This window comes from Apus apus, chromosome 3, assembly GCF_020740795.1.
Source record: "Apus apus isolate bApuApu2 chromosome 3, bApuApu2.pri.cur, whole genome shotgun sequence".
NCBI classification, from domain to species: Eukaryota; Metazoa; Chordata; class Aves; order Apodiformes; family Apodidae; genus Apus; species Apus apus.
In genome coordinates, this window is record NC_067284.1 from 15,268,547 (window position 1) to 15,340,635 (window position 72,089).

The 72,089-nt window shown below is 42.7% G+C and overlaps 1 protein-coding gene across 1 annotated transcript; it reads right to left on the reverse strand.

The window, feature by feature from the left end:
• Nucleotides 1–7,050: 7,050 nt before the first annotated feature.
• On the reverse strand, nt 7,051–51,954 carry SH3BGRL2 (SH3 domain binding glutamate rich protein like 2). The gene is made up of 4 exons (XM_051616002.1): nt 51,844–51,954; nt 29,256–29,441; nt 13,256–13,336; nt 7,051–12,126 (listed from the first exon to the last, which is right to left on the reverse strand). The coding sequence occupies exons 1-4, from the start codon at nt 51,886–51,888 to the stop codon at nt 12,112–12,114; spliced, it is 327 nt and encodes a 108-aa protein (XP_051471962.1). The 5' UTR covers nt 51,889–51,954; the 3' UTR covers nt 7,051–12,111.
• Between the last annotated feature and the right edge of the window lie 20,135 nt (nt 51,955–72,089).

A 72,089-nucleotide genomic window follows, 5' to 3' on the forward strand; every position in this document is an offset into this window, starting at 1 on the left:
TCTCCTTCTATCCACTACAAAATCTCCCTTAGTATAACAATAGTGGCCACAGTCTCATTTATATAGTGTAACAATAAAGATTTGGGCATTTTGTCCCAGGGCACAGCTGGAAGAACTTTGCCACCTTAAAGCTTTGTGTAGAAGTCAATCCCTGTGTCAACTGGCTCTACTGAAAAACCATGAGGTGTCAGTTTATTTTCCACTTATGCTTTCGTTGCAGATGAACAGACTTTCCCCCTTTTTTCTAGTTGTGTTTGTCTACTGTTGCTGGCACAGTGTGCAGGGACAACAGAAGGGCTGTCTCTAACACCACAGGCAGGAGGGCCATGCTCACTGATGACCACACTCTACTGGAGATCCTTCATCAATCCAATAAAATGAAATAGGCCCCTGGGGGAGCACTGGGGTCCACTGCTTGCACAAGCAAACCAGCAGGATCCTTCCAGCTGCAAAGTAGGCAGCACTGGGGGTGGCTGATGGGAGCACTGCTCAGTGGACGTGCAGAGCTGCTGGGAAGCAGTGGCAGGGGTTACACCTACTGTGTTACCTGCCCTGGCTGACCTTAGCTCTGTAAATCCAGAGGGAAAAGCTGAAAGCATGGGAAAAGCTAATTAAAAGCAGAGCTCAATTAAAAGCCATCTAAAATTTTATATTAGCTTTGTGCAAAACAGTTTACTCATCCTTTTGCTATTCTGCTCACAGTCTCTGTATGAGGACACCCTGCTCAGGAGTGCTGGAAAACTAAGGTGTGGGGTAATCCTCTGATGCTGGGGTACTGCCCCTTTAAGTGCCATTTTGGCATGGTCTGAGCAAGGGGATGAGCTGCTGCATGCATCCTCAGCCACCCTACAAAGAAGCAGTAGCTCCTTGGCTTGAAGTGATTACTGATCATCTCCTGGGGCAAAAGAAACCAGCCCAGCCCAAAGAGATGCAAAGAGTGACAATCCCACTAAAGCTTTGTGGGCATGGTATGAATTGCTGTTTCAGCTTCCTCAGTTGTTTTCTACGTCAATAGAAAAGAAAGGCATGGAGAAGGTGGCCTCTCTATGGTAACTTTTGTCTTCACCCGCTTTAGCTGTGTTAGGAAGACAAGCCTACTGTGATAATACATATCTAAAATTAAATCTAATTACCCAGGAGCCTCCCTACTTTAATTTGAAAAGCTGGCTCACCTTGCATCAACAGGGGCTTGAACAACATGTTCTTTATAGGCAGGTGTAAAACACTCATCATACAACTGGATGATGCTGGGATCTCATAACGCTCATAACGCTCTCATAATCCCCCCCTTCCAGCCAGAGGGACCCCCTCCAGCCCCCAGCCCCAGCACAGCAGCGCAGCAGACACACCTTGCAGCAGGGCTTGTACCATGCAGTGCCTGGCAGCCCCTACAGCCTCCCACTGCACGGCAGACCCCAGCATGGGAGCCTCAGGGGCGCTGATGGCACCTGCCCTCCTTACCCTTGTCAGGTAGAGCCTGTGGGCTTCACAGTCACGGTGGGTGACAGTGGTGGAACAGTGTGTTCCTCATTAGGAGACATCCCTCCGTGCTGACTGGTTTGGTTGGTCTCTATTTTTGTGTGTTAGCTGGGGAGAGGAAGATGAGAAGATCCCCAGAGAAGACAGCAGTGGTGGTGTCTCACCAACAACAAACGCAATGCCAGTGTCTGGACTGGGTAGAATGCTCACAGACAGCCCCAGCACCAGTCTGGGAAGCCAGAGAGTTTCAGCTGTCAGCACTGCTGTGCCCATGAGCAGTGCCAGGGTGAAGGAAGACTCACCGTGCCCCAGGTTTGGTTACTGTATAAAGCTTCACAATATACATATTGTCTGTACTGCCCTGCAGATGTCAGTGACAGCCAGCACATCCCACCCTGTCATGGCTGGGCTGGGCTCCTTTCTCCTTCCCCTTCCACGGCTTCATTGTCTGTGGGATATGGACCTGACCCTTTGTGGCAGCACCAAAGGAGATGGTCCTCCAAACCAAGTTGGGACACAAACCTGAGACCGAATTTTTTGAAAGGGCCAGTCCCTAATACTCCTGTGGGTTACTAATCATTGCTAATACAGTTTTTTGCTACTCATTGGTAGAACCAGGCCATCCACATCACCAGGCTAACATGGACGTGCTTTCCCAAAGGTGGTACACTCTCCTCAGAGGTGAGCAGAGGAGGATTGCTGCAGTCCCCTGATCACAATGAGGAACACCATGCTCAGAGTGTGCTGATGGTGTCACAGGAGGATCTTCAACAATGGATAGATAAGGAGGGACTGGAAAAACAAAAGGCTGTTCAACAACTTGCTATGCAAATTTATATGGGGATAAACTTATTAATGAAACTTCTGGTAAAAGAATTTTTCATCAAAGCCTTTCTTAGTGAAAAATGAGATGGGTGAAAGTGCACCAAAAAATGGTCAACGTATCTACCCTCTTTGGGGCTTCTGTCTTTTAAGGAGGATGTGAAAACCAGTTCATTTATTTACTGCACAAGCTTATTTTCCATCATTTTTTTCAACAAAGGAAGTGGACAACATATTCCTAAACATCTCTAATGTGAAGATTTTCAGTCAGCACAATGTGAAGACCATATTCACTAGAGGCATCATTCTCTAACTTCACCCTCTTTTCATTCCCTCTCTTGTTATTCTCTCAGGACATCAAAAAGGTCTTCAAGAAGGAGCAATCATAATTTTGTCTGCCTTTATTGATCACCTACATTGTTAAGTGTTTATTAAAAAGTCTTTAAGATTGTTGTTTCTGATGGGCTGTAAACATCACAAAGAAAGAGACACCGTGATGCACAGATAGGTGGGATACAGGAAGCTAAGAAAACCTAGAATATATTTTTAGTTTCAACCATCACCATCCCTGAAGAGAGATTAATTTAAACTTTAGGTCATATGTAACCCTGAGAGGATGTCAAGTGGTTCTTAATGGCAAAGAAGATCCTATAAAGTTACCAAAATTCTCACCAGTCTTTAGCTGAGAAAAACTGCTGAGGGCATCACAATTTTGTGTCTTATTCTCAGCAGTTTTAGGACAGCACTGATATTATTATTATTATTATTATTATTATTATTATTATTATTATTATTATTATTATTATTATTATTATTATTATTATTATTATTATTAACCATAACAGCATCTGCCCCATTGGGGTTTGGAGAGCATAAGCTCCCCTTGGGGCAGTGATGTATCTGCTTTGTGGGGTAATGGCTAACATAGCGAGAGGCTTTTTTTGATGGGTGGTACTTTGCAATTGTTCTGGCTTGAGGTACTGACAACTGATCACTCTGGGAAGAAGATAATCAAGATGTTTTTCACATTTTTCTTTATCACATATCCCTAAATATCTCATATATTCACAACCTCTGAGCTATTGATGCAAGACAGGGAGACTTGATGTGAAGCTGGGGAAGGAAACAAAGGAGAAAGACCACCAGCAAGAAGGTTGTGTTTGAAGCTAAGTAAGGTGTAAAGTGAGGAGACTGGAAAATACACTGATAAATGTGCTGGGAGTCCAGCTAGGAGGGCTGGATGGGGGCAGATTCAGTTTTGGGAGCCTGCTGAGGGATGTCTGCAGGGAGCAGGGTGGAGCAAACGCTGTGAGCACAATTTTGGGGCAAACAGAGCAATTTTGGCTTGACATGCAGGAGAGTCAGGCAGCAGGACTGCGCCGGGAGGTGAAGGAGAGGCAGGAGCGAAAAGCCGGCAGAGGAGCCCGCAGGGGGGGAGCCTGAGTCCCGTGCAGCCACAGCAGGCAGCGTTCGGCTGCTGAAAAGCAGGGGCAGGTTTTGTAGGTGCTCCGGGAAAAGTGACTGCTGCCCTTAGCCCACCCACCACAGCACACGCAGATACAGGGCTCAGGTCCTCAGGCACAGGTTTTCATGTCTGCCACAGAGAGTCACTTTCCTTGTTTGAATTAGTGGGGAATTGGGATATTACTTTTTCCAGTTTTTTTACTATATATTTCTAGATATTAAACTGAAAACAATTTTTAAAAGATGTCTGGCTACTCACAGTCTTTCCAAGATCTGTATTTCAGTCCTTACAGCTGGTGTCAGTTCAAGGAGCACATCCCTGGCTATCGATTTTACTGACACCTTTGAATTAATCAAAGGTTAAAGTCTGTCAAGAGAATGTTTAATTCATGTATTTAGCAAGCACAGTTCTTTCATCTGCCCACACAATATGCCTAGGAAATATGCTAAACTGTAGCAATAACTCAGGGCAAAAATGAGAAACTGTTAAATGGCAACACTTCTGCCAAGATGCTAAAAGTATCAGGATCATCTCTGTCTTCACTGCACCTCTAAATTATTAATTATTCTAGGTGAAGTAATTAAAGAGTTGTTTCTGGACTTGCTTGATGGAGATACTCTATGATATTGCATAGGGGAGATCTCCCTATACCAGGCATCTCAGTTACACCTGAACATCAGCAGAACCAGACTCTCCACCAGCTCAGCCACTTCTGCCTGACAAAAGCATAGCTAAGGCAGCAGAGGAAACCACGGTGCAAAGACACACGACAGGTGGTTCCTCTGAGGGAGACTTATTTTCACATGACAGGACTATGAGTGCAATGGAGATGAGCCGGCCATGAATACATTTCAGCTGTAATTTGGAAGGTTTATTTTTTGGTGCAAGAGAAGAAAGATTTTGAGACAACCTTCCAACTAGCAAAACCAAACCAAACCAAACCAAACAAAAACACACACCAAAAAAAAAAACACCAAAGGGAAAAAAATATCAACTCAGACCCAGCTTTTAGCTGGAGTTGGGCAGTTTTATGGAAAAGACTCTGTGAGGACAGAAACAGCAGAGAATTTGGCTCTGTGACCCAAGAGACCTCCTCAAATAGTTAAAGCAGACCGTGAAATTTTGTTACACTGAAATGCTGTCACCTCTGCATGTGTCAGTAGGTGTGAGTGGGCTTGATGGACAGCCACACTTTGCTCAGTGCAAGAATGCTCCAAAGGACATGAAACAACTACTTAGGACTTAAGTATTTTAGCCAGGCTGAAGCAGTACTGATGCTACATCAACTTAGCTTAATGACTGAAGAACATACCTCACAACAACGCTGTAGAGCTGTCCTGACCTCTCATGGCTTAAACTGAAATTTATGCCACTCATGGAAGACATCTGAAAAAAAAAGAATATCCAACAAAACCAGAAAAAAAAACAAACTGGAAGAATTTAAGACTATGAAAACCTAGATAAGAAAATACATTACAGGAAAATTATACCAGTGGTGCCAACGATTATAAAAGTCTCATAGTAGGAAGACCACCAGCTCAGGGGTCAGTGGTGAAAGCCATTATCAGCCAGGGAGAGATGCCTGAACTCTCTGGGTGACAGCACCAGCTCAGCAAGCAGCTTTCCTGTCTTTTGGAGATGACACATGGCCAGGACACAGCTGCAGACATGTGACATCACCAAAGGACTCTGCAAAAGACATTCACAGCAGAGACAGTCATAAGGCAACAGCTAGAAGAGGACAATCTGGGTACGTTGGCAAAGGAAGCTGAGGAAGAAAGAACCAGATTGCTCTCCAGTTATGGCTTTAATGAGGAAATTTATAATTAAATTATAAAAATGATGTATTCTATCATGTTAGTATGCTGCTCATATCATGCTTAAGAGTGACTCAGCTTTTTCAGTTCTCACATCTGAAAGGCTGATCAGTACACCATCCATCCCTGCCTCTTCACACCTACATTCTTCTCTAACTGCCTCCTTGAAGCACATAGAAATGATACATCACATTAAGAGAAGCTAAAGAAGTAAGTGAGGAGCTGCTAACTGTGCTGCACCCCTGGATACAGGCTCTACGGGATGGATTTCCCAAAGGGAAGGAGGGCAGGCTGGTGTTTATGTGCTGCAAGACCAGGAGCCCTGCGGCAGCTGTGCCCATGTTGCCTCCAGTGCCATGTGTGCTGTCCTGCAGCTTTGCCCTGTGAAAGAGAAGCTGGCACATGAATTGGCAGGGAAGAAAGAAAGTTGGCTGAAGTTATCCTGGAAATGTGTGCAAATGCCATCAAAACTGGTAATTAACCTTTTCCTACTGGGAACATGTGAGCTGGAAGTATTTAATGAAGCAGAGGGATGGACTAGCAGTGGCTGGAGAAGCAGGCTGGGACAGACATGAACTGTTACCTTCAGCAAACCTCACCCCCTACAGCCCCGTGTTCTTCACCTAAGCTTGCCCATGAGGCACCCGATCACCCTTTGTGGGTCTCTCTCCCTGCCAGTGGCTTGCTCCTTCAGATTTCAGGAAATTCAGGCTTGCCTACCCCATCTGTATCTCCTTGATTTGTCATGTCTTAGAGCAGGTGGCACAGAGTCTTGCTCAGGGTGCAGAAGAAATCACAAATGGGTAGTTTTCAGCGTTCACACTGGACTTAATGGAAAAGCTTCAGACAGGAATGTTTATTACATTAATAATTACAAACTAGACTGAGAATCAAGGGAAGACGGCAATGATACAAAACTGTACCTTTGGTCACTTAACTGTGTGAAACATATTTAAATATGGATTGGCAAAGTGGAGAGGCAAAGCAGGAACTCGTGTTCCTTTCAGACAACAAAAAGCAGCACTGCTTAATAATTCAATCCTAGGAGCAAAAATTCAGCATATGGAAACTTCCTGGCCCCACTGCCCAAGCCACTCCGGAGGATCTGTCCCTTATTTCCATGGTATTTCCATGGTATCAACTAACTCAAGCACAAAAACAGAAGACAAGATTTCATCCCTTTTTTTTTTTTTTTTTAACATCCTAGCTGTTTCCCCGAGGAGGACTGAGGCCCTAACCCAGCAGGTATTCTGCACATTGCAATTCCCACTGGGTCAACAGGGATCTAAGCCACTTAGCATCTTGCAGAACAGTCTCCCCCGTCCCAGGCGAAGAGCTCCGCAGGGCTCTTCCATCTGCGGGGCTGCCCGAGCCAAAGCACAGGCTGTCACCAGAGGGAGCTGCAGCAGGGATAACGGCTGGCATTTTTTCATTGTTTTCTTCGGCACATACGACACAATTCAAACGTATTTTTTAATTGTATTTTTTATTAGATGAACACGATTTTAACATATAATTTAAAATTCCACGTGTACACAGCCTAGGATGCGAAGTGCTCCCTATCCCACTGAGTTAGGAAACACTGATGCCATGAAGGTGAACACCAACTCTGCACTTGCAACCTCACAGGGATGTTACAAATGGTTGGGAGTGGAAGCTTTGCACACAGGTAAGTCTACACGGGACAGGAGAAAGCACACGAGGAAGAGGCGAAGAATAGGAAGAAGAGGGTAAGCCATTTCTGCCCTGGCTGAAAGAATGCTCTCAAGCAGCTGTTCTCTGTTTCCCCCACCAAATTCCTTGGGGAGCAAGAGGGTGAAGAGTAGGCCATGATGCAGCTGGAGTCCCGTGGAGAGCAGCGCTGTGTGGGTTCACACACGGCACGGCCAGCCAAGGACCTCCGTGAGGACCACCCTTCAGGGTGCCATCAACAAGCCATGGGCCCTTCTGCACCACGTCTTCCACTCCTGCTCCCCACAGGGCAAACACGTGGGGCTCCCTCCTCCTCCCCCTGCTCGCCCCAAGATCTACTGAAATCTGTGGGCAAGTCACTGGAGACTAATGGGATTTGGCACTTTCCTGGTGATGACCCCACTCTCGCACTCCTGTGAAGTGCCACAAGGCACTGCCTAAAATCTCAGGGTACTACTTCTGAATCATGATATTCCCAGAATTGGACTCCTTAAATAAATGGCCTGATGGGGGAGCAGGGCAGGAGAACCAAGAAATCCCCCAAGAGCTTGGTAGCTCCTCTTCACTTCAGTGATAGCACTTGGGCCACTCACCACTCAAATCAGTTAAAGTGTAAACATGGGTTTAGGGGCTTTACTCCAGGTCCAGTTCCCTTGGAAGGTTTGAATACAGACAGTCAACAAAAAGGAAAAGAAAAACAAAAGAGAAAGGTACACGAAATAAAACCCAACAGTTCAGAAGACTCATCAAAACCTGTTTCAACCTTACAAAGCGTGTGACTTTTGACTCAAGCCTCAAAATCAATTTACTGCATTATTAAAAAAATAGCAATATAGAAACTACCCCTTTCTCAGTTCAAAATTGAAGCACATCTAAGAAGACCCTACAGTAACAGTCCTCTTTCTGGCAAGGCACTATCCAGTAGTGTGTGGCACAAACAAAACCACCTCTATCAAAGCCACTGATACAGTGAATGTGTGTGTGCACATCAGCCCACACAGCAACTTGAGCTAGGTACAAAGACTCACAGTTTAATTCACACTATTCTCCCTTTTAAAAAGTGGGGTGGTTACAAGTATTAGCCAAAAAAAGTGGGATCATTCAGTTCTCAAGCATACCTTTCTATCCAACTATTTTAAACAAAATTAAGTTTTTGCTATTTCTTTCAATAAAAGGCTCTAGTTTCCACAGGCCTTTTCAGTTACCTAATAGTTACATTTCATCATTACAAAGCTGGTTTAAAAAATTCCACATCATTCTATGTAACAAACTAGAACTCTATCTGCTTTAATTACAAAAATAAGGCTGTCACACAACAGACCAAATTCATATTCAAACAATGTTTATACTTCCTTGTTTCAAACTAGCCACTTAGAATTCAAAAGCACATACTCTTAAGGGACTCACACTGCCAATCCATGCAGGCCAGCAGTGTCTCTTTGGAGCTAGTGTTGTCCTCCATACAACTGATTATGCCCACATGGATGCTCTGAAATAAGCTAGGTTTACCTAACAGCTCTAACAGGACTATGTCTCCAGTGAACAGGAGGCTTCTATTCTACAATTAATCAAAATTCAGGAGGAATTTTGTGAAACTAATCTCATCCCTGGAGAAATCATTGTGGTTTTGCCTTTCATATCAGTAAGCCTGGGATTTTGTCCAGGATTACTTATGTGGATATACTCACACACTTAAGTCAGCTTTTAGAAACTGGGACTTCAGGCAGTTCTCAAAGTTTACAACATATCAAGTACACAATAAATCCAGGATGGCTTCTCTGTAATCAGCTGTGTTATTATGTAAATTATGCAAAGTTAAATATTTTTATTTACCTTTTTTTAGGAACAGTTACATTGAATTTGGTGAAGTTAGCAATGTACAGCTCCACCACATAACACATTCCTTTCCTATAGCGATGTTCAAGTCTCTTGAAAATTCGGGATTGATGACAACAATGTCACAATAACTTAACACAGACAACATCATTCTTAAAAATGCACATACATATCTATGTATATACATATATGTATATGCATGTTACCAACTCCTGTTCAGGATTCCTCTAGAGAAGGTGCTGTAGCTTAGGTTTTGACCAGAAAATACAAGTATAGACATTAAATCTTTGTGTACTTTTCCTTCATCTCCCCCTTTAACTGAGCTGAGGAGGCACCAGAGGATCTGAACAGAAACTGATTTATGGATGGACTCATTCAATGTCTCCTTTTTTAAAGCTTTCCTGTCTCTGTATTAGAAGGGAAAGCCACAGAGCTGTGTGCAGTTTGCAGCTAAGACATGAACAGGCAGGTAACCTGTTCTTTACTCCCTCAACTGGTAGTCATGAACATTATTCATGTCCTACCTCTGTAGTCATGAGTAAGCCATTGTCCACAACCTGAGGGTTACAGTTCTCCTCTTGTTCAGCATCATCATCAGGGACTTGAATGATGACCTAGCATGCACCCTCAGCAAATCTGTGAATGACACATGAACCTGGTTCAGTGGTTGGTAACACCTGGCAGAGCTTCAGTCCAGTGGCATCTCAGTAACTTTGAGGTGTCTGTGACAACAGAAACCTCATTAAGTTTTGATAAGGAAGAGTAGAAAGTTTTGCCCTTGAGGGTGGTGAGGCATCAGTACGGGTTGGGAAGTGACTGACAGACCAACACCCTGCTGAAGGGACCTGGAGATTTTAAGTGAATGCCAGGTTGATAAGCCACCAATGTACTCACTGCAAACAGGGGAAAGCACACAGTGCACTCACTACCTTAGAAGCACAGCCTGCAGGCTGAGGGAAGTCATTATCCCACTCTACTCAGCACCAGTGAGGCCACATCTGAAAGATTGTTTTGGGACCTTCTCCCAGTTCAAGAGAGATGTGAACAAACTGGAAAAAGTAGCCCTCCACCAAAGCAAAGCATCTAGGGTCCTAAAGCACACAGCCTGTGAAGAACACTGAGGAAGCCACATTTGTTTAGTCTGGTAAGAAGGCAGCTAAGAGGTGACCTAATGGTAGCCTACAACTTTCTCAAGAGCAGTTACAAACAAGATGTTGCCAATCTCTTCCTGTGAGTGCCAGAAAATAAGCAAAGTGACAAATTCCAGCCTGGGAGTTGAGGCTGGACATTAAAAAGGAAGTTTTCACTAGGAGTACTGCAGTGCTGGCAGAGGTTACCTAGAGGGTTATGAGATCTTCGTCCTTGGATATTTTTTACACTCTGCTAGACAAACCTGTATCTGATCTGAGCTAGTGTTGGTGCTAACTTTGATTTTGACAGTGCGAGACCAGATGACCTCCAGGTGTCCCTTGATTTTAACAGAACATGTGATTTGTTGCACAGACAGGGTTGCTTACTTACACTTTTTACAAGTTTGGCTTCCTTCAAGCCACACAGTCTGAGTGATGCTGTGATTGCAAAGAAGCTTTCCCACATAATGGCTGTCTTTAATTTACCCAAAGACGTAAGGACATTTATTGGAATGACACTACTCTGTCATTATGAAATCCCTTGAGTAAAAGCTACATTACAGCATAGATATTATTTCCATAGCCAGACTTGATTCAAAACGCATAATGCAACTTGACTTCTGTCTAGAATGCATTTTGTCACAGTTATTGGCAAGTCATGGGTCTAAGTTCTGCTGTGTGCATCAATGCAGTCCTTCTGGAACAATCTCCACTTCCTTTACTTGGCTCCTGTTACTCAGCTTTGCTGACCATCATGGTCTCATGCAGCTGAGCACACACTCAGCTTTCTCACTGTCTTTGAGGCACCTCCACATTTCCACACCTGGGATTACAACCAGGACAACAGCTGGGCAAGTTAGCTCTTGGACAAGCTAGCTCTTGGGCCTTGGTAGAATGTAGAATGTTCAACCATCTAAGGGACTGAGACTGGGCTCTCTAAGCACCCCCCTGGCTCTCATGTGGCTATGGTAGAGCTCTGTGTTATTGAAGGTAAACTCAAGGCTTTGGCAAAATCTCATTTCAAAACAGCCCAACTACAGAGCTCCAACTTTGGGTGTGAAACCCTTCTTAAGATTAAGAAATCTTAAGATTTAAGAGATAACTTAATATTGTCATTAGCTATCAGACCTCTTCTTCCAAACTACCTAGTATTTTCCATCAGGTGTTTTCCTGCACATTTCACCTGCATTTGGAACAGGAACTATATAAAAATATTTCACTTTGGCACCACCTTCACGTTTTTCAACAGCCAGTTGCAATGTGCATCATTAGACAAATCAAGTTTTCATGAACCAGGTTAGCAGACCATGTCTCTTCCAATAAACATGATCTAGCATAAGCATCACAGTAAATAAATGCAGAGCAAAAATATGGCAGTTATTGTCTTAGACCAAGATCTTAAGATTGATTATTTTTACCTTCTGGATCATAGCCAGCACAAACATTCTAATAATTATCAGCACTTTGACTATCATGATGGGATAATTTCAACTACAGTATTTGGAAGAATTAAAAAGGTAAGGACTCTGTCTACATAAGTATATCCATGAACAAGAGAAGCCCTACACTTCCATTCCTTATTCTCAAACATGTCTGTTAGAATATCAGTGCCAGTTGCAGAAGCAATCCAAAGACAAAAGTGAAACATGAACAAGTATTTTTAAAAAGGAAGATGAGTAGCCTGGCCTTAATTCTGCTTCATATATGTGTTATTAACTTCATGTTATTGGAAAGCACCATATCATGGCAAGCAGACTACTACTAATGGTGCTTGTTTGCTCTATCACAGTGATCCATTAGGGAAGCTGTTGTGTGCTGAAGAACAGGGTCATTCATCCAGATGTGCTTATTGATACTTCAGATAGGCTTTCTAGGGTTCTGACTCCTATTTAAAAGAAAAGAGAAAAAAATACCATTAATGCTATGAATACATTCTCATCTCCTGTGTCTGTGACCTTCACGTGCAAAGTGTCCTAACCCAGGTCCCCACAGCAGCTGAGCATGCATCTCTCTGAAGTACTGCCAGACTGAAACAGCAATCTGGCCAACTTTATAAAGACACTCCTTCAGGCCTACAAGAGGTTATTTCCCAGGAACAGAGCTGCATGGAAGCTGCTATTTCTGATTGCAGTAGGACATAATATTTTCCCTAGAACTAGTTTTCCAAGCTAAGAAGCAAGGCAGGCTGCCAAAACAACCTGCTTTTGTCATTCCCTGCTGAGGTTCCCTCCTACTTCTCCCGCTCATGGGGTTCATAAATAAATGAATCTGGGGCAGAAGAGGAACTCTAAAGAACTACCATGCAAGCCTGAAACAGTACTATTACCAAACACAGCTGTATCTACAGTGGCCAAGAGAAGAAAAATCCTCCTCCATGTGTCTGATCTACTGCCCAAAGGTGCACCATACAGTCTCTTTGAGCAAGTTTCCAGCCTTCCATATGGCAATCTCCTCTATTATACCATCCTCAACAAAAAGATGTTAACTGGCTTTGTCTTCTGACCGGTATATATTTATTTGTTAAAACTAAAGTCTTATCCAAAGAGTTGCTATAACTCCTGACTACTCCAGCATTTCAACATTAAAAAAAAAAAAAAAAAAGCCTAATCAATAAATGCTGTCTTGGTTGAGCCTTTATGCCAGGCTGGCCCAGTAAAATGAAGTTCTGGTGATATACGCTGCAGATACTCCAGTGACTAAGATCCTAGTCCCATCTCCTGTTACAAGTAAGTCAGTTGTTTTCAATTTACATTGATAATGTGAAGGAGAATGTACTCTTTAAACTCCATTTATCTGTGGTCTCAAATTAACTCTCATGTATAAGCTTGGTTTCATTTTAAATGCTTTGCTTCTCCTGGCAACAGCTTCAATTACCTCATTAGCATGAAGCTGATATGGACCAAGTATGGATCAAGGCAGTTGTACGTCCAAAAACACAGAGTTCTTTAGGTTCAAAGAAAATCCAATCTCACTATTTCAAGAACTCCATGAAAAGTCTGAGATACTACACTGACCTTTGATGCCAAAGTAGGTTTCAGTCCAAGAAATGAGAAGACAGTGTTGCTCTCCTTTGATTCAAAGAAGCCATCGTAATCCTAGAGAGAGGGGGGAAAAAAAAGACTTAACATTTGCATTCCTGTTTTCCTGGTTGATCTTAAGACACCATGTATTAGACTAAAGGGTGATATGTAATAATGCTCAGGAAAATACTGATCCTTAACCATATTCTCCTATGAAAACCTAAAAGCCATTCTAAACTGTAATGAAAACACCAACTACAATGGCAAAAAAAAGCACATAAATTCTTTAACTACAACTTTCACTACTTTATTTGACAGAAAAATATAAACATGGAGTTGCATTAAAAGGTAATCTATTGTGGGTCTATTTTAAAGATATTTAAGTGCCTAACAATGCAAGTAAGTTTATGAACAGATTTCCAGTTTGCATTTTAGCAAACAAAATACTTTCTATCATGGAAATTTAAGAAGTCCTGAGGCAGCTGAACTCCTTATTTCTTCTGTAGTAGAACAGAGACTTCATCATCATTGTATCCTTTGAAAACAGTGATCACATCTCAGCCTTGGATGACCGCATAGTTAAATATGTTACCATAAAAATACTTGCTGTATAGAAACATATAAACAAGCTTCATTATCACTATTAAGTTCCTATTAGGTTTCAGCTCCTTAAGATCAGGTTCTGACCTCAAAGCGTTACCACTACTTTTACTGTTTTGTTGGTTGCACTGGACAATCTTCTATCATTAGAGGAGCTGTTAATACTCAGTTTTCAAGGAAAAAAAAAACAACAAAGAACCAACAGAGCACAGTTTAGTGAATGCATTTGGCACACTGCAAGAAGCCAGGACGTTTCAGATTCTCTAAGTGATTTGGCAAAGATTTCCCTTCATGACAACTAGCCAACCAGAAAGCACCCAGTTCAGACTCTTTTCATCCTCCACGTTACTGCAAAATAGAAATATTAATCCCTACTTAACCACTTCTGATATGTAAAGCATTCTGTAAGAGTCAGGCAATTTCAGGTATGTGCTCATCACTACACAGCAATTACCTCTAAATATTGGAGATTAGTAGTTACGATTAATTTGAAAGCATTCAACTAGAGAAATCCTTTAAAAATTGACTGTACACACATAGGGTTTCAATACAGAATAGTAGCAGGCAGTCTCTTTGCCTCCACATACTTCACCTCTGTGGAATAGTCATTCCCAACACACCTGGCCCTGAAAGTCAGCACGTCTTTGACTCCTCACCTCTGAGCTCATTACTTTTTGAGAGCTCATCTCTCATTGTTAGAGTTTCAGATGCTTTTTCTGAAATTTGGACTTCAATTTTTCTCCAGTAGCAGCTGCTTTGCCCACTTGTCTCCTTCCACTCCTGCCTTTTGTTCGAACCTGTAACCTCGCAAACTCCCCCACAATTACAAGGTAAACAGAAGTTTAAATTGAAAAGCAGAAATATTTCTCTGACCTGGCTATTCTTGGAAGGCTGTTATAGGATATTCAGAGATTAGGAACCTTCTTTTATCTCCCAGCCAGAGTTTACTCACCCCTAGCCAATATCCACTTGTGTTTACATTTTGGCTTCTCAGATCCTAAGCATGAAGCAAAATCGGTCTGGGTAAGCACTCTGCTTCCCAGGGTTTCTTTGGGTCTTCACAATGCAGTGTGAATCCCTGAACAGCCCTTCATCCCACCTGCCAGACCCAATTACTATCAAATTATAGCATTGCAGAAGGATGGTTGGTATTTTGGGAAATAACTTTGAAAGGAAAGTGCGTACTTGTACATGAAGACATTACTTCTCTTCATTCTCTTTTTTTCTATCTGCCAGCCTAAAATAAAAGAGTGTTTGGACAGAAAATACACCATTGCTGTTGCAGGGGCAATATGCCTCCCAGGAGATTCACAATCATCCTGCAGATGTGCAGAATTTCTCTTAAAATCTTTAACGTGCACTAAACAAAGATGCTTCACCAACATTTCTGTAATGATATGTTGTTAACCCAACATGAACACAACTGTTCTAGCAAAGTGATACTTTGCAGTTGCATGAGCATTTAAATATCCTTAACCTAGAAAAAAAAAAAACAGCTGCACAGAGGCAATTTCCCAGCCAAATGTTCTATAGTAAAAGCACCTGCCCTGAAAGAAGAACAGAGGCCATCAGGAGTGTATGATGGTCATCAGGCCTCAGACATACCAGCTGACATAATTAGGAGTAAACCTCTTCTTAAGATGGCTTTTTGTCATTGTCATCTAAAAAGAGGGCATATTGCTGTGCTATAGACTTAGGTAAGAAGCCAGGATTCCAGGACTGAGCTTTATGTCTGCTGATCCTTTCAGCTTTCTATATACATATATATAGAATCATGGAATCATTTGGGTTGGAAAAGACCCTTAAGATCTTCAAGTCCAACCATTAACCTGGCTTTCGCGGGGCTGTTTCCCACACCCTGTAATACAAGTGTGATAACAGATACTCCAAAAACATCCTGCACTTCACCTTACCTTTATAAGGAAAGTCTGTACAGATCTGGGCCACATGTAAAGACACTTAATCCGTGGGTGAGGACATGAAAACTCTTGTACCACATGAAAAGCATCCCACTGCTACCAGCAGTAGAGTAGATGCAGAGGCTGAAGAAGGAAAATGGTGCCAAGCTCAGTGGAAGCTGAGAGCTTCATATACAAGGAGGAGCCCCAAACTCATTTGTGAGTCAATGGGTTCCACTTGGAAAAACTCTGTGGAACACTCTGCCTCCCAAAGAAGACGGACAGTACCACCCACTGGTTTTGGCAAAGCAGTGATTCCCTGTTTCTGCACCAGGCTTCACTGACAGTAACAATTTACTACAATCCCCTTGCCACTGTGCCAAGCAGCTTTACTAAGCCAGTGAACACAGTGGCTTTGCTGGCATCAGTTGAGCAGTGTTGTCTGGGCTCTGTGCAAGGAAGTGGCTCCCACTGGTGCCCTGGAGGCATTCAGAAAGCAGCTGTTAACCTAAAAAAACTGAGCCATTGACCACAACTCTCTGGGTGTGGCCATCCAGACAATTTCTTATCCACCGAGTGGTCCATCTGTCAAATCCATGCCTTGTCAGTTTGGAGACCAGGATGCCATGTGGGACAGTGTCAAACACCTTGCACAAATCCAGGTAGATGACATCAGTTGCTCTGCCAATACCCATTATCTCTGTAGCCTTGTTGTAGAAGGCCACCAGATTGGTCAGCCATGACTTGCCCTTAGTGAAGCCATGTTGGCTGTCACCAATCACCTCTTTATTTTCCATGTGCCTTAGCACAGGAGGATTTCCAGGAGGATCTGCTCCATGACCTTGCCAGGCACAGAGGTGAGACTGACCGGGCTGTAGTTCCCTGGGTCTTCCTTTTTCCCCTTTTTAAAAACAGGGGCTATGTTCCCTTTTTTCCAATCAGCAGGAACCTCACCAGACTGCCATGACCTCTCAAATATGATGGACAGAGGCTTAAGAATTTCATCCGCCAGCTCCCTCAGGACCTGTGGGTGAATCCCATCAGGTCCCATCAATTTCTTGACCTTCAGATTCTTTATATGGTCACGAACCTGCTCTACACCTACAATGGGAGGTAACTCATTCTCCCAGTCCCTGCTTTCACCTTCTGTGGCCTTTGTGCTGAGGCTGGAGCACTTGCCAGAAGACTGAAGCAAAGAAGTCATTGAAGACCTCAGTCTTCTCAATATCCTGTGTTGCTACCTCGCCTGTCCCCTTCAATGGACCCATGGTGCACAAAAAGATGCTAAATGTTTACGTGACTTCATCAGAAGGCTGAAGTTCATGAAAGAGAAATGTAGTAAGAATTACTAAATACATTAAAGTTATACTTGTTTCAGAAGAATAGCTACACAGAAAGAATACTCAACATACATTTTTTATACATTTGGCTCCCATGTGGTCTTTCCTAGGCAGAAGTTTATGGCCACTGTTGGGACAAAACTGGGCTAGATGGACCTTCAGTGTCATATAATTAAGGACACTTGTATTATCTTAAGTTGTGTCTTACCCAAAGTTTTAAATTAATCAGCAAAGTCAACTGATGTTTTCCACTTAGTATGCTGGTTAGAAAAAAAAAAAAAAAAAAGACCCATAACAAAAACCAAACCAAACCAAGTCTCACACTTAGACAGCTTTGTTTTAAAAATCTGAGTCTTTGCAGTTTATCCTGAAGCCAAAACGTAAACGTGATGTGGCTGCTTTGCACCTCTTTAACACCAGATTTATCAAAGGCAGGAAAACTCTCTAATGTCTAGATTATGCAGAAATACCAACATCCACTGTCATGACTGGGTGGGGCAACACAGCGAGACTCAGATTGGACACACTTGCTTTCTAAACTCCTTTTCAGAGAGAAGGTGCAGCTGGATCCAACCTTTGTCTCAGACCTGGCCCTTCCAGGGAGAGTGATTAAAATGTTACACTTCAAGGAAATGCTCGACTGTCTGATACCCCTTCATCAGATTAAGGTGAAATGACTTTCAAGGTCTGTATTTGAATATTAGGTTTAGAAGGAACATTGATACTTCAATTATTATCTCAGGCTGCAGGATTGTAAAGGCTGAGTGTTTTGATAGTCAGAGAAATCACAGAATGCCAGGTTGGAAAGGACCTCAAGGATCATCTGGTCCAACCATTCTAGGTACTACTATACTTTATATGAGATGGCTCAGCACCCTGTCAAGCTGAGGCTTAGAACTGTCCAAAGTGGGGGAATCTACCACTTGCCTTGGGAGACTATTCCAGTGTTTGACTGTCCTCATGGTGAAATATTACCTCTTGTGTCCAATCAGAGCAACCTGTGTTCATTACCCCTTGTCTTTTCCATGTGACTCTGTAAATAGGGAGTCTCCATCTTCTTGGAAGCCACCCTTTAAGTATTGGAACATGGTAATAAGGTCTGCCCTAAGCCTTCTCTTCTCAAGGCTGAACAAACCCAGTTCTCTCAGACTCTCCTTATATGGCAGGTCCTCCAGTCCTCTGATCATCCTTGTGGCCCTTCTCTGGACCCTCTCCAGCCTGTCTGCATCCCTTTTTATAGAGCAGGGACCAAAACTGAACACAACACTCCAGGTATGGTCTGACAAGCACTGAGTAGAGCAGGATGATGACTTCTTTAGCTCTGCTGGTGATGCCCTTGTTGATGCAGCCCAGCATCCTGTTGGCTTTCTTTCCTGTAGCAGCACACTGTTCACTGATGTTATCCACCTTTTATCCACCAAGACCCCCAGATCCCTTTCCACAAGGATGCACTCCAGCCAGGTAGACCCCAGTCTGAACTGGGATTTCTCCAGGAGGAGGCTGTGGGGGACCATATCAAAAGCCTTGGAGAAGTCCAGGTAGATTATGTCCACTTCTCACCCAGCATCAACTGAGCAGGTTACTTTGTCCTAGAAGATGATCGGGTTTGTCAAGCACAATTTGCCCCTGGTAAATCCATGTTGGCTTTTCCCAATCACGTGCTTTAATTGACTTGTGACAGTCCCCAGGAGGTTTTACTCCATGACTTTCCAGGGACTGAATGAGACTAATAGGTCTATAATTACCTGGGTCCTCCTTTGGACCCTTCTTTTAGATGGAGGTGACAGTAGCCTTCCTCCAGTCCTCAGGGACTCCACAATATGTTCAAGCCACTCAGCCTAGGAAAAAATTGGGTTAGGCCTTGTACTACTTCAAGATTTTAGGAAGGAAAAGACAGAGAAGAGAGAGAGACAGAGAACAGAAGTTAGAGAGAGAGAGAGAAGATAAAGTGACTTTTCCTGGGTCCAGCACTGGGACATCAAACAGAGCAGAGCTGGTGTCAGTGAGGGTCTCCAAGGCCACCATCACAGCTCCTCCTTTTATAGGCCTGCTTCACCTAGGCAACTGTTTCCTAATCATGAGTAAGCACAGCTGAGACCCAACTGAGCAACTGGAGTGGACCTCTGCCTCCTTCACTCCTGCACAGCCCCCGTGGCTCCATTAGTGGTCTTCATCTGGAGATCTTAGGCCATATTCAGGCCATTATTTCCATAGGTGCTGGGCAGACCTTTTGTCAGGCAGTCCTTTTGTTTTCTTCCAGGATGGTGTTTCAACGCCACTTCCCACAGTAGACCCTGAGGGCTGGTCCCTCACAGCCACACACTGCACAAATTCTACAGTGAAGTAAAAGCAACTTAAGTCTTTGAGGTAGTGGAGGAGCATTCAGTAAATTTGGATTTAACTCCTCATTATGACACAAATGCCATATGTACATCTGTATTTATGTGCATCATATGCCAACTTATGCCAGTAGGAAAACAGTCCCTGGGAATTCTCTCCTCCTTAGAAATCCCAATTCCAGGGTAGCTTCTCCTATCTCAACTGCAACTGCCAAGTTCACAAAGCTCAGCTTGGCTACAGCAGTAGCTGTATCTCAACTGTGGAGGCCTTAAGTGTGCTGTGTTCCTGGTGCTGGGAAACCAGATCACTGCAGTGATGTGATTACAGACACTACCATAATTAATTTGGCTCAGCATTTTGTTAAGCAGGTACACTAAGGCTTGTTTAAATAAACACTGTCACTGCTGGGACCAGCTACTTACTGCACACCAAAGTTAAAATTGGCGGTGCTGCAGATCAGCATAAATAATTATTTGTGCTTCAAAGAACATAACACAAGTGTGATGGCACTGGTCGAAGTAAGACATTAGCTCAAAGTAGATTTCATTTACAATTAGCAACTATACAGACACTGTGTATCCATTACCACAACTGAGCTTAGGAGAACTTTCTATCTTAAGAAGTTTCAAAGACAGTAACTGTGAAGAAGTTTCTCGGTAAGTTTGTTTAAAAGAGCCAGTTGGCTTTGTCACAGCTTGCTTTTAGTTTGCAACAAGAGAAAGAGAGAGCTTGTTAAACATCTCAGACAAATTCTTATTACTTACTACACCAGGAAACAGAAAAACAAGAAACTCACCCAAATGTACTTTGCTCTGCTTTTTATACAGATCTTTTTTAAATGCACTAATTATTGGACTTAAAGGTAAGTCTACTGGCATACTGTTTGAATTTGTTTCTCTTTGGCAGCAATTTTTTAATATAGTGTTATTAATCTGACCGTTCTTATAAAAGGGGCAAGTTAATTGTTCATACAGTGGGGAACTCTTTATTTAAATACTTTAAATAAGCACTTTGCTACTGACTGAACTAATACTGTATGCCATAGAGAATGAGCTGTTACTATCCTTCCTGAAAAGGGCAGTCCAGTTCTCTAGGCCAGATTACATTAATTTACTGATCTGATTAGGATTACAATGGAAAGCTCTTACTCAGCACAGCTCTCCTTAAAGAACAAGTCTGTGTGCATGTGTGAGTCTTTTTTTTTAATATTATATAAACACACAAAAGTAAGATCTTGTCTGCACAATACAGGACAGTATAAACATGACAGTTTTCAATCAGCTAACCTTCTTGATAATCTCTCTGGACAGGATTTTTAAAGACCTTATACAATTGACTCTACAAAACAACCTGCTACTCTTCTCCTAAGGGCCAGATGTTTATTTCAGTAATCTCTTGTTGCAGGCTTCCAAAAACAAAGGCTTTAATAGAAGGCAGCAGATGTCAGCTACAGCTCCGTTGTTTGGACAGTAGATGACAAAGTCAGGCTGATGTGATGTTTGCCATTCATTCAGCAACTGTGACAGGGTACCCAGACATCAACTATCTAAGCACCAATATCCCCTATCTCTAAGACAGGGAGTGCAAGTGCAGAAAGCCTTCCCCCATCCAAGTGATGAAGACCTCAAATTGGCACAGTGCCCACCCAGGGCAGGGCAATATTTGGGGGTGCTCAGTTGCAGAATCAGTAAGTACTATGGATGACAACAGGTGCCACCTCCCCCATTTGTGCACTTTCCAGCTCATCACATTATTTTACAAGTTGTTTGGACTAGAATTTTATCAAGTCAGACCGTAACAGGAGTTTTGGAGAGCGAGGGACTGAAATGTCAGGGAGTTAACTGGGGCAGTCATCATTTTACATTAAATCATGGCTAAGAAACACAATAAATAGACCATGTTGCACAGAACCTCTGAATGCATGTGTTTTGACTTGGACATGTGTCAAGGTAGTTGTACCTTTACAAGGGAAATGACAACTACGTGTTGGTTTGCTTTCCTTTTAGAACATTTTTCTCATATTAGTATTAGGTGGCATCTCAGAGCAGTACATGAAATATGGATTTCCCCTTTCCATACACTTATTTTAGGAATTGGACACTAGCAAAACTATCTTTGAACTTTTCCTTTGATTTTTTGTGGTTCCTTCAGAGAAGAAATGTGAATCTACTGAAGAAAGCAGAAAGCCACACTAATTGTAATGATACTGCAATGTACCAACAGCATCGTTATTTATACATGGATTATAACTTTGCCATATCTTCAGAGTGTTTCTTAGAACATAATCATATTAGCACAAGTGGAACAGTGATGCATTACATTTCTTACTTCATCCTGCATCCATATTCTGTCCAATACTTGCGCCCTCAAAGCATTACTGTCATCTGGTAAGCTTTCTTATCTTTTCGTTGGCATATTTTAATAGACCAGACTCTTTATGAAAAAAGACTTTAACCAATGTAGTCATGATGCCTTCCAGAACAAACCCCTTCTCCCCAGAGAAAGTATGTCATAATAGGAAGTTTCCATTCCATAAAAAGGAGAATTAGGAACCCAAACAAAACTATTAGTAGCTTCTGTCACACTTACTAAGTTCTGTAGAACATCAATGTAATAAATCTAAAAATCTAAAAGAAAAAATATTGCAGCATTTTCTACTATCTCCTGTAAAGGGGGGACAATACTAAGTTTATACTGGTCACCTTTAAATGTTTTAAAATATGTAAACACCCTAAATCATTATATTTGGGAACCTGAAAGTTATCTCCAGAGATGTATCAAATCTTGACCGATGTCAGCTTTATGTGGCAGGATGGCTTACAAGAAAACATCTGCTACTTCTCCTTGGGACAGCTATTCATGAAGTTTAGAAAGCAGAGGGAAAACTGCAATGCTCATAGGAATGCACTCTGCACTACAGGATAAAAGGCAGCAGTAAGACATTACCGATATAAGTTCTAACTGCTCTGGGGAAGACAAAATTCTTGGATTATTTTTATTTTTACTGAGTTGTGGAGTTTCTAATTTTTAAGCTCTAACACCAGGCAGGCTGGCTACTCTATACTTTTCCATCGGTAACACATTTCCTTTGAGTACACACCACTCAGAACTAAAATTCTTTGCCTCAGGAATCAGTGGAAAAGTGGACAGCAAAAGCACAGGCTTTACATAGCCTGTAAGTTACAGCCACACAGACCTTGTGGATGGTCTGAACAGTATCTTGCCAACGTGTAAAAGACACATACATGGGCAGGAGCTGCTTTCCAGTGTCAGCTTTGCCTTCTTGTATTCCTTGCTTGAGAAAAGGGCTTAATGTGGAAGATAAACCGTGCTGTGTCACTGTTCCCAAGTCTCTGATGGTTTCGCTGGGATACAATTAATTTTCTGGTGAGACCGAGGTTGGCAAGACACTTCGCTGCAGGTGGTGACCAGCCATGTGTCCTGGCTTAGGCCCAGCCGGCAAGAGACCCAGGAGGCAGCTCACTCCTCCTCCCCACACAGTGGGATGGGGAGGAGAAAACACAACAAAAGACTCGTGGGTCGAGACAAAGACAGGGAGGGTCGGGTCACCACCTATGGCCACGGGCAAAACAGACTCGACTTGAGGAAAAAGATCCATTTAATTTGTAACCAATCAAATCAGAGCGGGATGAGAAACAAAACCAGGGTTTCTTTTTTTAAAAAACAAAACAAAACAAAACAAAACACAACAAAACACCAACCTTCCCCCATCCCTTCTTCCCGGACTCAAATTACTTGGCGATTTCTCTGCCTCCTCCTTCCCCCCCAGCGGTGCAGGGGGACGGGAAACGGGGTTTACGATCATTGCACGTTGTTTTCTGCTTCTGCTTCTGCTTCCTTCCCCTGGTCCAGCCTGGGGTCCCTCCCCAGCGGTGAGTCCTCCACGAACCTCTCCGATGCGAGTCCCTGCCCCGAGGTGCAGTCCCTCAGGAGCAAGCTGCTCCAGCCTGGGCTGCCCGGAGTCACGGGCTGCTCCGGGAACAGCCACCTGTCCCGGCGCGGGGTCCTCCTCGGCTGCAGGTTGATACCTGCTCCGCCACGGTCCTCCAGGGAACCCCTGCTCCGCTACCTCCTCCCCCTTCTGCCTCACTGAACTGGGTATCTCTCCTCAGGCGCTGCTTCCGCCTCCCCCTCTCCTCTGCCCTGCAGGCCTTTCAGCAGTTTTCCCTTTCCCCCCCTCTTAAATGTGTTAATGGCACGGGCGTTATCACTGCCGCTGATGGGCCCGGCCTTGGCCAGCGGCGGGTCCGGCCCGGGAGCGGGGACACCTTCCAGCAGCATCTCCCAGCCCCGCCGCTGTGTCCCCGCCCCGGAGGCCCCAGCCCGGCCACACAGCCCCCGCACCCTCTGGAACGCGGGTTTCCAGCGCGATCGAGGCCTCGCAGCCGTCCCGTGGGAGCCAGTTTTTACAGCGAGGAGGAGCGAAGCCAGGGCAGCTGACCCGGGCCGGCCAACAGAAGTGTTCCATACCGTAAACGTCACGCTTCCTATATATCGGAAAGTTTGGTGGGATGGACTTTCTTCCCCCGATGGTCGCCGGCTGTGGAGGGTCTGTCCGGCCCCTCTTGCTTGTGCCGTGCCGGGAGCTGCGGTGCGGGCGGGGGGTCACCCCGCACCCGCTCCCACCGCTCTGTGGGGTGAGTCTGAGGGCGCGTGTTAGTGCGCAGATTAGGGGGGTGATTATTATTGTATCAAATCTGCGATCTCCCGGATGGGGAGGGGTCATCGGGTAGTACAAGGGCTGGCTAAACGAAGGCGCTAATCTCTGAGCTAGTCATACCAACTTTTAACTAGCGAGATTATCCCTCTTCAAAAGGCGGACTCGGACTACCAAGGTGTTAAGCGAGTCTGGCAAGACATCTCCGAGGCACTGGATGAATCCCAAAGGAGCCTCATGGACACAATTAGCAATTACACTTTTCTCCTCTTCTGCAGGAGCCACTTTGTGGAGGAAAGGAAGAACAGCATCTTCCTTTTGTTCATGACAGAGATGTTTCTACCCTTGTTGCAATGACCCCTCAGTTTCTTTAACACTGCAGTGTAACCAGAAGGGTGTATTGGTGAGTGCAGTGAAGCTGATTTTGGCATTTCACAAGGTTAACCAGCCAGCTGGGAATGCCACACAGGTTGCCTTGAGGCAACCAATTCCTAGGTGACAGGGTGTGTGGGTGGGACAGTTGGGGTTGGTGCCTAGAGCAGTTTTCACTGATGGTGTGGAACTTCACTCCTGAACAGATGTGGAATCCTGTAGAATTGGCAGACCTCTTGAAGGAAGGATTCCATTGCACGTAACATAAAGACTTCCAGCACGGTGTTGGGGCCTGGGGTAGGCCTGTGCCTATGCTTAAAGAAACAAGAGGGTCTCTGGATCTGAGGACACACAAACAGACACTGTGGTTAAATCAGAAATCCAACCCTCAACTAAAACAGTTGTTCCTGCAGTCTAGAAGAAACGACGGAAACATAGCTCAACCCAGTTAGTAAAGGAGATAAAAGCTCCTCCTGAGGGAGAGCAGGAAGAAAAGATAATGGACTGGCCAGACATTTCAAAGCATTTCCTAAGGAGGTGACTCATGCCAGAGAGGCTCCACTATATAATAAATTACCAGAAAATGAAAAACAATGTGCTTTGTTTATTGATGGGACCTGTCATACTGTGGGAGAACGTCGGAAGTGGAAAGCTGCTGTGTGGATTCCCACAAGAAAAGTTACAGAAACTGTTGAAGGTAAAGGCGGATGCAGTGAGTTTGCAGAACTGCAGGCCATCCTGCAGGCCCTGTATATTGCTGAGAGAGAAAAGTGGCCAGTGCTCTATCTCTACACTGACTCACAGAGGGTGGCAAATGGCCTGCGGGGGTGGCTGCGGCGACAGAAGCTGGATAACTCACAGTGGAGAGGTAAGCCCATCTGGTATGCTGGATTGTGGCAAGACATTGCTGCCCGGCTAAAAAACCTCGTCGTAAAAGTAAGTTATGTAGATAAACACATGCGAAGAGTGTGACAGCAAAGAACATGGAAAAAAGGAGCAGGAGCAGATAGACCAGCCTGCTGAAATTGTAATGGCAGGTCTAAGATAGACCTGAACTGGGACCTTAAGGGTGAGATGTTCTTAGCTCAGTGGGCCCATGACGCATCAGGACACCAAGGAAGAGATGCAACATGTAGATGGGCTTGTGGTCATGGGCTGGACCTGAGCATTGAAGCCGCTGAAGAGGCGATCCCTCAGCGCGAAATATGCATCACAATCAAACCAATGAAGCCTTTCTGCTGTGGAGAAAAGTGTCTGGTAAAGACAGTGTGGGTTGCTCCTTCCTCAGGAGAAAGCACATCCGTCCGTGGCATTCCTTTTGCTCAAAATGTAGAGGGCACTGGGTTGTTGGTAACGCTGGAGGATGGGGAAATCCGATGTGTACCTGAAGGACGTTTAAGCCTAGTGGAAAATGATCCATGATTTGAGTTGTATGTCATAGCTGTATGTCAGTACTACAGCAGGAGCCACTAAAACTGAGGATGAGCCTTGTAAGGAACTGGGCAATACATAACTGGTTTCAGTGTCCAACAGCTCAGCCCAACACACCAGCTCCTATTAAGGCTCTACTTGTTCTTTTTTTTTCTGTGTGTTTTTTTTTTTTTTTTTAATCTTTTCCAAATTATGTTTACTTTTCTTTATGCAAAATGCACGAGGTCCCTCTTGGAACATGCACTAGGCCCTAACATTGCTTCACTCTTACATAGCACTAACTAGAGCAAGATAACTGTTGTAATTTCAGGTTTACACTACTATAAATTAGAAGAGCAGGTTCACGTGTCTGATTTGTCTGAAATATAGGACTCCTTTCTCGCACACTTGCAATGTTATAGCAATGTCACTAAGATGAAACAACAGATTGTAAAGTAGTGTCAGCGTTACTAGACAGCACTGGATTATCAGTAAAATGGTTTGGGTTCTTGTGTACTCACAGCTCATCTTGTTCACAGGAAATAAAAATGGTACTTGCTGAGTACTTTATTTCAAAATCTGTTAGCAGAGCTTGTCACTGAAAAATTGGGGACTGCATCTCAGAAGACATGAGAAAAGGACAAGATAGATTTATGATCTTATTTGTGATTACATCAACTCAGAAAAAAATTCAAGATCTTGCTCACACATCAAAACATGGAGTTTGTCTGTTGGTACCAGAAGATGGTACAAGATGGTTTGTGAACCAGTAAACACTGGTCATCTTTTTGTACCTTTCTCCCCTCTAATATCAGCTATCACCTGTTTAGATGGCTGGCACCAGTTGATTTTGTGTACTTCATGAAGACACCAAAGACAAATTTCCTCTATATTGTAGCTGCATTCTGAAAAGTTGTTATTTCAAATGGTAATGTCCTAGCCAGAAAAATCTATTCTGAGATAATACCATTGTGCACATTTCTGCAGAGAAAATAGGGAGAAGGGGAAAAAACCCCAACAGTATTAATGTTTTTTACTAACACAGAAAAAGCAGTATGGCTATGATCATGACACTGAGTCACGGCTTGTACACCATATCCTTGTGAACCTCTATGGAAATAACATGAGCAGAATAAAAAGTGTACCTATTTTGCTTTGCCTTGTCTAGCCCTTATACATTAGAGGAATAGTGATGGATCTGACCAGTTTGTAGTGTAAGTCTGTACTGTCAGTAACAATGTATAAGTCAGAATAAGTACACAGGCAGTTTCCTGGTGAGATGGTAGAACTGGCAGGCAGAAAAACAGACAGTGTTTGTTAATAGAGCAAATTTGATGATAAATTGCTTGGACACAAATCAGGAATGATAAGCTACAAGTCTCACCGACTCAACAAAGAGAAAACTCAGTGGGCATTTCTTCAGTTTTTAAGTTATTTAGTAGTTATTTTTTTCTAGTAATTTATGTAAAGAGAAATGTACAAGAACACTCAGTGTGGAAATGGCAGAGACAAGATGTGCTGACTTCATCTAACTCTGATATTTTAACCCCCTTTCCAGCACTGAATGTCCTTTGCCTCCTTCCTAATGTTTTTCCTTCATTCAAGAGAGAAGAACTTAATTAACTAATGCAGCAGGCTGATTAATTTTGGAGATCCTGCACATACATCTTCCTTCATCCTAGAAAATAGAAGTTTCTTTCAAAGCATGTTTGCTCTCTAAAGATGTTCATGTGGACAGTGAGGTCTAGTAATAAGATTAACTCTGCTCAACCAAAACAGCTATCAGCTGAGCAGACAGATAAATGAGATCATCTCACATGTTGCATGACATCTTCTTCCTTGCTAATTCCACACAACAATTTCTAAGATTAGGTTAAAATATGCTATAAAGACAAGCTTAAAACGTATTTCTCAGGCAAAGTAAAATGTAAATGTTATTTGTGAGTGGCTTCTCTATATGTGAGGGTCAAAATCCCTTCCATATCCCAGATACATTTCTTTAACTGACATTTCTTACCTGGAAGTAGGAAGATAGGTGTTATACTGCTGAGGTAAACAAATAAAGGCAATACAAAGCATATGGGAGGGGTGTTAAATACCTAGCATCAGGAAGCCGGTTAGCTGCTGCATCATACCTAATCTATTCATTGCAGAGCTAAGAGTTGCACTGCAGCTAACAGGTTTTCAGCAGATCTGAGTGATCCATCAGCAAGCAGTAGCTTTGTTACAGCACTGTTGAGTCTGGAGGGGACCTAGTTAGAACCAGCTTGGATGTATCTTTACACTGTAGTCAGAAACCCACACAATAACTGCATGTACTCTGGTCTAGCTATTACAGCCACATTCATTCTACTGAATTCACATACAGACCTTACCCATTCACTTCCTGATGCAGCTGGAGTAGCACATCAAACCTCCTTCTCCCGCCAGCCAATCTAACAGGTACCTCAAACCTGCCTCCTAAAGGATGTACAAGTGACACGGTCCAAGTATGAAAAGATGTAGCAAGGCAAAGAGGGCCCAGCTGTGCTCTTTACATTTTGTTCAAAGGTGAGTTCAAGTTCTAGGAAGATTCTTACAGACTACAACCGTGCCCAAGACTCAGAGCTGCAGCGTACCATGCTGGCTACATAGGAGAGTAAAACATTCATATAATGCCATTCTCAACATACCAGTCAAAGGCTAACACTTCAGCTTGCAGATGCTGCAGCTTATAGCACGAGAGGAACCAGCCTACCCATCAATCTGTTGTCAGATGCACAGGCTCTCATGCTTAGCAGTCTTTCAGCAGAGGAAGTCAAGTCTTAAGCTGTTTTGCTTTAGGGAAAAATAAAACTCTTCTATAGTTCAAACAGCAAATAGTTATTTATCCTAGAGACTCTTGATTGTATAAAGGATTCTGAGCAGAAATGAAATTTACCCTATGACAGCAGCAGAGAAGGAGCTTAATTACAATTACAATATAACTCAATCTAGCCAATGCTCTCATTTACTGTGCCAAAGATTTCCTTCTGAATTTTTATGCTTGAACTAGACCCAAGTAGCAAGAAAACCATAAATCCCAGCTAATAGTGGTCTCACGAAGGACTCTACCATTAACAGGTTGCACATGAAGCATGTGATGTTACAAATTCTTACATTCAGGGAGGGAATCCACTAGCTGAAGACAAGCTTACAATTTACAGATGAACGAGCTGACTTTTCACTGTGTGATCATTACCTGCTCCTTTTGCCGCAAACTGTCACCATTCACTCAGCTACTACTAGAGAAAGCTCAAGGGCAAGTCCCAGCTTTTTAAATAGCCAACAGGGTATATACTAATACATCGTCATTGACAATCATAACAGCTACTTACCCCACAGTACCGATCATCGCTGAATATCTGTGGGGGCAGTGGATTGCCTTGTGCCGGCTGCCTGTCCTCAGGGATATTTTTATACATCCATTGTCTTTTTTCCTCTGACATTGTGATATCCACCTCTTCAAACTCTATGCGATTGGCTTCCAGAAACCTCACCACATCTTGTTGCCTCTTCTTTATCTAGATGAAAGGAAAACAAAAAACAATGCTCAGAGCAAGTACCCTGTAACTCAGACGTGCTTTCAAGCCTGAGACCATTCCTTCCCTCCTGTCCCACTTTCAGAAGATGGGAAGTCACAAACTCAGGAAGGGAAGGAAAAAATATTTGTTTTCAGTTTTAAGTTCATAAACATTGAACACTACTGTTTATTTACAAGTTGACAACAGCTATACTTCCTCATCTAATTTCTAGAAGGCTGAGTCTTTAGTTCAGCTGTGGGCACTACAGCCTCTATTCTCTAAAGATGCTTTTAAAAAAATACTCTGTATGGCACTCTTCTGAAATAGGAGTTAAAAGAGGCAGCCGCTTTTCAAAGTCATGGGGCTACATTTTTTAAATATATAGGCACCCAGAAATGAAAGGTAATCAACTTGGCAAGTCCCAGAATCTGCTCCTGTAAGTAAGTGTTCATTGAGACAAACATGTTGGTACATCTGAAAACAGCCCACCCCAGGTACACACATTTTTGTTTTCCTAGACACCTACACATCTTTTTAAAATGCAGCTTGATGGTTCCCTCAACAAGGCTTATTGAATCTTTAATTAAGAGTGCCTGTCTGCATAATACACATTCCTAATAATAAGCATGATTTCATCCCTTGAAAACGAATTTAATTGGGGAAAAAAAAAAAAAAAAAAAAAGCATGAGATTTGTACTAAATGTATGGGGTTTCTGCCCTCGAGGAGATTATAATCTTTATACTACAGCCTAACAGAAGCAGAACTGCCCCTGGCAGTTTTTAGGTCATCGTAGTTAACTCAGATCAATCCTTAACAGCTAGCTGGGCTTCAAGAAGATACGCTCTGGTGAAAACTGAATCTGCCTCAAACTGGACTTGATATCAAGATAGCAACCTTTGAATGAAAGTCTGTAGGGCCAAGGAAAGCTACCTGGGCTCATTCAGCTAGATCTGCTCTGCATTTTCTTCAGTCCATACCGTACTTTTTTCTATCTACTTAATGAAATTCATTATTTTAAAAAGGAACTATAAACTATATGCTGTATTTTTCACAGCCATAACCAACAGCATTATTTGAAGGAAATAAATACAGCTTTAATAATTTTGCAGTATTCCTGAAGTGTCAGATTCACGCAGTTGCTAGCTGGCATAAAGCCCAGGTGGATGAATCATGCCTGTGGGTATCATACAGCCTAGATACTATTTGGAATTCAGAGGAGTTTTTTCAAGTGTATGTGCTAGTTGTTCTTGTCACACAACCCATTCTGTCTACCTAAATGCATCACAGAAGTACATAACTTTTGGAAGTAATGCTGATGCAGTCATTGTTTCCTTGAAATGAGAGGCCAGCCATCCCAAGAAACTGCAAAGACAAAACTCTTACATGATTACTGTCTTTATTAAGAAGTGAGCTGCATAGTAAGTTTGTGTCTCAGTGCCTTACTCTTTTTCCTTTTCTTACATACACACTGGTCGGGGGTATTAGGCATATATGAAAGGATCACTTTTTCATGCAGAAGGCGGCTCCTAAAATTTTGTGAAAATAATGCATTATCAACAATAGTAGAATGACCACATCATCATCACTGCTGGTACTGCAGGTAATATGCCTTTTACTATCTCCCCTAAAACTGCAAAGACAAATGCTGTTGTCAATGTATAAGTGAAAGACAAAAATATTTTCCTCTCTCTTTCACCAAAAAAAAGTTGTAAGAGAGGCCCCAAAAGAGACACTGAGATTTTCTTAACACAAATATTAAGTATTTGTTCAAAAAGAAATAAGATGTCTAAAGTAATGTGTGGAAGAGGTCTTTTCCTTATAGTGGAGTACTACTAAAACCAACAAGAATTCCCTTATGTCCTGGTCAGAGCAACTAGTAAACTGCTTAGTGCCAGGGCCAGCCCTCTGGCCCTGAGGCCAAATGGCATCATCTGGCCAAGTCTATTAAACCTGCAGCCTCTCAAGAGTGGCTGCATGCATTGGGAATGATCCCTGGCATGCTGTAACATGTACATCTTGACCACAAGTTGTTTGTGAGACTGACTGTAAACTAGCCTGGGCCAAAGCTGTCTGTGCAGGCAACCATCCTTCTAACAGCTTCACAGTACCAGATACCTCCATTGCTCAGGCCACATACCAGTACACACATATCTACATCTACCTGTTTTCATTTGCTGTCTTCCAGTAATCTCTACACTGGGCACAAGTTTTAACTGCAACCTAGATTTAATCAGATCCCCAATATTTTAATGTTCAGACCTTGAGAATTCTTCCACAAACCCACATTTCCTAATCTGTTCTTTTTATTTTTATAAAACTAATTAGGATGTTGAGGAGAAATATATCGTGAGGTGTTTTTTTATAGCCAGAAGCCTTGCAATTCTCCACACGACATCTGCATGACTTATCAGCAGTGGATGTGCCAGCTGCATAAATTTAAACAAGATGCCCTAAAAATTTTTAGCCAAAAAAATAGCATATTCTCCTCCCCCAAGTGATTTAATTCAAGCCTGTAAACTGAACAAGAGCATTAGTTACATTTAAAATCCTATTAAATTATGCCTTGTTGTTTAAGATGGATGCTCAGAGCATCTGCCACAACAGAAGCCAGCTGATCATTCCCCAAGAAAACCACAGGACCTTTGTCTTCAACTGGATCTGTGCCGCAGGAGTGCGTCAGCCTCACAATCCTGCCTGCAGCTCTTATCTGTGGTTACTCTGAGCTCTGACAACTTCCAGCCACCACATGAAACACTAAGCAAAGACAACACGACACAAAGAGCAGTGTTGGTTCTGCCTTCCTCACCAGCCTATGCAGAGGATCTGAGCTCCTGTCAAGAGCCCAGTGAAGGAAATGACAAACTATGGAGGTAGACACTTCAGCCCTCTTTGTGGAATTTAGCCTTACACCTTGCTGCTGCTTCCAAGGTTACCAGAGTGTGGTGCAACAAAAAGGAACCTAAGGAGTATCCATATAATCAGAGGTACACTTGGCTCACGGCTATTCATACACCACTTTGGGAAAGCATCTCTGTTCTTACAGGATCAACTGCTTTAGCATAAAAATATTTTGGTTTTAATACATTTTACTACACCAGAAAACACTGCAAGATACACCATCAAAATACACATTCATTGTGAAGTTTCAGAGGAAAATCTTTACCTAATCTAGCTTTAATGCAGTGAAAAACACTCTGATAGAGCTAATAGTCTACTATTAGAATTCGATGCTTGTCTCCCATATTTTTAGCAGGGTGATTGTTTTCTGAACATCATTTCTCTGGGTTTGGTTTTCCTGTTAAGCTATATTTCTATTTGCAAAAGTAAGACAGGAAAAAAAATCCCCAGAGATATCTCCATTTTATCCTGGTATTTAGAGCTGGTCTCCTTATTAAAAAGCAGCAAAAACAGGATGCTCATTTTGATATACAAAACTGCTAAAATGAGTGAATCACTTATTCAGTAGCCAAATTTGTTAAGAAAACCTATCTTAGCTAAAGTATTACAGCTTTCTCCCCTAGTCATTATTTCTTTGTACTGATTGGCAACAGGTATCAGAAGGATACACTTTCAGACTGCTTTGGAGAACTACTTCAAAGACATATTCAGGCCTGGCCAGGTGGGACCACTGGGATTATCTGTTCTGACCTTCAGCATCCATGAATTAATTCCTCTTAGGAGTAAAGAGTTTCCTTTGATTTCCCCGCTGCCCACCCCCCCCCCCCGCCCCCCGCTTAAGCTTCATTCCTGAACTGATAATAAGAGAGAATCTGTTAGTCTTTGTATATTGTTCCCATAGTAATTAACTGCCTTCACTTAAAATACTTCAGAATTTGCCTAATTTCAGGCTTTCCAACACTTCACTCATTAGATCTTTGACTAGACTGAAAACTCTTAAGATTTCTGTTCCCCACATGACTAATATGGAGCAGAAACAGATCCCCCAGATAACCTCAACAGTGGTCTCCAGTAACAAGAGAAATCTTATTGCTCATTTAACAGCAGAAAGACAAAACGCAGATGTTACCATCATAAATCATGTCCAGACTGGAGCAGAAGTTTAGCAAAATGCGATCACATCCTCTATCCAAAATTCCCTGGAAGTTTCTCATCACTTCCAGCAGGTCACAATTTCCTTCTTTTTTCCCCTCTCTATGCTTCCTGAACCAGTTTTCAGAAAGTCTTCTGTACTAGAGAGGCTTGCTACTGACAGCTGCTGAACCAGAGGCACATACTGTGTGGTCTCTCCATTACGAAACGGCAGCAGCATTTCACTATTCCATACTATTTTAACCAAGCTATTCAATACACTGCAAAAATCTCACTAGTCCAGGATTTATCTAACCCAGATAGGATAAAGGAATATTACTTTTACTACATTATTGGCAAGATGACTCAAGTAGCAGTTATTAATAAAAACTGCAAAATAGCCATGATTAGAGATAACTTCTCTGCTTTATTAGCCCAGTGAATATAAATGGGACAAAGCAGACACATTCTCAGTTTCAGCTCTCTTCATGGTGTCAGCAGGGATGCTACTCAGTGTCTTGTGGACATGGGAGGTTGGTCTTCTGCTCTGGACTCTAACCCTCACCTTCTGGAGATAAGGCATTCCCTGGACTTCAGTCCTGCCTGCAAGTGGAGGGAATGGCAGAAGGTACCATTCAGGGCATTGGCTGGTGAGTGAGATGTGTTGCAGTGAGTGTCCCACAGCCTCTTCAGCCTGAAACTCAAGGGTCTGAAAGCCTAACCTGAACTGTCCACTCATTCCAGACAGATCCCAAGAACAAAGTGCCTGCTTTTTAACACTAAATCCCACCCCAAATTCAGACTATACAGGCTGAGAACAAGGGCTTAAGATGAGTATCTTCAAAGCTGGCTTGTCAGACCACAAACAGATTTTACAAGTCTGACATTTAGAAAACCAAAACAGAATGCATGTGTAAGTCCACCTTTAAGACTTGTTTCACACACTGACAGTGTCTGTCTAGACCTGTGTCTCTGAGGATTGACATAGCCCTCCTGGTTCCCTTTCTTCCCTTTCAGTCTGGTTACTCTTTCCTGATGCCTGCCCTTACTCCAGAACTGCAGCAGCCAGGTTAGCCACTCACTGACTCAGCTGAAAACTGAATGTATTGCATTTGGCAGAAGCACCTTTAAGGGTGCAGTTTGATGATACAGCTCAGCAGATCTCACTGCTGGCTGTCACTGAGATGACACAATGTTCCTCCCCTCCTGCGAGGCAGCTCCTGCAGCTTTCCTCACACAAGCATAATGCAGGAACCAGGGGAACAAGGGAAAGAACATCAATAATGTCAACATCACAATCTCATCCGTTTATATCAGCAGCAGAACTGCACCCTAAGAAAATGGCTCAGCAGAAACTGAAGCATGACCAGCTACAGGTACTTGAAATATGAACTGCATAAGCAGCATTTTTGTTAAACACAGGCTCCAGCTCACTCCCACAGCTGAAAATAGCAAATGGGAGCCTCTGCCACTACAAGTCATGCAAACAAGCAAAGGGACCGTTGCAGTATAAAAAGCAAATGTAATACTGTTACTGCACAGGATTACTAATCTAAACATCTAATTCAGATGAGGTTTAACCCATACTCCCAGATAATTATGAGATTCTACACTTTACCAAAGAGGTGCAAGCCCTAACGACATCAAATGAACAGAGCACTGAACAATGTTAACTGAAAACCTACACTTACCTTGCTTAGAAAAGCAAGGCAGAGGCAATGCTTCTTAAAACACAACAAGCAACATCTGCATTCTTACCGTGTTCCTACTGTGTTTCTGCTTTCATATAGAAGCAATAAAAAACAATCTCACACATTCACATGTCTGACATGCAAATCCTCATGTTCCTGCTCCATTTGGAACCTCTAAGGACAGAAAGTTTCTGCAAAATTTCTCTCTCTTTGCCTGGCTTAGGAAAGGAGAGCACAGCTTACCCCTGGCAATTTCTATTCCAGAGAGAAGGCTGTGCCATGACAACATTTAGAAAGGTTTGTATGATTAATTCATTGTTCTCAGCACAGGAAATACAACTCAGCTGTGCACACAGGGAAAAAAGGAAAGGAGAAGCTGTAGTGAGGTAAAGGAGGGTAATAAAGAAGAAATTTTAAGAGTAAAAATTTAAAAAAAATCTGGCTTACCTAACTATTCCCAAAAGTAAAGTAAGTGGCTAGCTGCCATAGCAAGTACTGTATGTGATAAAGGACAGTCTCCTCACAAGAGACCTCCAAATAGCTAAAAACCACCTCCAGTGCTCCATCCTCAGTAATATGTTTTAATACCCTACAAATTTGCCACAGAACTTTTCAATCTGAAAAGGAACAGAACAGTCCATGCAGAGCGGCCACAGGCAGCCTGCGCTGCCCTGGTCTCCTGCAAGCAGCCATCTTCTGCCTGCATACAGACACAATTAAGGACACGTCATATGCAATACTCTGTTCACCTGGGAGGGCAATCTGTTCAGCTTTATGGAAAATAAGTTTGCAGGTCCCTAGGAGATGCTGAGACACTGCTTAGCCAGGCAATCTGCACACCTTTACCTCTGTGTAATATATCTTTGAAAGAGTACAGTATTTAAGAAATGCAATTAAAATTTGAGCCAGGTTTGTTTTTCAACAGAGTCCTAATCACAAGCAGTCAGCAAAAGAAAACATTGTTTTCTTTTCCTATAAACTAGAGAAGACAGTAAGCTGCTCAATGCCCAGTGCCTGCTAACCTCATATTTTCCTTGTCAGATGTTGCACTATCATAAAATGCATTTCAATCTATTTCTGTGTATGTGTGTCTAATGTAAGCTGAAGGGGAAAATTTCTTATTTAGGGTCATTGCTAAGAAACCTTGTTCTTTGTGCAAGTAACAAGGTAACACTCAGAAACACGAAGCAGTCTTTAGCAAGTACAAATGCATCTATCGCTGCACAAAACAACGGCTGATGGGAGCTTGCTCAGGGGTTTACTTGGTATTGATTCAGTAAGTATGTAAGATGAAAGGAGAGACAGATACGGAACAAACAGAAAAAAAAAGAGGAAAGACCAAGAAAGGAAGAAGAGACGGTTCTACAGAAATCCCAGCTACAGGCAGTGCCATGCAGGGTGCCTGTGAGCTGTGTGCAGCTGAGAAAGCCTCTAAAGTCAATCCCAAGTCTACTTCTTTTGATTTCTTCTGTACTTCAGGAAATAAGACATGCCAATGATGTACACAAATGAATTGCAGCCGAAACTAAACCAGAACTTGCAAGTCCCATTTGAGCGCACAGGCAGGCAGCTCCAAATCAGAGAGATCTTGAGTCTTGCAGCCAGAGTCCATGTGGACTGAGAAATGTAGCAAGAGGATTCCCAGAACAGCCTGGCAAGCAGCAGGTGACTGCCAGATTGAAAGTCAGGATGCACTGTTGGTTGGTCCAGCAGGGAAGCTTGCAAAACCTACTGCTTGTTTGGATCATAACCTACAGCAAGAGCTCCATGCTGTGGAATTACACTATCCTGAAAACTACATTTCTACATGCACTCTTGAAATGATACAGGATCTTTCCTAGTCATAGTTATTTTCTTGTGAGGGCAGTGGAAAGGAGCAATGGTTCTTCTTTTGACTGGGCCTTTAGCAAAAACAAACTGGTAACATGCTGGTAGCTTGGTCTGTTTTTTAAAAATGTCTCAGCCAACAGCAAGCCAAGAAGTTTCAAAAATATTAAACCTATGTGCTAGGACAGTTTTGTGGGCTGTTTTTCTTTTGTTTTGTTTGTTTTTTAAACAAGGTGGGGGATTCTAGTGGCTAGCACAAAAGAGAAACTTTGAGCAGCCTGGAAGATGGCAGGGATTCATAAAGCATATTCTCAGCTATTAAGAACTTCTGATGGAGCCATCCTGCAGGACTAGAATAATTCATTTCAAAAGACTAAAAATTCAAACCCTAGCTGGCAGCTAACTTAATTCAATAGATAGATGTTTTTGTTTGTAATTTACTGTGTTTCAGGAATTCAAGAATGTGGTTAAAGTTATTTTCATGCATTTTTCCAACAGAAACCTTTCAAAGTTGCCAGAGGATAATGTAAATCTCCTGTTTAGCATTTTACATAGTAGTATTCTCTTCTGTCAAGTGGCTTATTTATAGCAAGTATTTTGCATCATGAAAGAATCTCTTTCAAGCAACATCTATCTTCTTTCTCAAATGCATACTACACATAAACACAAGTAGGATAACTGCAGCCCTTATTAATTCAGCTATTCTTTAGTACCGCCTAATTAAAAGCAAGCTGTTCTCTGATCTCCATGCTATATTATGCTAATTCATGTTTATTTCTTTTGATTTATTTAAGTTATTTGATTCTGAAGAATATCCTTTGCTTCCCAGTAAAGTCCCAGTTCAGCAAGGTAGCTGAGTTCTGAACTACTGGAAACTCAGTCCTTAGTCCTGCAGCGATGAGCAGGAAATTGACCTTTGCATCTCACACTTCCTCCTGCAGAGCTAGGAGAGAAGGGAATAGTTTGATGTCTTGCATATGGAAGTCCAACACTGCTCTCGTGGAAAATCTGCAGAGATTTAAGAGATATCACTTTGTTAATGTGAATCAGGCTTGCTTGGTGGAAGTATTATATTGTGTAGGGAAGAAAAACACTGTAACTACGTTTTGTTTCTTTATTTTCTTAGAACGGGTTAAATATTTGGTAATTGTTTAAAGTTCACTGAAGTAGCACTGAGGAGAGCAGTTTTGGAGGCAGGTTTTGGAAAATAAGCTAATGCTGTAATACTCATATAAGTCAGCAGTATTCCCTGGCAGCCAAGGAGGCAAACTGCATCTTGGGGTGCATCAAACACAGCATAATCAGCAGGTCAAGAGACATTATCCCACTGTATTTAGCATTGCTGCGGCCTCCCCCAAGTACTGTGTGCAGTTCTGGGCCTCTCAATTTCAGAATGATGTTATGGTCCTTGAATGTTTTGATAGGAGGGTAACAAAGCAGGTGATGGGGGCTGGAATGAATGTCCTGTGAGGAGTCAGGTTTGTCTAGTTTGGATAAAAGGAGGCTGAGGAGTGACCTCACTGCCCTCTACAGCTTCCTGAGGAGGGGAAGTGGAGAGGAAGGTGCTGATCTCCCTGGTATTTAGTGATAGAGTGCGTGGGAATAGTTCAAAGCTGCATCAGGGGAGGTTTAGACTGGACCTAAGGAAGCATTTATTAACCATGAAGGTGGTCGAACACTAGAACAGGCTTTCTAGAGAGATGGTCAAGCCCCAAACCTGTCAATGTTTAAGAAATATTTGGGCAATACCCTTCATAACATGCTTTAACTTTTGGTCAGCCCTGAAGTGGTTAATCAGTTAGATAATCATTGTAGGTCCCTTCCAACTATTCGATTCGATTCGATTTGATTCAATTCGATTTTATTTGATTTGATTCAATTCTAAATTCTGCAAAGAACAATACCATTTTAAGAACAAAAAAATATTTCTAACAAGAAATTCAAACACTTCCTATTATGTAACATGTTTATCACCTAGACTTTTAAGATGAAAACACAATTGTCTTTTTTTGTGACATGGTGAGTCAGCAGAGCACTGAAAGTGCTGTGAACTAGTTCTGTGCATTTATCAGTCACATTGTTTTGCAACAATGAATAAAGCATCCCCAGCTGTATTTTCTGTATTTAATGCAAATGAGGTATAAAAACAAATGTTTTGGCACTAAAAAAACAGGTCATGTATCTTCTTTCTCATTAGTTGTAAGCATCAAAACCTAGCAGCATAGGAATATTCATGTGCTAGAAGGGATAAAACCACCTAGCAGCCCATGAGACATAGTAAGTAATTAGCCTTGTTTCATGTGGGTGGAGTCTCAGTTCCGTTAGCTCAAGATGTAATCCCCACTGGCCTTCTCCTACCTTACCTGTGAGGCTGCACCCTTTATATTTTGTCACTCAGGACCCGTAGCCCAACACACAGTCACATGCAACTGAAGGTCCAGCTATTTTTGAAACAGGCTAGTTGATAAAGAATGTGGGGCCCTATGATGCCACATGCAGCTGTCTCCTGACAGTATGGTAGAGTTTCAAAGAGACATTAAGGCAAGGTCTAAGACTAAAGTACTGCCTAGCCCAGAAGAGACATACTGGGTTTCATGGAGAGCCCTGTTTCCACATAAACACAAGGTCACATCCATATTTCTCCTACACAGCTCCTAATCCTTCTCCATGAATTTGAGAGAACTGTGAGACTCCTTGGACTCCTGAAAAAAAAAAACATCTAGCCTTTCCCTAAGAAAGACTATGCGTGTATCTATTTGTCTTCTCATCTTGAAAGAGCAGAGGTATTATGATTCCAAAACGCTCAAAAGAATTCAAAAAACGAGTTTGTGCAATACAGCTGCCAATACTTTTTCCGTTTTCTCCTGACAGCTACTACCCGCACAGCACTTGTGTGTCATTCGGGACAACGATTCTGCCAACTCCAGAAAATTTTTATGGATATTTACAGGTTTTCCCAGCAGAAAAGAGCAACAGAAAAATGCATTTGTCTCTAGACAGATGTCAGATTTCAGATAAAATTGGACTGTATTATTGCAAAGTTCTAAATTGGAATGTATTACTGCAAAGTTCCATCTGTATGCTTTTGTAGGACTAAAATGATGGATTTTGATGATATCACTCTCTCAATGGCCAACTGCCACTGTTGTTATTCAGATCAATAACAGAATTATCTTTGACCCAACTGAGAGCAGAGCAAGGCTTCTCACTTTATTAACAAATGTCAACGTTCTCTCTCTTTCAACAAATGCAACTACATCCATTTAACTTGTGTGCTCTTACAGCTCTGTATCTGCAGATTACATGTTCTTCTATACTTCAGCAGGCCCATTTCTTAATGACTAGCTGCATCCCCAGACAGAGCAGCCATCTGATTATTATCCCAAAAACTGTAGACACATCTCCTGTAAAGTCAACAGGAATCACCTCCATATAGCCAAGGGTATGGATTAATACCATGTTGAATAAACCCATAGGTTTTCACACTCCCCTGGGGCCTGATGCTGGGAACATTTACTAGAAAATAGACCTTGCTGCAGGCAAGCCTGTCTCACTGAGTAGCAAGGGACTGCTTGTACATCAGGGCCTCATGGCAGCAGCTTTCTCTGATCAAAGACTAGTGTATCTTCTTTCTAACTAATTTTAGCTTCCTAGTAGGTTGCTGCTAAAGAATGTGATGCTGTATAAATCCTTCAAACCCCACTCCTGTCTCTGCTTCCATAAACACATATCAGATCACTCAATTACAGGTACTTCAAGAAGATTGTTTGACCTAAGGAGATGCAGATCCAGATCAAAGGTTTAATGCATACTTCAATTGTGTTTCTTTAGATTTGGCAAGGATGATAATTTCACCAACCCTGCAGCAATGTAATGACAGGTTGCAGCTGCTGATACTCTATTGTTCATCAGATCAAAGGAAGCTCTCTTTCAAATGAAGACACACAAAAATACACTTGCCTTTCCCTGGAAAATAGTCTTTAATTGCTTTGTAATGTTGCTATTAAATTGTTCAAAATATCCACTCCTAAAGGTTTTAATAGCACAGATAAACATAGAATCATAGAATCACAGAATGGTTTGGATTAGAAGGGACCTTAAAGATCACCTAGTTCCAACTTCACTGCCACAGGCAGGGACACCTTCCACTAGACTAGGCTGCTCAAAGCCCCATACCAAATATCATCCTCTGCAGCATATGCAAACATCAGGAAATCAACCAAATTTGTGAAAGTTGTAATGGAATTTCCACCATTAAATTCTGATTAATGTTTTTTCTGAGTCATGATCTCTTGCTTCAACTGAGATCTACCCAGTGACTTCAGAGGACCCATGTTACATAGCAGACTGGTGAAAAGGATCACAACAGGCTGTGTCTCCTAGTATGTGCATGTTAACAAAATTCTGTCTTTTGGTAAAAGCATAAAAATCCAAAAGCCAACAGGAAAAACTTAATAGCATGTGTGAAGGGGACACACATAATCATGTTTTGATTTTTTTTTTATATGGTTTCAGGACTCTGCCTACAAACAAAAGCTCTGAGGGTAACCCTGCTGGCAGAGTGTGCAGCAGAACAATCCCATGAAAGGGATGTTCAGAAAGCCAGAAAGTCTGCCTGTTTAAGGCTTTGTCATAAGCAGAAGCTTGCTACTCTCCTCTTGCCAGAAGTTATTATCACCCCTGCAACAGTGGCAACACTGGACATGTCCTGGTGCTGCAGATGCTCAGTTTCACAGCACAATGTACTACTAGCTCACCTTCAGCACCCATGAAAGCAAGCACACAAGGCTGGAAACTAAGAGGCTAGAGTGCAGGTACACATTCTGTCCTGGAGCTCTGCAACAGGCAGAAGAGCAGCTTCAAAGTTATCAGCAGTAAGGTCTTAAACTGCCATTGCTAGCCATGTCAGAGCTCTCAGATAAAATATCTTTGTAAGTTTGTTTACACTGATGTTACTTTTTCCCAAGGTAGGAAGGTAAATATTCATGCCACTATATGTCCTCATTAGCCAGCACAATTATATTGGTGGACATCTTATATTGCTATAAATATTTTTATGTTTTATCTGAAGTAAGTTAGACTAGCAAAGCTTTTACGTGTAAAAGCTCAGCAGAGATAGCTGAGCAAGCACCGTGATTTTACTACTCTAGCTTACACAAAATACAGACATCCATGGTTACAATTCCATATAGTCCAGCCATTCAGATAAAGAAGCAGTCATTTTTGACACAGCCCTCACAAATGCTGACATATCTTAAGAAACCAATGTGAGGCACCAGGACATTATATGTATTTCTCTGCTGGGGATACAAAAATCAGCAGTTTATTTTTACCAGGTGATAATTAGCATCTGCTGGCAATTCCAAGGTTAAGAAGGTTAAGAAACATACACACACATATATACAGGTAAAAATATACCAAATTAATCAGTGTATTTATATATGTCCAAATTAATCAGTATGTATGTGTGTATGCAAAAATACACATCCACATATGTATATTAAAACAAAAGGCAGGTTGATACTTCTGCAAAGGTCACTCCAAAGGAATTAAGTTCTGCAAGTTTACTCCTTGCAGTAAAATGAGAAACATCTTGCAGCTTTCCACATTGTCTTACTAAAAATGGTGGAGATTAGTTACCCAGAGGTAAAAAAAAGCAAAACTAACAACAACAAATCCTGGAACTCTGAACTGTCAAGACAAGCTCTGTCCTACCCAAGAGAGATGGGCAAAAACAGAAGGGCATGCTGTTACTGATTATAAACATGAGTCACTGAAGGGCTTGTGTCTCCTAGAAGCTTCTCTTCATCAATCAGCTAGCAAGACAGTTACTCCCTTCCTCTGTGCCAAATTCAATTACTTTATAGTGAAATACAGTATTACATTTAGACTAAAATAAGCTTGTTTACTGTTGTGAAATCCAGTTGTTTTTCTCTTCCCCCACTAATGAAATAGCAATAATTTGTTTTGTGGAACTTCCTCATCAAAACAGCTCTCATCACCCCAAAGGAAGGCTATCCCCATGCCTTAGACTCAGTCCCTTCAGAGTGGTGATAAATAACTTCCAGTAAAGTAGTACACCCAAATGAAAGGACTGCTGCAGCCTTGAACAGAAGTATCAAAAGATTTCACCCCAAAATGCTTCACAGATGGAGGCCCAAAGCCCAAGTAAAGAGAAGAATGCAGGCTTTGTATCCATGCTCTCATGCTATGAGACAAACAATGTTAAATGAGTTGCCTGCACTGTGTTTGTATCTCCATCACCCCTCCTTACCAATCATTGTTCAAGGAAAGGCTGGATGTGGCACTTAGTGCCATGGTCTAGCCGACATGGTGGTGTTGGTCATAGGCTGGACTTGATGATCTTAAAGGTTTTTTTCCAGCCTTGGTAATTCTGTGATTCTGTGAAAGCACATGAAGTTCACGAACAAGTCTGAGTCATTCCTTGAAAGATCAGGTCACACTTGGCTGACCTACATGAGTCCCACTGAAATGAATCTGGTGTTTGTTTTTAGAAATTAGAGCCAATAGTGACTTAGGTTTCTGAATTGAGTCCATCTGCCCATGAAACGGGTGCTGACTACACAGCATATAGGCCCCAAGAGAGAAGATTAAGGAAACAAACTCATGGCTACTGAGGAACTCCAAAGCTCTTCCAAGCTACTGCAGCTAACTGCAGACTGTTTCCATAGACAGTCATGGGTAAGAAACATTGCCATCATCTCTACACTTTCCCCAGACCTTGCCAAGAAGGAAATTGACCAACTTAAGGGACCTGCAAAATGTTAACTATCTTCCCTAAAGCTTACTAAACATTAAGCCTGTAAAAAAACACTGACATACTGGAACATTATCACTATTTTGGACACAGCAGATTTGAACTATGAACAGACTCTAAGGATTACAGCATTTCTGTGCTCATTACTCTTCTTATCAAGCTTTCACATTGCAAGCAAAATAAAAGCTGCAGTATTTACTTCTGGATAGAATCACTTAGGAGGCAAATATTTGAGGCCGCACGTGAGGAAATCGTTGCCCTTAGTGTATTTGCTTGATGCCCTCTGGGTTACGAGTGACGATTCTTTATCTCAAAACTGAACTCAGATTGCTAACAACAAAAGTGATCTTGATTTTATATAAGAAGGAACTTCCTTAAATGCTGAGTACTTTACCACAAATCCTAATTTCTTCTACATCTCTCTCTTTGGATAAATAGAAATATCTGAAATAATTAAATGTGAAGATGCATTGTACAGAAGAGTACCAGAGAGAATCTAACATAGGTCAACTGAAACATGTTGCATTCTGGATTTAATTTTTGCTTTGACTTTAATTAAAATAAAAAGCATTCATATAGCAAGTGAAATGGACTTTGACAAGACTATTAGAACCAGAATATTCAATATATCAGTTAGAATATTTTTTAAGCTCTTACAAGTCCTAAGAAAGATAATTTACTCTGAATAAGTACTGTCTCATTACATCGGCAAACTTTGATTTTTGGGCTTTGGTACTATCAGACAACTTTGACTAGTATGCTTTCACATTTACTGGTATGTTTTCACTGTTTCTTGAGTTTTACCTATAGATCCTTTTATCATTTTAAAAATGGGGAAGTATTCAGGAATAGAAAGGAGACATAGCTTTGCAAGAGCTAGTTATTTGTTCTAGCCTCATTGTCCACCAGAATGGTGGAAATTCAGGAAATTCAGTTTTCTTGCCTAGAATGTGGCCTATAACGTCATGCAACTGGTACTTACTTACATAAGGACAGAGGCTTAGGAGCCAGATACAAACAACAATCTAGTTCTTTCATTTTAGGTTGAAGATTGTATCCCAAGGTTCATTTCTCCTTACTGCTAATGAGGACGTTATGTTTGCAGACTGTACTCGAGCAATACCAAGTTGGAGCCAGCAGCGTTGTACAGTTTACATTACATGCATGAATAAAAACATTTAGAACAAGACACATTATTAAATTTACTACACCAGACACCACAACCCAGTAAATGACTGCAGATCACAGGATTTGCATTAGTCCAGCAGTGACTTGCATTCAACAGCCTTTTTAAATACTTGTCTTTACAAAGATACTCAGCTCCAAAAGAAAAAAAAATCTTGATGGCCTGGTGCTTAGCATATTTTACCCAACTAAGATTTCTTGGGGAAAAAAAAATCTAGAGAGGAAGTGAATATCTGACCTAGGTTTGCAGAAGAATAGCTGAACAAATTTTGGGAAAGTGGTTCTGTAATGGCCAGACATAATAGAATTCAATTAATTGTCCCCTTGACTGAGAGATCTCTGTAATGACAAGAAACCAGGCACCAAGCCTGCAGCATGGCCACATATGGAAAACAATGACAGCTGTAACTGTGGCAGATTATATGTTGATGTACCAGCACCAGACAACAAAATGGGGACTACCAAAGAATGGCATACGTTTCATTCCCGGCCTTCACTCCTGGGTTGTACTCCCTAGGAAACAGACAGGTGAATTATGTGCCCACATTAGTTTCCATTTCACAAAACAACATGGAAAATGAAAGTAATCCAAAAGCTATTTGTACCATTAAATTGCATGCAAGTTAATTGCTACTTCATGGGTTTATTTCATTAATGTAATAAAATTCAGTTATATGTGACCTCCTGTGACCACTGACACTAGGACTGGGGTTATGAAAATTAATTTCCAGGCTCTGACGACGTGGGTGGAAGATTAAAGTGAACAGGCACCTGCACTTTGACACTGCTGTACTTTATGGAACAGCAGAGGAGAAAACCCTCTTAAAATGAACAAGTTGCCTTTTATTAGTAGTTTTATTTTTTCCAACCCATGTGAATATATTAAAAATAGAAGGCTCAATCTGTCATGAAAGCGTCACTATGTAGTTGTTAGAGACATTGAACAACATGTTTGTACAAAGCAGATCAGTAGATGGAGAGTCAAAAGACACACTCCAGTCTTCAGAAACCCAGTCAGAACAATATCTCCTTGCAAGTTTTACTATTGTAATCAAAGGTCAGTAACAGTCCTACAGTTCATGACACTATGTAGTCTGAAGCGTGTTCTTCAAGGTAGCATTATTTCCGATATAATCTACCTGCCAAGAAGAAACGTAAATATTTGAAAAGCCCTAGAGCACACAAGAATGGTGCAACAGTTGGGTCCTAAATACCACACACAAATGATCTGAATTCCACCTGTATCCATGTGACCAGGGTTCTCACCCAGCTCCCTCCTGAACATGTTCCTTGAGCTATGTGAACTGCTGTTCAGAGGCTCTTAGTTGTCTCCATGAGGAACAAGGATGTAACCAGAATTTAAACTTCTTTGGAATACAGACATGAGGGCTAGATCACAAGAGGGTCCTCAGAGTGAAAAATAGTTAAAGTCTTCAGTGCTGACCTCCCTGCCTTGCAGAATTTACAGTCAAGAGCGATGCTCTATCTACCACATGAACTCTGCAAAACAGGAGAGACAGAAGCCAGAAAAGAGGAATATCCACCACCTGATATGACAATAGGAAACTTGAGGAAAGATGAGGGAACTAAACCTGTCAGTCAAAGGGACTAGATCTTGATAGAGCACAGGACTCTCTCACAGGCATGATATAATTGCTAATATCCAAGACATAGATACACATGACGTGTCCTGTGACTGAGCAAGGATCCCAATTTTTTCTTCCAGTATCGCTGCTGTTGCTGCAGCACTGCTCTGCAGATGCACAGCCAAAAGCACTACCGTGTTGACCAAGTGAAGAGACACAGTCAAATACTTAGGTGAGATTAATAAATCAGGCTTTGAGGATCCAATCCAACAGGTGTACTGTCAGCATGCTGACACATGTTAGACAATACTGTGCTTAAGCATTTAAAATACTGCTACTTCCCATGTAAATATTGCAGGATCACTTCTAATTGTAAAGATTATTGTCTCATTTCTGAAAAGCTAACTTCCCTACTGCTTTGATCTGATTTTACAAACTTCTAATATTAAAAAATCATTATAATGTTTATAATTTCCAAATCTTAATATTTTATATCATAGGTAGGTGAACTTCCATAAATCACATGCAACAAGTTGTAAATGCCCTCAAATTATGAACATAAATAATACAGTTTTCACCAAAAATCACTTGTATGACTCAACCAAATCACTTTGAGTTTTCACTGTCATGCTTTTGGGGTGCAGAAAGGCAAGCAAACCTGTTAGATGGTGGATATTCTAGGAGTGACATACTCTAAATTAATTTATTCCACACCTCTGTACAAGAACCACATTCTTCCAGAGAAGTGCTCTGGGAAACGTTGAGTTACAATGACTTGGTACAAACAAGGGTGGAGTTGAAACTCATCGTTATCGCTAGGATACCAGCCTACCCTTAAGAATGTTAGCATTGTATTTGTCTTCATTACATTAGCCAACAAAATGCAAACATGACTGTAATTATTCTGACATTCTGATGTTTTACGTTGTGATTGAAAGTCATTCCAGGAAACCAAAATTCCAACTTGTTTGATCTCCATAATATGCTTAAACAGAAGCAGAGCTTTAGTCTCATAAAACCAGTATTTTCTATAGAAAAAAATTAACTATGGCTGCACCTATCTTATCAAGCTTCCTAGCAAAAAAATCCACAATTCTCTTCAGTAGCAAAAGTCAAAGTTCAAGTTTTAGTCATTTTTAAGTCTATGGCTTTCAGGTTGGTGCTGTCCCCCTAAAAATGTTGTCACGGAGAATGTGGCTTGAGCTGTGCTTGCCCTTGTACAATAAACGGAATGAAAACACAGAAATTTCAATAGGAAAGTGTTTAGCATCTCTTACTGGTCAGAGGAGATCCTACCTCCTGTTCCATGCAGGGTGGTTTGAACTAGTTGATCTCTAGGGTCCCTTCCAACCATAACCATTCTGTGATTCTATGATTATTTCAGTAGCTCCCCTACATTATCTGCTCAGGTTAACAGATGACGTTCTAAGGCAATAAATTATTACCACAGAGGAGACAGTACAAGTGAGACAGCTGTTTGAAGTTTCTCCATTATTTGAAAGTTCTTCACTGACAGTGCCCTTGTCCCATCTTCAGTCCTCTGACTGCAAGAGGACTGAAGTATCGTCTGATTTGGCATTTCCAGATAAGGGTAGGAATTCCAGGCACAGAATTACTTAGCTCATACTACCAGCTTCCTGTCAAAGGTAGAGGTGCTTTAAAACACTGGAACCATTTAACTGAGTCAATACATAGATAGCACAAATGTAAATTTTTATTGATAGATAGACTGGAAAATGTAAACCAGATCAAATTACAGTCACCTTGGAATGATGTGGTGAAAAACGAGGGCACCAACTATTTCCTGAAAACAACGAAGCACTGCTGAGAGAGAAAAGTAAACGCTAATTATAAAGTAGCCTTTCTCCTAAACACAAAAGAACACTGACTGTCCTTATCAGGGAGGAGTAGCAAGCCAGCCTCCACAGTCCTACAAAGAAGTGCTTGGAATTCGAGACACAGCTTATCAACCACAAGTAGAAATTCAGGTCAGAAAAAGCAGGAGACGGTGAGGCTTGCAGGGACATGCCTGCCTGCCTATCCAGCGGCTTCCCATTGTGATTCAATTGGATCTGCCTAATGTATGCTGAAAACAACACGAGGTTATTTAGAAATGCACACATACACACACAATGCCTCTCTCCTCCCTTCCCACAAGAAGGTCTCAGGAACTTGTCTACAGCATCCCTACAGGGCAAACCCACAGTCCGGCTTCCGTCAACACGGAGGATGAATGTTTCCCCTCAAGCAACGACTACATTTGAGGATCCACGAATTCTATTAAGCTCAAGAGGCATTCATATTCACAAGTTTATTTTAAAAACCAAGAAAAAATAGTTACTACCATGAACCTCTCAGGGGTCTAAGAACCTTCAGATGTGAGGAAGTTGCAGGGACAAGTCTAAGACCAAATGAAGGGAAGGTTCACAATCTTCTTGGCTGCTCATCCACTCCAACTGTTTACTTTTCTTTTTCTTCAGAATGACCCCCAAAACATCTTATGCACTGAACTCTTAGACTTATGTATTACTATTACATATGTTACCGTATTTAGCACAAAACAAATTATACAAAATATCAGGATCAATAAATATTTTTAAAGTTTCCACAGAAAGTCATATTTATACAAACTGACGCCTTTGCTGACTGAACAACCTGTGTATGTCTCAGGAATGTTTCAGCCAAATGCCAGTTTGACCTTGGTATTCAGAAAATTTCAAAAGGAGTCACACACAAATTGTTTAGCTCATTAGATCTGTTAGGTAATATCACCTCTTTCACCAATTAACATAAGAAAATTGCTGCATATTAGTTTTATATAAACAAATCACTGTCTTCATCCCTCCCTCTCTGCAAATTCAAACTGCTCTTATTTCAGGCACTAGGAGGGTTCCCTGCTCTAACAGCACATTGCTGGTGAGGTAGCAAACAAAACCCAAAGCTTTCTCTAGGGATTAGATGAACTTTACATTTTAAAATAAAGAGTAATTTAACAAAGTATCTCTAGTGAGAGTAAGAAAGTAAACCATGCCACTATGACATTGCTTTTAGTTTATCAGCAAATATTATATATATAATTTTGGTCAGTTACAGAAGGTCAGATACTAACCTCTGCCACATCCACTCTGACAAGCAGCTGGCCTACAATTTGACTCAAGCTGACCTACAGGTGAGAATTAAACCATGGATTCTGACACTGTCTTTAGGAAGAGACAGAGTAGGATCTATAAGGGGTAGTCATTTCCCTAGGCAGGGAAATCATCCTGTCGTGAATTGCACAGGATCTCAAAAAGTAGCTGGCACAGATGTGCTGAAGGCTGGAGGAAACAACAAGGAATTACACGACTCAAACACTTTTTGCTTCCTTCCACTAGTGTTTACTTCCAGGAGGATGAAAATAAGTTTAAAACTTCACTGTTTAGAAATGTGCAATACAGTAACCAGCTTCTTCTCCACATGCAGAATTCCACACAACCAGCTGGTAAGAGTTTTTTCTTTGTCATTTTCCTCAACCACTTAGCCTACGGACACACCCTGCAAAGCCCACAGAAAAAAAGCCTCAGTAATGAGACACTCAGCACAGCAGGAACCCAGCTCATAATGAAGGTTTCTAAATGCTGTGATAACATAGATGAAGAAAAACTGACAGAAAAGAGATGTTGCAGCTCTGGTTCCGTGTAAAAGTACCTTCAGTCACTAAATTACCTATTCTTGTCCCACCAGGCTGTACTTGGGGGTACTGCTGTCTAGATCAAGAAAGTTGACTACCATCAGTAAGCAAACTGTTACGGGTATTTTATGTCATCTTTTTGTTTTCCAGCCCAGAAAAAAGTCAGCAAGTGAAGTGATGTGCAAATTAAATTGCTTGCCCACCTCAGATTTGGTTTGCTGGGCTAAAAGCTAGCAAAGAGGGTTTACTCTACTGCTGCTGACCAGGTAGGTACCTTGCAGGCAGAGACAGGGTAAGGAGAGAGCGGAATCCAAAACTCCCATCAATAACCTATTTGCAGACTGGTCAGAAGAGAAGATATAGGTGAGCTAATTTTGTGGCACTCCCCCCCTCCTTCAACAAAAACTAAATATAAAACTATGCATTGTTCAAGCTATGAGGCACGGAACAGAAACTAACCCCAGCAATACTGTGCTGCCACAGTACAAACCAACTGCCCGTGCGGGGAAGATGTTTCCATGCTTGATGAGCACAGATTATTGAGTTCTGAAGACACTCTGTGTTTACTCAGTTGGCTACTGAAATGGATAATTAGTTTTTATTAGCTGTTATGCAGCCACTAAGCATTTCGAACACTTCATGCCAAAACATATCAGAACACATACCTGTCAACTGTGCCACTGAGCTGAAAACAAGCATCACACAGTAAAAGGTTGAAGAAAATGAACAAACAATAAACCTTCAGATGGGAAAACACAGGCTACATCCTTCTGCAATGCAAAAATGCCGCTGCTTTCACTGCTGAAGCATGAAGAATAGCAATTATATCTAAATCCTTCTGATGTTTCTCATTAAAGAACAAATTCAGTAGAACGCTTTACAGTCGGATCGCCTCAACGGAAATCAGAGCTGTCACCTTCTATGAAAATGTGGAAATTCACAGGTCACATGCATAATTAATTCAACCAGAGAAAGGCTTGAAGAGCTTTAATTAGATAGAGGATGCAACGATGCTTTTCAAAACCGAGTTTGAAAGTAGCTGTACCTTTTCCAGAGTATGTCTTAACGCTGAGAGGTACTGCTGGCCTGAAGGTTGTCTCTAAGCTCTCCTCCTATTTATCTTTACACCTGCAGCAGTTGGCAGGCACCAAGGCACCACACCTGGTGGGTTCAGGGCACCTCAGGACGGTCTCCCCCAGCTCCGAGGCGCTGAACCCCCGTCCCAAGAGCGCAAGTTTAGCTCACTTCAATCACCGCTCGAGACCCTTTAAGCGCACTCAATATCCGTCCCTTAAGAAGAGGCTTCAGGGAGGACTGGTTCGCCAAAGGCAACTTAGGAACAAGTTAGGCTCTGGTGGCCTTTCGGGGCGCGGGGAAGTTTGTTTTTCCGCCGCCACCCGCCCCGCTGCACACGCAGCCCTGGCAAACTCAGCCCCGCAGCCGGATGACTCCGGGGTCCGTGCCGGCGGCGGGGCGAGGTGCGGGCGGCCAGCGCAGACCGGCAGCGGCGGGGAGCGGCGAGGAGCGGCGAGGAGCCGCCGGCACCTCGCAGCCCCCGGGCAGCCTCGCCCGGCGCTGTCCCCGGCCCCGGGCTGAGCCCTGGACGCGGCGGCGCCGCCGCCCGCCCCTACTCACCGCCACGGAGCCCGAGGAGGAGGCGACGAAGACGCGGATCACCATCTTCACCTCATGAGCCGCGGCGCCGGGAGCGGACGGGACGGGGCAGCGAGGCTGCGAGGACGCCGCTCCCCCGCACGGCGCCGGGGCGGGGACCGGCAGCGGGACAGGGATGAGGCCGTCCTGCTCCACCCCGCCGCCTCCCCGCCTCCCGCAGCACAGCCTTCCCCGCAGCCCGTCTCCCGAGCGGGGTCCGGCTCCTCGCTGGCAGGAGGCAGGAGACACCGGCGGGCGGCGGGGAGGTGGGGGCGGCGCGCAGGGGCCGCCGGGCGCTGTAGTTCTTGCCGGGGACCGGGCGACTCGGGCCGCGCTTCACCCGCAGCACCGAGCTCCCAAAAGCCTTGCCCCCAGCGCCCGGGGCTGCCAGGTGCCACTGCTGGCGCCTGGGAGGCTGAGCAGGGGTTTGTGCCGCCCTGCAGGGGCGCTGCCGGCAGGTCCGGGTGGCCCCGGCTGGCGGCGAGCGATGAGCGCGCTGGAATTCAGCCCCTCCGCCATCGAGGCTGCTCCTCCCTGGCAGCTCGACCTGCCTGGCTGCTCCCGGCGCTCCTGCCTGTCGGAGTCGTTGTGGGTGTCATGCTCAAGTAACGTAAGAAACAAAAATAAGTAACGGATATCGATCATGGCTTGACAAGACAATGGGATAGAAGGAACAAACAGACCTAAAACCGGGTACTAGAAACTTCACCGGGCTGGCTGCCCAAGAAGCTTGGCCTTACGGCATGAGTCAGCTAAAAATGTGCCCCTCTAGGTGAACTTGACTAATGTAATAGGAAAACCACACCTCCCTTCACTTGAGTACCTCACCCACTGACCTTGCACAGTAAAATTAAAAGATCCTGTACCTTTAAATGAAGACGAGGATACTCTACACCAACCAGCTTTAACATAACTAGTGAACAATGAATATGTTAAATATGTTAATTTACAATTCATAAATGTATGACTGTTTCAATGTTGTGCGTGCTAGCTTTGCAGAAGTACCCCCTAACACCCCTTTCTGCTCAGAGCTGCCAAGAAATGCTCATACCTGGACGCTGTTACTGGCTTGCACACCAGCTAAGCACAGCCCCTGCTGGGTCAGCGCTGCTTTGCACAGAGCCTTTGCACCACCTGCACGCTGCTGGGCCCGGGTCCAGCCCGGCTGGCTGCCATTGGCAGCATCGAAGAAGCTGGTGCAGTTCTGGACAGGACAGACACGTGCATTCCTGTCAGCAAAGGCAAAAGCGACAAGGCAAGGGATATGGGCTGCAGGCCAAGAGGGCTCTCCTGGCCTGTACATCTCCAAGGAATTAAACAGCACTTTCTATTTCCCCTCCACCCCTCACTCCCCCTCTATAGATGTACAGTTCTCATATTGCCAGCTCTGGAACAGATGTTATTAATCACAGGATAAGCAGATAACCCCAAATCTCCCTTTATCAGTCAGCTCAACTGCAAGCTACTGAGGGGAATTTGTGCAGCCCTCATCAGCTTTTGGGTCCGTGAGGACGTGGCCTGTCTTTAAACCAAGACTCAGAACCATGTATCTGGCAGCCTTATACGTGTTACTACAGTCGTAACCCTCATCCTCTTACTTCCCTACATGCAGCCAGATGGTTGCTCATTCCCTCTGACTATATTCTCCCTTCCCTCTGTCTCATCCCAGTGGTGTAGTGTGTGGCACCAGCCTCCTTCACACCTTTGCATCGCCACCACCCTCACTGAACTTCCACCATCCAGACTAAGTGCAGACCTCAGCTAGCCTTCAAAGACATCCTTAAAGATTTCTTTTCATTTTAATATTGATAATTTATCTGGAAATCCTGCAGGTCTTGGGGAAGGTACCCACGCAAGAGTCATAAAAAAAAATAATCAGAGCACTCAGTGCTCATTTGTCTTGTGGAAGACACTGGGAGGCTTTCTGCTGACTTCACTGTCCTCTGGAGTGGAGCTCAACATCAGCAGTATGAAGTCCAATGGTGTAATGTGAATTCAGGTACCAGTCTTGCAAAGACTTACAACTGCTCATTACTTTGCGTTCGTGAGACTGCTTGCTGAAAACAGACTAAATTTTGTCAGAATAAACTTAGGTGCAAAGGTTAAAAATTGTCTGGCTTTGGCGCTCCTGTCTTCATTCGACCGCAACTCTTGCCATAGGAATTACAGACCAGTGATTCAGTGTTTACTGGTTAATTGCTGCCGAACCACCATCAAAAGGGGAAAAGAGGCAGATGTGTTTGGTTTTTTTTCTTATGTTGGTTTGTATTGTAACTCAGAGCACCTGGTTAAATTCTGTGATAAGTGAGTAATTATAGGAATTTGCTGGAAAATCCCCATTCCCTTACTCAGTGAATTTCCTTCACAGTGCAGCATTATTTTTAATGACATGTTTTCCTGTCTTTCTCTAAGTTTTCTTAAAAGCTAGAGATTTTTACTTCCCACTTGCTTCTCTATTTACTCCCTACTAAAAAATACTGGTTTTAATATTCTAGCTTGGCCATACTGTTATTATGTGAAACAAATAGAATCAGGGCAACTCACAACAGCTGGTTGTATTTTATTCTCTCCCAGCATTAATATTTACCGTTAAATTATAGTGCTAATAACTCTTGCCTTTAATATATTTTCTAAACACAGCAAAACAAGCAACCAACCAACCAGCTAGTGAGTTCTAATTATAAAGGGTGCTGAACAACTTTCAGTCTCACTAAACAGAAGAAGAGGCTGCTCTTACCTCTTAGACAGCCTTGACACACAACCACTAACCTGGTGGCACAGTCTGATGAAAAGTGCTATAGCACTTTAAAAAAAAATGCATGAGATGTAAATAAGAAAATAAAGACATTCTAATGGGACTGTAAAAATGGTAGTTCAGGTACTTTTTAAGGTTGCTTCCTCTCTTTTTAGAGTCCTCTACTTCATTAGCTGCAAAAGCCACAAATCTAGTCTCCTTTCCCATCCAGAAAAATCAAAACAAAACCAAGCTAAAACCAAACCAAACCAAAAACCAAAGCAACTTTCATTTCAGCCCTCTAGAAATTATTACTGAGCTGCATAAATTATCAGAAGATGTAGGGGAAAAAAGATACGGAAGGAAAAGTAAAACCAGGTAAAACGAGCACCTGCTAGAAGAATCCAAAACCACTATTCCATTTCAAATGCCCCAAACTGATCCCCATCCAGCCAAGCCAATGGACATTTTTCTTTTGATTATTTTCAGTCTCCCTTTTGTTCCTGTAGCACTTGGATGAGTAAAATCCTACAGCTTGAACTTCAAAACAGGGTCTGAACAGCCAGAAATGATAGATCCAAATTCAGTTGAAGTGCCTGAGCTAATGGAGATCTTCCACCCATCACATTTGACAGCTTCTAGCCAATGCTTCAGTATCATTTTTTCCACACATATTTAGAGAGACCATCAAAGACAGAGCAGCAACTTAATTAAAGAGACCTCTCAAACACTCTTTGAAACATATTTTGCACAATCTCAAGCTGTATTTCAATGAATTTTCTTGTAATTCTCATTTTTATAAGCAAATTTTAAACATTTTGGGCTAAAAATCTTGCACGTGTAACTTCTCAGTATCAACTGTGATGTAGCATGGGCACTGACAATCCAAATTTTTTTCAGTTCTCTCTTTTGTTAGTGTTTCCATGCATGCAAAGAAGCTAGTTTTGTCATGGAAGCAATCCAGAAAGTTAGAAAAAGAGATATGACACTGAGAAGTTGAAGATGTTAAGGCTTGTAGAGCAGCCTCTTGCTTTACATGGCTCCTAAGCAGAGAACTATTACTCTGTGGAAGGAAAAAATCCATCAGGCACCAACACATGACATTTTGCACCTTCAGATGATGTTCAGGTTGAGTGGCCATTACCCTCCATCCTGCAGCTGCTGCTGGTAAATGTCCTGAGGCCCTACCTTTAATTCCATTGCTATTGTACAGTTATAGAGGCTTGAAGATCAACTGGTACAAACATCTCGTTAAGTAGAAGAAATGTAATAAACTTAAAGCATCATTAAAATTATTTCTGAGCAGATTTCTGTGTTTACTGGAGGCTGGCAGATATGTGAAAAGAGAAATATGAAAATAAAACCTTGGACAAAGAAGACACAACAAGCATAGGTGAAAAATCCTGCAGAAATGGAATGTACAACTGTGTTCAGGACTGAAAAACTGGTAAAGATGGTTTCATCTCTCACCTGAAAGGATCAGTCTGTCTGAGACATTTTAGAGAGGTTTTCTGCTCTGTGGGTTGTTGGTACCCATCAGTAACTTCTCTGGGTTCTGTGAAACATTGCTAAGAAGTAGCAAATTCACACAGACTCTGCAGCAATCCACACACTTGAAATTTGTGAAGGGGTCTTTAGCAATTAAAAAGAAATCTATCAAAATGTTGAAAATCACTGTTTTAGAATGTCATTAAAAGCTGTGACAGTCCTTAGCAGTCTTCTTCAGTAGAGATGTGACCATCATGCCAGGGAGCAGCAAAAGAAGATCAACAGAAGACAAAACAGAACACTCCAGCTGCAACCGAGCTAGAGTATCATCAGCTGATCTCCCACTGCAGACCCCAAGAGAAAGTAGGTAACTTAAAGGCTCTAAAACATTAAAAATGGTCAAAGTAATGTGATGTAAGCACAGGATTGTTCCACTTGCTGCGTAATGGCACTCAGTGTGGTGGCTGATAGCCTGTAAATATCCTGGCTAGACACAGCTTGAAAATGTATGAGAAAATGCTGTTTGGAGCCTGATTCTGCAGTTACAGAAGCCACTGTATTTTTTTACTTAACCACAGAGGAACATCCAGGGTACACTCCCTCAATTGTGCATTAATGCCTGCAGTTGTGGGTTGTGTACAGTATTATGACTCCTCCTCTACATGCACAACAGGCCAAGAAGCTCCTAGTCAAGATCCCTTGCAAAAGTGGTTTTGGAGGTTTTCTGAATCCCACTGGAGTGTCCCAATAATAAACGCTGTTTCACATAGGATTCTGTTTATTCCAGAACTTTGACTGTGGCCAGAGGCTTATATTCAAAGCATTTCATAGATCTCCCACAGTCAGATTTTAGAGATAACATCAACAGAATTAAACACTGTCCCAAGCTAAAGCTTTATATGTTTTGTCTTGAATTACTCTGCAGGTATTTAAGCAGGCTCTTGGGAAGAGGCAGAGCTGGAACAATTCTGAAAAAGGTTTTAATTCTTGCGACAAATTCATGGCACTTTGAGGAAAGCAGAAAGGTATGGGCTGTTCTTGACTTCAGAGTGATTTCTGTACCATCTCTTTATAACCAACAGAAAACAAGAAAACAGGCAGCAATAACAAAACAAACAAAAAATCCACCAACCCACAAAAACCCGCAGAGAACTGAATAAATTTTCCTTCATGCCATTTAAAGCTAAACATACCTAGATAATTTCAAAGATAGATAAGAGTCCATTCTTCTCAGCTGCTGCCCTTTAGTTGAAGCATGACTAGTTATTAGTATCTGTGGCTGCTTTGACTCCTTCCATGAATTCCTAATACTAAGGACCTTTGAAAAGGAAAACATTTTCCTGTGTAATTAATCATCTGATCCAGCGCAGTCATCTGACTTGCAATAACAGAACCTGGAGGTAAAAACATCTTTCATGCTCTGTATTAAATAATTAATCATTCCTTAAACTTACAGCTATGTTGTGTAAGAAGTGCCAAGAGTTCATTTGGCACTTGTGTCCTTAGAGAGCCCACTGTTGCTGAAGCCAGTGGCTCTGACTGAGGAGCAGGAATCCAGGAAGGTTTCAGTCAGTGCCCAGCCTTCCACCCCATCTGCGCTTTCAGCCCCAGATATTGCATAAACAAATCAAGCTCAACAATGTCAAGCCCAGTACACTTGCATTTCTTGGTGAAACCAAACCTGTGAGCAGATCCTTAGGGGGTTTTTGTTGATTTTTTTAATTATTGTTTTTCCATTTAGGGAAAGTATTTGCCTTAATTTCTGCTAATCTGAACAACCTTTAGTAATCGACATTACTGCAGAGGGATGAGGGATGAAAGCCCTCACAAATCTCATTTCCCCATCTGCAGTTTCAACAAAAGTTAAATTAGCAAGCACTTGAGATGCAAAGTGCACTTAGGGAGAAGCCATAAAGCACTGTGTTCCTGCCAGCCCTTTTCTGGGGGACCTTCTGTCAAGCCCTTGGAAAAGCAATCTACCACCACATCCATTCTGGATGTTTGCCAGCTGATTTTCCATGTCTGTCCAGTTCCATTCTGACAAAGCACTTTAGAAGTTTCATTTCTTGCAGGATACAGGAGAAGTGGGTTAACAACAATGTTTATGTATACAGGGACAAAGACTGAGTAATCTTGGGGAGATTAAGAAGAAGCAGAGTACTGGCAACTTTCTGAAACTGTGTGCAACAAATAAACTAAGCATAGTTATTTTTATAGTACTTAGGAGTTTTTTAGATGTTTCACAGAACATAAGGGAGGGGAAATCTCAAACTTTGAAAGCTGACATAGATTTGAGGATAAAGATCATGTGTGTGCTTCATTTCAAGCACGGGTTCAAACCCCGCAAATGTAGGCAACATCACATTGTGGGGACACAAGATTGTACTCAGGCAGAAGTTTGAGGCGATCTTTCAGAGCCAGGAGGGAAGAGGATTTGGCCTACAATAATCCTCAGCTCAGAGCCAAAAGTGTCCCTGTGCGCAGCATGGGTGGCCCAGGCATGTTGTGCCAGGCCCTTCCCTGGCACTGGTGTATCCCATCCTTCTGGAGACGATGCTGTGTGATTGACAGAGTCCTTCCCCATAGACAGGCTGCCTAAATGGCATTAATTTAACTCTAAAAGCAGCACAAATGGCTGCAGCCAACCTATTGGCATCCTTCTAGACCAGGGGTGTGTCAGCATTGGAGGCTTTGTGGGCAAGGTCCAAGGAGATCTGTGATAGAGGTTGGGGTGGGGAAAGCACACAGATCTTGTTTCCCAAACTGAAGAAGCAAGTGGGAGCCAGAGCTGGTGGAGGAAGAAGGCAGAATAGGAAAATGTGGCAGTGGTGATTAGGGATGTGCTACAGACCGGCTGGCAATTTCATGAGCGAGATTGAACAGAAAGGACCAGACAGGAGAGATCTGGACAGAAAAAAAAGAGATGTGGATTCAAAGCAGGAGCAGACTGATCTGAAACCAGCTGCCTGGCCTGGCAACTAATGCACTGAGCAAAGTATGTAGGAGGCAATGTAAGCCAGGCTAAACAGCAGCTAAATAAATGAGAAACCATACAAACTCTCATGTGATTGCTAGACCAATCATTGCCCTTCCATGCATCTTCTTATTAGTCCCAACCCATTTTCTCTTTCTTTGCTTTCTTTGGGCTGTGAAAGCAGATATTCTTTTTGTATTCTTTGGTAAAGTAACTCTGCAAAATTCAGTATTTTTTAATTATTATTCCTTTCAGATTTGAAGCATAAAGCTTGTTATACTTTGCATTTCTATGCCCTGCTTTTTTGCATCAAGTTCTCCCAGATCTTCAGGGCAGCTGTTACTCTGTCTCAAAGCTATCTGAGATTTATTTTCTAGTGCCATAAAAATACTGGGGAGGTAGCTGTTGGGAAGTAATGTTTTCCATAGAGGACTAATTAACCTATAACTGTTGTTCAGTTCTAAATGTAAAGTAGTGAAAATGCTAAGTGGCATTTTTAGCACTTCCCAAAAGTTAGCTACCAAACTCATTACTGTTACCCCTGGTCACATTTGACCTTACTAGCACTTCTTTGCAGGAAAAATTACATGCTTTGTGTCCATGTTTTTTCCATTGGGAGAACTGCCACTTGACACAATAAGTATGTATTACTTTTGTCAGTGAAGACACAGCTTAGGACAGCTTCCAGACTATTCAGAGCATGACTCGGATGGTAAGAACAAAAAACTAATTCAACCCAGTTTTTTAATTAATTGGAAAAGGATGGTGAAAAGCACACAACTGGTCTTCACTGGAAATCTGTAAAACAAACATGGAAAGCCAAATGAGAAATTATGAGAGGTTAGCAAAATTAATCTTGCTGCAAGAAATACTATTTGCTCGATTCATCAAAATCACCAAGTTACATACTTTCTGTTTCACTAAGCAGCAGACATATCATGCAGCCAGCAGGGTCAAGACTGCTGTTGTACTAATGGCATGGCAAGGGTAAGCACGTCAAAGCTGCTATTGATTTTTCTAAATGCAGCTCCACTGAACTGGAATTACTTTTAGAATAGCAGATATAAAATAACTAAGAAGGTATGGACAAGCAACTATGTTACTGAACTGAACTTTTGCTTTTGGGGATGAATTTGAGTGCAGAATATGTCCCTGGGCTATGTAAAAATGATAAAGACTGGACTGAGTTTTAAAAGAAAAAAAATTATAAGGAGTTTTTTGGCAAGTAGAAATAGACCTCAAATCTTAAGGTTTACAAGAGCAATGCATGCAAACCAGCCTATTTTAGACAACATACCTGTCTCAATAATAAGCTATTTTAGCCACAAATTGGTCAGCATAAGCTGCTCTTTGATCACTCCTGAAAAAGAAGCTTTTTAATTTTTAATTAATTATTTCCTTATTTGTATCAAGGAAGTTGTCTGTTGACCACAAATGGACAAATATTATACTATTGCTGTATCAGACCCTAAGTGGGTGCCCAGTCTACATTCTACTCTTTAAGAAAAAAGTTATATTTGAAATAACAGGAGAAAACTTTGACTCAGTATTAACTTCTTAATGTTGATTACTGCAGTTTAGGTAAGTCTCAGAAATATTAAACTCAGCACCATGGATACTTTGGTATCACAATTGCATTAGCATTTCTTAATGGATGTAGGTAATAGGACATGCAACATACCCTTTCTCAGAGCTTTTGGACTACAGAATAGGCTGCACTGGAGGCCACTGTGATGGGTTCCTCCTGAGATCCCTCACATTATCAGTGGGTCAGACTTGCAAGGGTCCAGCAAAGACCTCATGGAAGACTTCACAGAAAGGAAAAAATACATTGTTTCATATGCCTGCAGAGTCAGTTCAGCTTCTTCATTTGGATTCACTTGCCTGCCAGCTCGTGTAATCACTAAAGCCCTTATCTGCAGTCCTTACTCTCCTTGAGTGGACTGCCCTCAGACAAGCAGCAGTGAGTGAAATATTCGGGACTATCTGTGTGAATGAATGATGCTCAGCAAAATGGGTTGCAGATTGTCAAGGTTTAATGCTCCTCCCCACAGGAGTGTCTCAGGTGTGACCCCTTTTCCTCCCTTTCGTTTCTGGAGCATAAGAAGTTTAGCAGAACCGAGCAGTGACCTTGGCTTTGCATGCTGCTCTCCAGTGGCAAATACAAACATTGAACATGATCAGTCCTAGAAGCAGACAGTAACCGAAAAACTTGCTGTAAATTTCAGAAAGTGCAGTTACTTAGAAGAGACTTAACTGAAAAACAAAATTACTGAAAAGAAAATTGGTTCTGTCGTGGCTCAAACCAGGACACAGATTCAGGCTGAGCGATAGCAATTGTGAATCCACATAAACTCAAAGAGCAGACTTCTCTTCGGGATATGACTGGTGAGGGCCTTACAAGCCCTCCATAGCATAACCTAGTGGTGAGACACTGGCCTACAGGCCAAGAAATCAGGTTTGGTTCCGAGTTTTGCAGCCACCCTTGTGTGTAGCAGGTACATCACCTTTAAAGCAATTCCTAAGAAACAGTCTCTCTTTCAATATTTCTTTTATGACCTTTCCATTTTGTCACTCACTGGGATGCATCCATTAAGCATGACAAGCAGACTTCTCCATCTTGCTCAGATTCAGCTTTATCTCTGCTATCTTCACACAATCTCCACGTTGCTGTCACTTCCAAGCCTGGATTTTCTCATGTCCTCATCCGAAAGGTGCAACTAGATGTTGAACCAGTGAGACTGATTTTTGTGGGACTTGGATATAATGGAGATCACAGTTGTAGTTTCTCTCATAGGAGGGAATTCATCTATTAAGAATAAAACCCTCAGGAATTTAGAGCAAACTTCTTGGGAGGCTGATAAAAAACAGTGCCATGAACTTCCCCAGGAACTAAGGGCTATTTATACTTCTTAGTACAAGCTACAGTAACAAATAAACAAAACCAAGTGAACTGGGCTATAATATTTCTCCTATGTTTGGAGCTCCTTGAATTCCATCAGAGATAGGAACCTTTGACCATGAAGCAACTCTTTTTTGTCTGTCACGTGGAAATCCATGTCTTGCAATAATATGGGAAATGAAAGACTGTTCCCAAATGGGTTTAGTGCCACAGAGCTCGTTCTCACACAGAAGCAGCTCTCTTGTCTACAAAATATTAGTATAGACTTATCAGTCCATGCTGTTAGTAAAAAATATTAGTATTCACCTGCCTAAATAATACACTTTATGATCTTTTCATTCTTTGGGAATTTAGAAGACTAAAGGAGAAAATTAAAAAACCTGCATATAGTCTTAATCTCAGCTCTCCTGATTCCTTCTCTGACCTTGGAGTTTTTTGTAGTACTGATTTGTAGCATTTCCTAACACATTAGTTCTTTTCTAAAGGTTTTGCTGTCCTGATTTTTTTGAAGCTACCTTGTATTTGTTTATTTTAATGAAAATAGAAAAAGATAATTTGTTTTAGTTATAATGAATAATTCATAGCTCCTGCAGACATCCAGGGAGACCATTCATAGTTAACGATTAAAAATGCAGTAATAAAAGATGAAATGTTTAAAAGTCAGCAGTGGTGCCTCTGAAGGTAGATCTTTGACAGAAATCACTGACAGCATCAGAAACTCTCCCTCTATAAATATTTATTCAAACATACTAATTTCTCTGGTTTTTTTTCCCTTTTACCTTCTCTCCCTTGCAGGTGTCTTCTGTGTGTGCAGCTTCAGATCAATATTCTAGCGAGATGACAGCCTGTCTATAATTTGATTTCACATTTTTCTTTCTGAATCTACATTTTTGCTCATTTTTAGCCTGCAGTAATTATTTGCATGGAAATAAATTGTCTTCAAAGGCTATTTTTAGCCTGTTATATCGGATTAGAAATGTAAGCCAATCATGCAATGAGGTTAATTTTAAATCCTGTGGAAATTGTACCACTCTATTCAGTTTTCTCAGCACTGGCACCCCTCTTGTTTGAGATCATACGACCTTTAACTCCAATATAGAATGTAATTTCCTACCAAAAGGAGTACAACCAACCCCCTTGAAATAGGCATTTTAGAATTTATAAGAAGAAGCCTGAGGAGAAGTTTTATTTTTTTAAAAAGCACATTATCTGAGAGCTGAGATTGTGTTTTAAAATATGCAAAGAATAAACAGAAAAGTCAAGCAAATAAAGCAGAAACTTGTGCTTGTTCTCCTTGTCCTACCACAAGCAGTCTTCACCAATCCTTACTTCAGGCTCACCCACCAACAGTGGTAGACCTGTGTTTTAGCCAGCACTGTATTTATTATATTTAGTCAATGTTAATATCAGTTAACACTATCTTTGAGTTCTACAGTTGCCTTAACTGCTTCCTTCCACTTCAGTTTGTCCACATTCCCTCCCCTGCCCCCCCAGGAAAAAGTCAAATATTCTGGATATTTTTTTATAATAATATTGCTGTTTTCTTGGCAGTGGCTGTGTAGGGATGACTATCACAATCATCATCCCCATCCAATCTATTTATATCTATTGGTTAAAATTCAGCTTGTGATCACTGAGCTGCAGATGGAACTCCCCAAACAGCAAAAGGAGTCCACGCATCCGTGCCAGGAACAGTTGGAGCTGCAATGGAGAGGGGGCTGAGAAGATCTGTCATTACAGAGTCTTCAACCCTTCAGCCTCTGAGAGATGTCAAGAATAGGCAAAGACTGCTGCCTCACCTGTGTATTTGGCAGACTCAAGAGAAACCTGATTATTCAGGGGGGTTTGCAAGGCGACAGGAATTTCACAAGGAATTAAAGAAAGAATATAGGGAGTAGATGTGATTGTCAGTCTTCCAAGGAGCTATTACTAAAAAGATGTATTTTTAAAGTATGGAAAATACAGGGTAGAGGTTCTTTTAAAAATGTGTTTTTCCAGCAGAATTCATTAAACAAGAGATCGAGGTGCTTCCATTCTAACCTATAAACTTCTTGATGATCTGATACAGAGATATTTTTGTTTTCTAGGGCATGGGCTGACTTGAATATTTCATTTCTTAAGTGCCTGAATAGGAGATGAAGAAAGAGGTTTAGAAAAGAAGGAAGGACCAAACAATTGGAAAGTATACTCTCCTCCAAGGCCATGAGCCATGCAGGAGGGTCCCAGTCCCTCTACAGGGCTGCAGTGATTTCAGAAGGGCTCCAGATGGACATCAGGGTGTTTCCTCACAGAGCGCTGAAGAATTAGGCTAAACCGAACATATTTAATATGATCTTGGGCAGTTAAGCTGCTTATCACTGTGTGTCAGATAATACATTATACAGCTGAGCAGCTAATAGATTAAACAGAGAAAGGCTGATGGCAGGGCATTTTCAGTTCCTTTGGTTTATATTCCCCCCCCTTAGGAATGACACTGTTAGCTTGGAAGGTGCAAGAAAGCTTCTCAGCTCCCTGTTTTTTCCAGAAAATTTGCTTAAAAATATGTATATAGTAAAAAAAAGTCTTATGTATGCAAAAAAACAGGAGAATCTTGAAAGTCATCCTGCTTTATAGATCTTGGTATGAATGAATACTAACAAGTAAGGAATTAATAATTAGATACCTGTGTTATTACAGAAAATCAGTCAAACTTTAAGAACTCTTTAGTTCTGTTCTGAAATTTAAGTTTTCAGTTTCTAAAAGGGTTTTTAATCTACAGAAGTGTAAATGAAATATCATTGCATATAAAGGTATTTGCACATAGTTGCAATGGTGTGCCCAAGCCTTTGGTGATACCTGTCCAGTGTGCTGCCTGGGAAGGATCAGGATTTCATATCTGTAACTATTGCCATATATGAAATTAACAGAAAAAATAAGCTAAGCAGCATTTGCATTAAAATAAAGCAGTGTTTTTCTATCTTTTATTTATATTTTGTGTTTTTATTTTTTGAAACTGTGTTTGTTTACTTAAACCATTCTAGACACTGGAACTCAATTTAATATAGTTTGGAAAGGACTTCTGGATGTCATCAGTCAGACAACCTGCTCAAAGTAGGGGCAACTAGCTTGGGTTGCTCAGGCCTGTGTCCAGTCAAGTTCTGAATACTTCCAAGGACAGAGACTCCATGACCTCTCTGGAAAGCCTGCTCCAGTGTTTGGCCATCCTCATGATGAAGAGTGTTCTCCTAACAGCTGGTCAGAATTCTCCATGTTGCAACCTGTGTCCAGCTGCCTCTCATCCTTCCACTGGGGAAGAGTCTGGATCACTCTCCCCATGCAGTCTCTCAGCTCCTAACCATAGACAGCAGTAAGTTCTCCCCAAAGAATCTCTTCTCTTCTGAAAACACCCAGTGGCCTCAGCCTCTCCTTGAAAGTCCTGTGCTCCGGCCCCTCACTCACTTGGTTCTCCTCTTACAGGACTCCAGGTTTTTAATGTTTTTCTGATACTGGGGATCCCAGGGCACATCAATGACTCATGTTTATCCTGTTATCCACTAGGATTCCAGGCCTTTTTCTGGAGAGCTGCATCCTGGCCTGTGCTTGCCCAGCATACACTGCCACATGGGGTCACTCAGTCCCCAAGGGTCAAAGTGGCACCCTCAGGGTCTCACTGGCTAGGCTCAGCCCCACAGCATCTGTGAGGTGAGCAGGGCCAGGCTGAGGCAGTGACGGGGTCAGCTCAGACCCTGCAGTCACCAGGATGGTCCACAGTCATGGGGCTGCTTGCGGAGAGCTGAGATGTCCCATGCACAGGTCAGTGTCCTCAGTGCAAGACACACAGCTCAAAGCAGCTCCCGTAGCAGGGGCTGCTCCTGGCTGCAATGCCTCCACAGTGCATTTGGGAACACCCACCCTTCCAATCCCCAGAGGTATGGGGTCACTCTCAGCTGCACGGGCATGAGCTATCCTGAGCCCCCCAGCAGCTAAACACCAGGAAGGGCAGCATATACCCAAAGCCCTGACAAACTCCATCCCTTTGTGATAAAGACATTAAACGATTCTGGCTCCAGTATCCATCTAAGGTGTGCCTCTACTCACCAGCTGCCAGTGGGACTTTTTACTGGCAATCATAGTCTTTTGAGTCTGGTGGTTTCCACACACCTTATTGAGCCTCTCTCTCACCAGGCTTTAAGCATCTCATGGAGCCTAAGAGAGCTAGAGGTGTGGAAGTGGGCAGACCCCAGCAACTGGCAGCTATGTCACTGAGAGGCTCCCAGCATAGTTGGGTCCACTGCTGCAGATGCAGAGTCCAAGTCTATAGCCCAGACCCCGAATCACACGCTGGGCCACCTCTTCTGCCTGCAGAGACCTTGGTGTCAGACCAAGGCAAAGCTGTTCCCTATTAGTGCAGCAAGGTGGGAGGCTGAGATGCTTGAAATAGTTTAGAGGACTTGTGGATGTGTTTTGTACTAAACAAGACTACACTGCAAACCTCCTCCATGCACACTGGCTGGTTGCCACACATGAATTTCAAGGCAGGGTAAAGAAAACAGGCAGAGAAAGTTTGGGCTGTTCAGCCTGGAGAAGACAAGGCTCCAGGGAGACCTTATAGCAGACTTCCAGTACCTGAAGGGGTCCTACAAGAAAGCTGGGGAGGGTCTTTTTATAAGGGCATGTAGTGATAGGACAAGGGGGAATGGCTTTCTGCTGGTAAAAAGGTAGATTTAGGTTAGATATTAGGAAGAAATCCTTTAGTGTGAGGGTGGTGAGACACTGGAACAGCTTGTCCAGGGAGGTTGTGGATGCCCCCTCCTTGGAAGTGTTCAAGGCCAGGCTGGATGGGGCTCTGGGCAGCCTGGTCTAATGGAATGTGTTCATGCCCATGGCAGCGGGGTTAGAACTAGATGATCTTTAAGGTCCCCTCCAACCCAAACCAGTCTATGATTTTATCACAAAGAGAAGTCATAGAATCATAGAATCATTAAGGTTGGAAAGGACTTTAAAGATCATCAAGTTCCAACCCCCCTGCCATGAGCAGGGAACCCTACCACTAGTTCAGGCTGCACAAAACCTTGTCCAGCCTTGTCTCAAAAACTTCCAGGGATGGGGCATCAACAACCTCCCTGGGCAACCCATTCCAGTTCCTCACCACCCTTATAGTGAAGAATTTCTTCCTAATATCTAACCTAAATCTCCCCTCACTCAGTTTAAAACCATTACCCCTTGTCCTATCACTGTCTTCTCTGATGAAAAGCCCCTCCCCAGCTTTCCCGTAGGCCCCTTTCAAGTACTGGAAGGTGCTATAAAGTCTCCCTGGAGCCTTCTCTTTTCTAGGCTGAACAGCCCCAACTCTCTCAGCCTGTCTTCATAGCAGAGGTGGTCCAGGCCTTTGATCATCTTGGTGGCCCTTCTCTGGACCCTCTCCAACAGGTCTGTATCCTCCTTGTGCTGAGGGCCCCAGAACTGCACACAGGACTCCAGGTGGGGTCTCACCAGAGCAGAGCAGAGGGGCAGAATCACCTCCCTGGCCCTGCTGGCCACACTTCTGTTGATGCAGCCCAGGATGCAGTTGCTCTCTGGGCTCCAGCACACACTGGCAGCTCATGTCGGGCTTCTCATCTACCACCACCTCCAAGTCCTTCTCCTCAGGACTGCTCTCCAGCCATTCTCCCCCCAGCCTGTATTTGTGCCTGGGACAAAAAGCCGTTCCCCTAAGCACGATGAAAAAGAAACAGCCCAGCGAGCAAGACGGTGTAAAAAAGCACCAGCTGAAAGGCACAAGCCCGCATTTAAAGACGGAACAAAGCTGATTGCAATCGCTCCACCGCCGCCAGGGGCCGGTTTCACCCTGGCAGCAGTGGCCGGGCCAGCCGCAGCCTCCGCGGTGCTCAAGCCCCACCTAGAGCATCGCAGCGCTCCTGCGCCCCGCACCGCCCCGCCCCGCTCCACGCCTCCCCGCCCCGCACCGCCCAGCACCGCCCCGCCCCGCTCCACACCTCCCCGCCCCGCACCGCCCAGCACCGCCCCGCCCCGCTCCACACCTCCCCGCCCCGCCCCGCCCCGCCCCTGCACCGCCCCGCCCCGCTCCACACCTCCCCGCACCGCCCAGCACCGCCACGCACCACTCCACACCTCCCCGCACCGCCCAGCACCGCCACGCACCACTCCACACCTCCCCGCCCCGCACCGCCCGGCCCCGTCGGGACCGCCCCGCCCCGCCACCGGCAGCGCTGCGGGGGGCTGGGGAGGGGTGCGGCGGGGACGCGTCTGTCGCCTTTCAGGCACCGCGGAGGGGTTATAGAACTGAAGACGAAAGGTCCCCCCGGGCAGCCCTGCTGCGGCTGTCCCGCCGCTGGCAGTGGCGCCGCCGGCACTGGGATTTCGGGCCTGGTGCAGAAAAATGTGATACAGAACCAGGATTTTCAGACAGCGAATGTAATCGCTTGGGTAACTACAGGCAGCTTCAGCCAGCCAGTGCCATCAAGCAAACTAGCAGAAATGCTGATACGGGATGCTAATGGAAGAATTAACGGATTAGGGATTTATTAATGTCAATTGACACGGTTTCCCAGGAACTCAGGCTGTCAAACTTGGTACTGTTTTAATGAGATTAAGCACTAGACTGGTAACAAAGATTGTGGTTTAAACAGTGTCTTTACCAAACATACGACACCATCTTGCATTAAAAAATAACTCTAAGCAGAATCAATGTAACAAACCGTAATTTTTAAAGCTCATGACAACCAGGTCATAAAAATACCCTATACAGTTGAAGTGCTTTCATTCCAAAGGATTGCATATTTTGTGAGCTTATAGAGGGAACTGTCTTGGCCTGATTTTTTTTTCAATACATGTATCAATGCCCTTGATGAAAACACAGCATTATGGCACAGAAAATACGCAGCACGACACAAATTGCCACTGTGTAAAACATCAAAGGCAACTGATCATTTGTTGAGATTAAAAAATGTCCCATTTTGCTGATGTGGATGTGAACTCAAATGCAAGCTTATGTACCTGTGAACAAAAAACATCCACAAATTTCTAGATCTGGGTCTAAGTCTAAAAGGCAATAGGACACAGAGAAAAAAAATCCAACAGAGGAAATCCTGAGGGGTTAAGCCACAGCACTTGGGTGCTGATGCCTCAGTGAAAAGTTGCAATCAAAACCTTGAATACATAAGAATTCAAATTACAAAGTGTCTTATTAGGACCAGTGTCATCAGCCCCAGCCCCCCTCACACATAGTATGCACTCTGGTATCACAGAATCACAGAACAGCTGAGGTTAGGGGGAGACCTCTGGAGATCATCACAGAATCACAGAACGGTAGGGGTTGGCAGGGACCTCTGGAGATCATCTTGTCCAACCTTGTGCTGCTCAGGCTGGTTCAGCCAGAGTAGGTTGTCCCATCAGGTTTTTAGTATCTCCAAGTGTAAAGACTCCACAAAATCCCCTGGCAAACTTCCTGTTTTTGAACACCTGAATAGTAAAAAGTGTTTTCTTATAATGGAATTTCTTGTATTTCAAAGTGTGTGCATTGCTTCTTGTCCCGTCTCTAGGCTCCACTGAGAAAAGTCTAGTTCCTTTTCCTTTGTTGCCACTGCATCAGATATTTACAGGCATTGATGAGATCCCTCTGAACCTCCTGTTCTCCAGGCTGAGCAGTCCCAGCTTGCTCAGCCTCTTCTATGTCAGATGCCTCAACCCCTTCATTACCTCCATGGCATTCTGTTAATGCTCCTTTGTCATACATGGTGTATCCTAGCACACATGTAGTTGCATGCAGTACTCGAGCCATCAGTACCTAATTATCTCCCCAGCATAGGTACCCAGCTATCTTTGTCCCACAGAGGATAGCTTGTCAGGCTTCTGGCCCAGACTGGGAATGACCCTGGAAATAGGATCCAGTTAAAACCATGAGATTAGATAATTTCAGCATCCTGCTTTTGTGAACTACTTCAACCTGCTTTATCACAATTATTTCACCAAGGGACACAGTCAGAGACAACCAGGCCTTTCACATTGTTCTCACAGAATAATAAAGACACAGTTCTGGCAGACACTGCTATGATTATTTACCATGATACAATTCCCCCTGCCCCAGAACAGCTGCTTCAGTCACCAGTGAAGATGAGTTTGACTAAAAATTACAAGATTTACTCTGAAGTACCTGAGACATGGCCTCTTGCCTTCTTCTCTAGGGTCTTGTAAGAGCAGTCGCCTGCAGCAGTGGGGCAGAGCACAGAGATGGGGGCACTCACAACCTAAAACTCCTCCATCTCTTCTCACTTCACCTGGGTAATAGTACTTTCTCTGGCAGAACTCTGCACTTTCTTAGTTTGAACTAGCTCCAACTAGCCAACTAGCCACTAAGGTTCATTGCATCTTTTCACTGCTAGACTAATGCCATCTACCACCAGGAGGAATAGAACTCACTGCCAAATGATCTTTGAACCTTTTTTTTTTTTAATTGTTATTTAATCTTCCATTGGGTGTCTCTCCCTACAAGATCAAGTTTTATGGACTCCAGTGATTTTTCAGACATGTTTGTGAAGCCTTTTTAGTCTTTCAACACTTTTCTTCAATTGTGGACACCAGAACTACCTACCTTACTTCAGCTGACAGGTTGCACTTGTGTCACAGAAAGACAGGATGCCACTTTCTTCTCTAAATGAAACTCCCAATGATCAATGTATCTTCTATTTTGTAATTACTTTAGCTAAAATGGACTTCAAACCCAAATTACAAATTGACCCTTTCTCCATCTCCAGACCTGCAGTAAACTCATGATCATGAAAAGTGCAGGACAGAAAGAAAGGAGAATCTGCTCTGTGGTACAGGAGAACCCAAACCTTTCTTAAGGAAGCACACCCCATCACCACCTCCCCCCATCTTGTAGTAGCTGGCTCACCACGCTTCAGATGGTGCATCCATCAGTTCTTGTCACTTGTGTTGTACTAGAAGGTTCCCTTCGTGGTGACCAGAAAGAGATAAAGTAAATAAGAGAGAAAGCAAAGAGGAGTAAAGCTCACCTGCAGAGTGCAGGGTTGGCTCGGTCACTGTCCTTGCTTTTCTGCCAACTACACAGTGATTGATCTCATTACTTACTAGGTCTTAGGAGAGGACTAACAGTCTCGGTTATAAAAACGGAAAGGGACAAAACATCCAAAAAAGCAGTCTTCATCAATCAAAGCATCTCTGAAGCACAGTATGGAGGCACAACATGAGTAAAGGAATATTCAAGCTTTTTTATTGCCAAAAAAAGTTTAACGATGGCAAATCCTGAAAATCACAGAATCATAGGATGCCAGGTTGGAAGGGACCTCAAGGATCATCTGGTCCAACCTTTCTTGGGAGGAACATTGTTTAGAATGGCCCAGCACCTTGTCAAGTTGAGTCTTAAAAGTGTCCAGTGTTGGGGAAAAGAATGAGAAGATGAAAGGAAAGTTTGTTTAACACTCTTCAATTCCAACAAAAAGAATTCCAGTCAGCTGTTGCTTACATTGCAAAAGTTTATATACTTCAAGCTCAGACTCACCTCAAGCAGGATTTTAATAAATTAAGGTAATTAAGTGAAGAATGCCATCTCCAAGTTGCTGTCCTTATCAGTGGTGCCCCAAGTTCCCAAGGCACGTGTTCTGCCCAGAGGCATCTCTGCCTTCACAGTGATGGGCAACTTAGGATGTATCTCATTAATAACTTTGGTCTGCCTACACTTGCTTAACAACCTTGACTTGGGAGGCACACCCCGAAATCCAAGGACCCAAGTTTCAACTCCCTCCTCTAACTGAGTGGGCACAAATCCCTACCTCCTACTTGTCAAGAATCTGTGATATGTACGACGGGAGGCTGAGATGTTGGCACTTCTCCCCCTCTTCACTGGAAAAGTTCCATTTGCCCAGGGAGGTTGTGGATGGCCCCTCCCTGGAGGTGTTTAAGGGCAGGTTGGATGAGGCTTGTGCAGCCTGGACTGGTGGGAGGTGTCTCTGCTCATAGCAGGGAGGTCGGAACCTGATGATCTTTAAGGTCCCTTCCAATCTTAACCATTCTATGATTTTGCATTAAAAATAATAGAAAATAAAATTTTAATTATTCAATCAGGTACCTAGAAGTTGTGTGAGTTGCCTAGATCTCTTTCTGAGTCTAAC

Excerpts from the sequence above, each read along its gene's own strand:
- SH3BGRL2 (XM_051616002.1), bottom strand. The coding sequence starts at position 51,888 with ATGGTGATCCGCGTCTTCGTCGCCTCCTCCTCGGGCTCCGTGGCG. Across the intron at positions 29,442-51,843 it reads CCTCCTCGGGCTCCGTGGCG|ATAAAGAAGAGGCAACAAGA; the intron begins GTGAGTAGGGGC and ends CCTTTCATCTAG. Across the intron at positions 13,337-29,255 it reads GCGATGATCGGTACTGTGGG|GATTACGATGGCTTCTTTGA; the intron begins GTAAGTAGCTGT and ends CCCTCTCTCTAG.